Raw genomic sequence first — 58,701 nt, 5'->3', positions numbered from 1 at the left:
TGAGATATTGTAATTGTAACTGATAAGGTAAATGTGACCAGGTGAAATAGCTGTTACAAAGATGGGCTTGATCGTTTTCACATCAGAATTTCCATGTTTGTTATGTTTTTTTTTTTCTAATGACTGCAGGAGGAGAAAATGAGAAGAAAATGTTTTTTAGAAGAGGAAGACTCAGACGAAGAAGAAGTAAGAGGCAGAAAAGTTAGCCGAAGACATCTAAAGAGAATCAGTTATTGTGAAGAAGAAGAAGTTGTTGACGAAGATGACGAAGATGAGGACATGGAGGAGGATGACGAGCAGCCAGGTCCTTCCAACGGCTTTAACCAGAGAGCACAAGGTATCACTGTTAAAAGAGAATGAAAAAACAATGTTATGTGGCCGATATTTAAACTGATTGTTGCTTTGAATTCTCTTTACTGCTGCTCAGTGTTTCAAACCTCCACTTTCTTGCCATGTCCTACCTATGAATGTGCAAATGGTCAAGATTGTGTGCATTTTTTTCTAGAAACATCCGAATCGCTGCAAAATCTATACATCTTACCTGTTACTTGTGAAAATAAAAAGGGCACTCTGCATAAAGAAAAATTTGAAAAGGGTAAGCAGAAACTCATTCTTGTAGGATAAACTTATTTATTCTAGAAGAGCAACACTCCTCTGCTCTAATGTACTTATTCTTTTACCTAATTTAGCTTTTCTTTCCTGACATTCCTCTTCTGTTCCTTCTATCCCCATGTGCAAATACTCTGTAAAGGTGAGTCATGCATCAAGTGCGAGGGCCAATGGTTTTCCCCGAGTGGATTTGAAAACTTCTGTGGCAGAGGCGCAATGAAAAAATGGAAAAGCTCTATCCTCTATAAAAATAACCCCCTGCAGTTTTGGATTGAGGTGAGATTTTTGACCAGACAACACTTTTCCCTCTTTAAGAAATCAGTTCAAATACTCAATAAACTTCCTTTATTGTCTTGGCTTTTACCACAGAAAGGTCTGCTTAGTACGAAAGGATTTAAAAGGAGAGCGTCAGGGACTACAAAGGTAAATAAAAGCCATCAGACAAGCTAATGTGGTTTAAAATACACACATTACATCTTTTTGGGTGTTATTTCTCAACAGAGAAAAATTTCATCATCAGACAGCTCATCTAAAGGTTTGTCTTTCCTTTGTCACTTAAACCAGATTCAAAGCTACAGTGTGTAGAGTGCATGTCAAGTCTTATGTTTAAAATAGCAACTGTAAATTCCTCCTGGAATTTCCCCTTGTGGGACTAATAAAGGAATATCTTATCTTACTGTATGCATGTTCACCTAAGAAAGAATGAGAGGAATATAAAGAAAAATAAAACTTTTATATCATTTTTTTTTGTTTTAATCTTAGAGAAAGAATATAATAGTTAATTTACAAGACTAGTTGTCAAATAAATGGGGATTTTAAAAAACAAAGACAAATAAAATGTTCAGAGAAAAGTCATAAATTAACAAGAAAAAAGTTATAAAATTCTGAAATCAAAGTTGAAACTTTACATTACAGAAGTGATTATATGTAATTAAAATTGTTAATTAACAAGAATAAAATCAAACATTTGCAAGACTAAAATGGTGATTTAAAAAGATCATAGTTTTAATTCAGAATATAATGTGCTTTTACAAAGATGAAAATTAATAAGTTATGAAATTCAAGTTAGAACCAAACAAAATAAGAGTAGATATTTTACATAATCAGAGTTTTTAATCTGTGAAAAAAAGTTTTAAATTTTCAAGAATAAAGTCAACAAGTTATGAGTAAAGTCACAAATTTAAAAGAAGTAAATGAAGTGTGTGTGTGTGTGTGTGGGGGGGGGGTCTCAGGGCTTAGTCATGAAGTTTGAGTGTTAGATGTAATTTTAGCCTGACTTCTCCATGCCACACTGCACTGATGCAGCAATTCATGGAAATGAGCTTCAACGGAGTATTGAGGTTATAAATTCTTTCCTTTATATATATATATATATATATAAATCCTTCATTATCTTAATGAATTGTCAAAAACTCAAATGAAGGGGTTGAAATATTTTACATTGTTACTCTCCAATGTAATATGATATATAATCTGATCTGTATGACTAATTCAGCAAGACAGGAAATTTCACTTTCTGTGTTTATAAATAAAAAACTTCTCCATTAAAAATTCTGATTTTTGGAGCTGCAGCTCTGCCTCAAGTTGTTTTGTTCCTGTTAAAGAGTATGAAGGCCATTCTGCAGAGGAGAATGACAAAGATGACTCCAGAGATGAAGACTGGCTTCCAGATAGTGATGAACTGATGGTGGAGAATAAAAACAAGAAGGCAGGAGCTGAAAACGGGGGAGGAGACTCATCTGAAGTTGAAGCTGCTAACGACGTTTATGACTGTGGAGGTGACTTCTATTTATTTTTACAAATGCTGTAACTGGACTTTATTTCAGCAGGTTAAGAAAATAAATGTCATATTCTTCTTTCAGGAAGGGGAAAACATTTGTCAAAAAAGGAGAAAATGGGACAAGCACTGAAGGGGGAACCCAAAGTTGTGCTTAAGAGGCTTCCAGTGGTAAGATGAACATTTATGTTGTAACTGACTAAGGCTTATAAAGTGCATATACACTGAAATATACTGCAGCAATATCAATGTTTCTGAAACATGCTCATACAAATACCTAGGTTCTCAAGCACACTCATATTAACATGTAGCTAGTGCTACCAAATACAAAGTAGTTTGTAAAACATGCTAATAAAAGTACGTAGTTTGTAAAACATGCCAGTACAATGAGATAAAGTAGGTTCTGTTATATACTGATGCAGTTTAGTAGTGCTGAGTTCATTTTGGTCTTACACACATTAAATTATGCCAATATGTAGCTTCCAATTTGTTTCACCAATCAGAAAGAGACTGGGCAAAAATGGCATCCATGGGTGAGTTCCAAGGCCAAAATCACTGCTGACCAAACTGAAAACAGTGGCTCATCTCCCATTTTCCAAAAAAAAAAAAAAAAAAGACCCCAAGACATTTGAGAAGGTGTACATCCTGTTACATCTGGCATAAACTAACACAACATTTCACAGGAAGAACATCATACCAACACCAGAAAGACCACCTCCTTTTGGCTTAAATAAATGAAGGTTTTGAAGTCCAAGTCAAAGTCTGTCCTTAAATCCAGTTGAAATGCAGTGGCATGACCTTGAACAAGCCATTCATGCTGGAGAGCCCTCCTATTTGGCTTAATTACAGCAATTCTGTAAAGAGAGTGGGACAAAATTCCTCCATATCAGCAGTTAGTGCTAATGCTTACTTGCATTTGTTGCTACCAAAGGTGTCATAATGCGTTATCATGGTAAGAGGGCAATTACTTTCTCACAGGATCAGGTAGGCTTGGATAGGGTTATCTTTGTCCAATATCAAAATGTGTTTGATGATCTGAAACATTGAAGTGTTAGAAATATAAAAAAAACCTTGCTGCTTTTCTTTTACTGTCAGTGAAGACTGGGTTGCTCCACTCTCATGCTATTTGTAAATGTCTTCTGGTTTCAGGCCAAACTAGATCCTCAGTCCATCTCCATGGGGCACTCAGCATCAGGTTTGTAAATGATACTCGAATAGTAATATAATTAAAAGAAAAGCTATTGCTCCTGAGCAAAAAACCAATGTTCTCTTTGCTTTGTCATGCGAAGGCAGTTGGCGAGGTCCGTTGGACGGGGACACACAAAAAGAAGCAGAGAGAGGATTAATCACATCAACACAAGAAGACTCTCTGGACTCAGCAGCAGAAGCATCTCCTTTAAAAAATATGCAGATGCCTGTCAGAGCTTTCATTGCAGATGAAAACAATGCTCCAGAGGAGTTAACTCAAAGTGATACAAGGATGCAAGACGGACAAAGAGACGTAAAAACTGAACCAGCAGATTCTCTACTTCATTCTGCAGAAAATTCTGAAATCCTGCCTGAAACCAAAATGGGAGGATCCATCCCCAGACCTTCGACCAGCTGTGATCAGGACATGATGGACCTTGAACAACTGAAGAGGGAGAAAATCAAAATGCAGTTGAAAGTCTTGAAGTTGCAGGAGGAATACTACACTTTAGAAATAAAGAAACATAAAAAATAACAAAAAAATGTTTAACCAGTGAAAATGTGGTGCATGCATTCCATGACTACTAAGCTTGAAATAACCAAACAATCAATAAGTGACTTTTTTGTCAAATTTTTTGCACAGACATGTACCTATAAATTGTCCTTACGTTCCTAATGCACATTCCTTAGAAATGGTTTATTATTTTTGAAAGAGCGTACGTTTGAGTCAGCACTGTTTCTTGGCCCATGTTTGCCTTAACTTGCTAAATTACACGGATAGAGTGTACCCATCGGTATAGCCGGTATGACCAGTGAGTCCTTCTTAAAGGGGCATCGCTCACTGAAATTCCTGGAGGCTAATGCCACTGCCGTTGCCAAGTACCTCATTCGACCAAACTACAAAAATATCAAACTATCCCTTTAAGCCTCACATTGGGATATGCTCTAGTTTGTAGTTTTATGTTATACTCTGATGTTATACATCAGTCCAAAAATGATTTATAATTCAGAAATGTTGCCCTTCTGGAAAATGATGCTCATTTATGCACTCACTACTTGACTGGAGATCCTTTTGCATGAGTTACTGCATCTATGTGACATGGTGCAGAGCTGATCACTCTGTGGCACTGCTGGGGTGTTATGAAGCCAAGGTTGCTCTGATAGCAGCCTTCAGCCTTTTGTCTGTTGTTGAGCATTGAGTCTAGTCTTGATAAAGCACGGTGGATGACATGGCACCTCAAACCATCACTGACTGTGGAAACTAAAAATACTGGACTTCAAGCACCTTGGATTCTGTGCCTCTCTGATCTTCCTCCAGACTCTGGGACCTTGATTTTCAAATGAAATGCAACATATACTTTCATCTGAAAACAGGACTTTAGACCACTAAGCAACAGACCAGTTCTTTTGCTCCTTAGCCCAGGCAAGACACTTATGACATCTGTGGTTCAGGAATGGCTCCCTACCCATGTTGACCATTTCCTGGACCCATCTGTGTGAGGTGTCTCTTGATCATCTGACTCCATCCTCATCCTCTCCTTGTGAAGCTCCCCTTGAATCTGTTTTGTTTGACAGTCCTCTGAAGGCTGAGCTCCTCCCTTTTCTCACCACCCTTCCAGTCAACTTTCCATGAGCGTGCTTTGATACCACCTCTGAAAACAGACTGCTCTTTAAGCAGTGACCTTCTGTGGCTTACCCTCCTTGTGAGGGGTGACAATGATAGTCCTCTGCACATTTGTCAAAGTCAGCAGTCTTCCCCATGATTGTGGTTGAGTGAACTAAACCATAGAGAGACAATGAAGGCTCAGGATATCTTTGCAAATTGGACTTTTAACATATTCAATATTCTGATGTTTTCAGCTGTACTCATCAAGATTAAAACAAAAAAGACTTCAAACATTTCACTTTGTGTGCCATGAATCTAGAACATGTGTAGGTTTGAATTTTTGGATTAAATTACGGGAAAAAAATTACTTTTACATGATATTCCAATTTTTCAGATGCACCTATATACAGGGCACAACCTTACCACTCGGCCATCAACCCTTCAAATACATGGTTCTTTGATCATGTAGTAACATATTTATTACATTTGACAATATTGTAATGGTTGTTGGAAAAAAAATGTTAAAGTGGAGATTTATTTATGTTTAGTTTCTTATCAGATATGCAAAAAAAACTATTTTTTTTCTATATGCATGAGGATATTTTCATGTATTTATACTAATATGGTTCACTGTCTGGTAACAGTTTTATGAAATGTGGTGGTGTTGAACAGATTTAAGTCACAGTATTGTACGACTCGCAGTGTTTTATCACGTAAATTCCTTTTCTTCAAATTGCTGAACTACTGTTGTTTTTCTTAAAATGTTTAAAATGTCCAGATTTTGGAGACAAAATTTTAATATTCAACATATTAAAAAAGTGTATAAGTGGGTTTTTTGTGTCATCTTTTCACAAGTATGTCAGAAAAATCTCTACCCCCTCTTAAAAGGTGCTCATATTCCTTGGTTTATGTTGGTATTCAAAGAATGAATGACACTGTCTACTTTTGTAGGGCATAGGAAAGAAGTTTAACAGAAAAGTGCAGCCTGCCTGGTAACTAAAGGGCAGATTAAAGTTATCTTTCCAGTTAGTCAAACTGGTTTACTTTGGCAAACCAGTAATTTTAATAGCTTCATTATGTGTAATACAAATCCGGCTGTGCCTGTTTCAGCATGCAAGATACAACGTCATTGTGCGTCTCCAGCTTGAGACAAAACATGGAGGATTTTCTTAAGTGTCAAACTAAAAGGAAGCATAAATGGCATTAAAGGAGGCTGAGGCCTGTGGAAAACATAAAAACAAAACATTTATTTTTAACTGTTTGTGTTAAAGTGTAACAAAACTTAACACAAACACTCTTAATTCACACATTTATATTTACAGTTCCATTACAGCAGCTGGAATCTAGGTTATCCTGTCATGTTTTGCTCCTCCATGTCTTCCACCTCCTCTTCTTCTTCTTCATCATCTTCATCAAAGTATTTATCTTCTGCATCTCTGCTGACAATGTCCAAGTTGTCGTAGTCTGGGTTCTCATCCACCTCACTGTAATGAACACAAATTATTTGTTTTTTTTTTTTTAACAATAAAAGCTCAGAAATATTTCTGAGGAAAACTTGAACACACTTAAACTTAATGAGTGGTAGTGTAATCTGTCTTTTAGATCTGTGCATGTTTCTATACCAGGAAGCTGTGTAGACCTTGCTCTTGGCATGTGCCTTAGAGAAAATATACCAATCAGAAGCTGTTTTTGCAAAAAGGAAAAAACATTGGTTGGAATATACACTATATGGACAATTTTTGGTCACCTGTGTAAAGGCATATTCAGGTGCCAGTGCTTAAATCGGTCCTTTTTTTGCAGCTGTAACAGCCCCCAACCTTCTAGGAAGGCTTTCCAGAAGATTTTGGGTCATTTTTGTGGGAATTTGTGCCCATTCATTCTGTAGAGAATTTATGAGGTCAGGCACTGATGTTGGACGAGAAGGCCTGGCTCACAATCTCGGTTCCAGTTTGTCCCAAAGGTGCTCAATAGGGCTGGGGTCAGGGCTCTGTGTGGACCAGTCAAGTTCTTCCACACCAAGCTCATCAAACCATGTTCTTATAGTCCTTGCTTTGTGGACTGGGGCATAGCCATGTTGGAATAGAAAAGGGCCTTCTTCAAACTGTAGCTACAAAGCTGGAAGCATAGCATTGTCCAAAATGTCTTGGTAGGCTGAAGCATTAAGATTCCCTTCACTGGAGATAAGAAATCTAGCCCAAACCCTGATAAACAGCCTGATACCATTATCCCTCCTCCACTACACTTAACACAGGGTATATGCAGGAATCTTGAAGTTAATTTTAATACCTTTTTAAGGCTTTTTCAAGACCTTCTCAATATTTTTTAATACCTCACCACCACTTCAAGCTGTAACCATTTACATCAGTGATATTTTTAACTTAACAGTTTTAGTTTGTGATAAAGACTATAGACCACTATGATACAACTTCTTCTTGCATAATGTACAATATACCTCCCTGACATTCCCCTCTACTGGCTGCAACCAGTCTTTGAAGTCCAGCATTTCCAGCCAGGACGCTGCAAATTTGCACTTTCCCATTATGTTACAATAGCCTAGGTTTTTTATGTACCTGTTCATCTTTGTTTTTAATAAAAATGAATAAATTCACACACTCTTACAATGTTTTTTGGACTCAAACTCTTGGACAGCTAATTCAGAAAATATACTTTAAAAATTTGAGACTTTATAAAGTTGTGATAGGACTTTTTAAGGGTCTTAATTTTCCCAAAATTGATTTATCACCTTTTAATACTTTCCAATACCCTGTAACAATTTGCACAATGCAGTCAGGCAGGAAGTGTTCTCCCGGCATCCGCCAAACCCAGACTCACCCATCTGACTGCCAAACAGAAAAGCGCGATTCATCATTTCACAGAACACATTTCCACTGCTCCACAGTCTGGTGTTGGTGTGCTTTACACCACGCCATCCAATGCTTGGCATTGGTCTTGATGAAAACCCATTACATGAAGCTCCTGCTGCACAGTTTTAGTGCTTACGTTAACGCCAGTTGAAGTTTGGAACTCTACAGCTATGGAATCAGCAGAGCGTTGGCGACTTTTACACACCATAGCAGTTGTTGACCCCACTCTGTGATTTTAGGCGGTCTCCCACTTTGTGGTTCAGTTGCTGTTGTTCCTAAATGCTTCCACATTCTTTTAATATCACAGTTGACTATGGAATATCAGGTAGGAATGAAACTTCCCAAACCGTCTTATTGCAAAGGTGGCATCCATCACAGTACCACGTTTCAAGTCACTGCGCTCGTCATAACGACCCATTTATTATCACAAATGTTAGTAAATGGAGACTGCTTGGCTAGCTGCTTGATTTTACACACCTGTGCAAACAGGTCTGATTGAAACAATTGGCCAAATACTAGTGTCAATATAATGTACCTTGGTGATCGGCCAGGTTCAGTTTATGTAAGAAACACTTAAGTGTTATATAAAAAATAAAGCAGGCAGTCCTTGAAAATGTGATCAATCACTTAGAGCTCAATCCAGGTTAATGCTTTTTTAATATGTGTATGTCAAACGCAGCCTTTACAGAGTTTGACGGCCTGAATCACAAAGAATGCATGGTTCAGTTTGTTCCTGTTTTATGTTATGTCAATAATAGCTGTCTCAAACTAATAGTTAGACTTGAATTTGTGGCATAACGAAGGGCAGAAAATATTGTAATCAAGACTTGGCACCAGACAGGTAACTAAGCTTGTCATTTTAAATGCCAGAGCAGAAATAATATAGTTAAGGCCTTGGATGAATCCATGCTATAATAGGAATGAAGGCAAAGCTCAGTTATGTAACCTTTTTTTCACCAAAATTCAGGGCAACAAAAAACAGTTATCCTTAAAGAAAATGATTAATAGTACAAAAAAATTCAATCAGTGCCTGCCAATATAAAACCGCTCATTCAATATAAACTATATGCCTCAGCAGTTAAATGTTGAAAGCCTCAAACAGCCTCAAAGTTCCTTCAGTTAGTACCAATCATTTATTTTTGCAGAGGCAGGGTTGTTTTCCCAATCACCAGAAGTTTGTATAAACACTAGAGTGTTTATGTTTTCTGACTGTCAACTGTAGTTTTACAATCTAGTTGTGTTTGGTAGAAGTGTTTGTGTCTTAGCAATTAACCGTTTTACACTGAAAGGGGCCAATTTGTCCACACAAGAATGCACAACGGCTTGTTTGACCCACTGTGAGTGGTTTTGTGAATTAGCCCGTCTTTTGTCTCATTTGCACAGAGAAAAAGCATAACAACCCTTTTACAAATCAGGCCCCGAGACTGCATCAAGTTCTGCTAGAACTGACCTGTAGTTGAAATCCTTGTCTTTGCCGTCCAGGAAGCGTTGGTGCATCTGGCTGATGAACTCCTCCCTTAGCAGAGCCTTCTCCTCTGGGTTTGGCTCCCATCCTTTCTGCTGGGGAGAATCCTCTGAAGCAAACAGACAAAAAATGTGGCTGACATCAGAAGGAGGAGTTCAGAATGAGATGGTGTAGAGAGCGTAGAAATGTGTTCTATCAACACCCACCCTCATCTTCTTCATCCTCCTCCTCCTCCTGGGCCCCCTCCTCTCTCTCCTGCTCTTCCTGAAGACGGTTCTGGATGAGGCGCTCCTGGTAGGAGTTGAGGAGGAGGTGTGCGAGCCCTCCTGTGCCCCCTGCTGGTGCTCCCTGTGCATCATCCTGCATGGCCTCCTGGGAGCGCTCCAGTACCTAAACCAGTCACAAATTATAAGACAATAAACTGAGAAGAGAAGTATGCAAACTTAATAAAGACAGGAGGTAATGGTTATCTTAGGCACTGAGAGGGGAGGGTGTTCTGCTTGTTAGGGTTAGTTTTAGTCATTTTATGTTAATTTAAGGCAACTTTTTCTGAATTTGCAACTTAGTTCAGTGATGGTATCACACACTCACCTCTTCATCAGTCAGGTACTGGCCGATATATTGTTCATACAGCAGGGGCTCCCTCATCCGCATCTGCTCTTCACTGAAATACTGACCCTCTAAATGAGTGGAAGAGGAATGATGAGTTAGGAGAACAGGACAATCACATGGTTCAAGTTTAAAACAGTTAAGATCGGTTTTTAAACAAAATTACAAAAAAATCAGCGCAAGGACCGAAAGCATTCAAGGACTTCCATTGTTTTAAACAGGAAGGGTAAGAACAATTTCACACTGCCTGGCCTGTGATTTTATTGCAACAAAAAAAGGAAGTCAGAACTTGTATGAGTATTTGTATTTTTGGTTGTAATTCATACCCCTTTGCAGGGCTCTGAGAGCAGCATAGCGCTGGTTTCTGACCCTGGTCCTGTTGGTACAACCTGCCGCTCTTCTCTGGATCACTTTGCTGTAGTGCTGGGCCCGGGGATCTGAGCTGACGTGGGTGAACGCTGAGAGGTCTTGGGGCTTTAGGAAGGCCTTTAATGAGGAAAAAAACAGAAGAACAGATGTTAGATTTTTAGCAAGCATTCTTTTCCCCTAACACATAAGACGGAAGAACATAAAATTCAAACTGAGAAAATATTTTCCATGACATGGTAAGATATCTCAGATTCAACATCTGATGTTATTTTGTTCTATTGTGAATGGAATATATTTTGATGAAATCTGGAAATCCCTGCATTCTGTATTTATTCCACACAACGTCCCAACTTTTTTGGACTCAGGGTTGTAGCTCTGATACACTGAGCGTAAAGCACAGCTGATACTATTTTAAGGGTGAATTTAAGTGTGTACACGTACATGGTACCTCTCCATGAACACCAGAGGTTTGCTCCTGTACTGTTTCAGCAGCTCCTCTCTGCGCTCCTTCAGGGTGAGCTCAGCCTCTCCTATCTGCTGGCTCTTCACTGGACTCCCACTCTTGGCTATGGCCTCTATCATGGCATTTATACAGGAAGACTCTTCCTGGCTAAAGCACTGTGCAGCAAAACAAGAACTTAGTTACAATGACCTTAACAAAAAGGTTTATAAAAATAACCTGCCAGTCTCACCTGGGTTTCCTGCGGTGGCTGCGCTGTGTCTGTTGTTTGGGAACATTTCTCTCCTTCTTTTGGGGTTTTACTCTTGTCTTTAATATCCTGTAAACTCGATTCAGTTTTAACTGGAGGGTCTATTTCTCCCCACATTGCCACTTTTAAGCAAGCTAGCTGACTACACGGATTTCCAGTGCCTGTAACAAATAAAAAGCGATATGCTAACAAACAATATTGCTATGTTTCAAAAATTTGCTATGCTCTGTTAAAGTAGAAACTAAAAATACAGGCCTGTCCATCGTGAAACTCCACGCAGTAAAACACTAAATTTAATTATTACCGGTTAATAGACCACTTTCCATTTCGCACGCATTTGTTTTGCGTTTTATTTTGCCGCCATGTTGGTCCGTCAAAAATATGTACCCCCTTTCTGCGACCGATCAAAGGTTCCTGCTATTTTAAACACTCGTCATTCTCTTTAACTGTGCCGCCCTCTAGTGTAACTTCAGGACTTTAAAGAAGAAATTACTGCACGGTAAGCTTTTTTTCTGCCCACAGAATTGCCTGACCGCCCAAAAACACTGAGAAGGTGCCCTCCTTAGTTATTAATGCGAGCATGTTTGTATCAAGAGCATTGGTGCTAGCGTCCTGGCTAACACTTATCTCAGTCTAGGGGATAAAAGCATATCAAGCTGTTTTTGGGTTCTGATGTTAAAATGTATTCATTTATGCCACTTTTAACACCATTTGACTTGTTTCCACTAATTTTGCCACTTTTTAAACCACTTTTGCCACTGTTTGCCGGTTTTTTTTGCCACTGGTAACTTCTTTTCATTACTTTAACCAGTCATTTTTGCTATTATTTTGCCCCTTTAAACCCAATTTTGCTACTTTTAACCCCCTTTTGTCCATTCTTCCACACATTTTTGCCCCTATTATGTATGTTCTTAACCCATGTAAACCATTTGTGCCTCTTACACCCCTTTCACTAGTTTTTCCACCTGTTTGTGCTCTTTTTTTTTTGCATTTTTATAACATTTTGCCTCATTAATCCTATTTTTTTGCCACTGGCAACCCCTTTTCACTATTTCATTTAGCCATTTTTAACTTTATTTTTTGCAATTTTTAACCCAGCTTTGCAACTTGCTACAGATTTTTGCCACTTTCGCACATTTCTGCCACTCCTCTATCCCTTTTCACCATTTTCCCGTTCATGTTGCCCCCTTTATCAAAATTTTAAACCCATTTTTGCCACTTTCTACCAATTTTTGCCACAGCTTGACCAGTTTTTGCAACTGGAAACCCCTTTCTTTACTTTATTCGGTCATTTTTGCTATTTTTGTGCCACTTTTAACCTGATTTTAACACCTCTTACAGATTTATGCCTGTTTTACCAATTATGCCACTGTTTGGCCTTTTTTTGTGCCACTTCTAACCCATTTGTGCCACTTTTTAAACTCCTATTCAACATTTTTTTCACCTATTGTTGAGCTCCTTTTTAATATTTATTTCTTTGTAACTCATTCTTTTATTTTTTTATTATATGCTTTTTCAGCTTTTTTTTCTGTAATTTCTTACTTAATCATTTCAGTCATTTTGACCAATTTTGCCACTTTTTGGTCCTTTCCATGCCATTTTAAACCAACGTGTGCCACTTAAACCCATTTTTATCTGTTTTTTTCACCTGTTTTTGCCCTTTTTTTGCATTTTAGTTGCCCATTATTACCCCCTTTTTACCCTTTCTTCACTCTTTGACCTATTTTCACCACTTCTCCACCATTTCTTTGCCACTTTCAACCCATTTATGCTGCCTTTTGTTGCTTGATGAGAGTTGTTATTATTCAGGTTAGATGTAAAATATGCTGATCACAGCTTAACTTTATAATGGACTATGATCGTCCCCAATTTGTCTGGGCCCCAGAAGGCTCTCCCCTCTATCCCCCCTCTTATGGGCGGCCTTGCTCCTTCTGTCTTTTTTAACTGAACATTAAGTTTCTAACTGCTGAATCGTTGCCAATACAAGGAAGCAAAGTAATCTAATAGAACCATTAAAACAAAACAAAACAAAACAAAACAAAAAAAATGGTGAATCCATAGCTAACACATCTAGCACTAGTAGTTGTATTATTACTCTGCTAGACTACTAGATGTTATATAAACAGTACCGATGGCAGGCTTGGTCATAAAAATAGAATTTATCTTGCTTTTGATACTGGCTCAGCTCTTTTTGGGGATCAAAGCTTATGCTTCCACAAAATATTCAGTTTGTTTTTGTTTGAGGCCTTAGGCAAACATAATGCTGTAACAATGTGAAATAACACCAAGACGTGAGAACAGCTTCATTTGGGTTTACCAAGGAGGCTGTTATGGCATAAATGTCAAGCCTATCTTGAACTCAGCGTCCATTTTTGAAGTTTTGTTTTTGATGTCCGAAGCAAACATCAGCTTTTCATCAGTCTGTTTTGATGTTCAGCCAATGTCATGTTTCATATCATCTCAATGCCAGCTCTTTGGTGTCAATCAAGCATCAAATGTCCTTGTTCCCCTAACTTCTGTTATTGCTAACATCAAAGTGTTGGGTTTTTGTTGTCAAGTCAGCAGAGGGTTTTCATGTCAGAACCTCATGGTGGATTCTGACAGACAGTCAACAACGTCAGATTCTGGAGTCATCCTAACATGGATGTCAGCATCCTTCTGGTGGAGGTTTCTTGATATTCACTTAATGACTGATTTTCTTGTCACCCCAACGAATATTCATGACGTCATCTCAACTTTGGATTTTCTTTACTTTATTCCAGCTTAACTTTTTAAAGTCAACCAAATCCTTAGTATTTAAGTTATCCCACTGTGTTGTTTTTGACGTCTTACCCACATCTGTATGTCCTGTTTTCTTTCTTTCTTGTGTTTTTTTTTTTTTTGCATATTTGGCAACTTGAATATTTCAGATCATCAAAAAAATTGGTATTGGAAAAAGACAACCCGCAAGAATACAAAATGCGGTTTTCGGTACTGGCCCCCCTCTTAAAGGAATTCCTTAAAGGTGCAGTGTGTAAAATTGAATATCAACATCTAGAAGTGGGTTCTAGATTGCATTTCTCTGCTGGAAACTGTGGCAACCAGTTGAATTTAATGTGTATCTGTAATGTGAATACAATACAATACAATACAATACAATAACTTTATTTATCCTTTTTTCCTCTATGTCACCATGGAAACGTGTAAAAATCCAAGATGGCGGCATCCATGGAGGGGGCCCTCCCTATGTATGAATCAAAGGTTTATTCTGAGTTGTTTTTTTCAAAATAGCTATTTTTTAATTTAGATGACTAAACACTTATTTAGATAGACCGTCTTAGAAATGTTTTGCTTTATTTTACCAAGTTTGTTCGGCTAAATGCTATTAGGCTAAATATTACACACTGCACCTTTAAATAGAACCTGTCTGACAAATTGAGGTAGGCTAAAATACTCAATAAGCAACACATCCAAGGATAGCCTAATGAGAAACAAAGTCATTGACATCTATCAGCCTGGAGAGGGTTACAAAGCCATTTCTAAGGCTTTGGGACTCAAGCGAACCATGGTAAGAGCCATTATCCACAAATGGAGAAAAGTTGGAACAGTGGTTAACCTTCCCAGGAGTGGTCAGCACACCCAAACTACTCCAAGAGTGCATTGATGACTCATGTAGTAGGTCTAAAAAGAACCCTTAACAAACTCTAAAGACCTGCACTCCTGTGACCCATGGTGAGAGCCATTATCTACAAATGGAGAAAACTTGGAACAGTGGTGAACTTTCCCAGGAGCGGCTGGCCTACCAGAATTACTCAAAGAGACTAATCCAGGAGGTCACAAAAGAATGTAGAACAACATCTTAAGACCTGTAGGCCTCACTTGACTTGGTTAAGGTCATTATTCATGATTTAACAATAAGGAGACTGGACAATAATGGCATCCAAGGGAGAGTTCAAGGCCAAATCCACTGTTGACTAAAAAGAACCCAAAGCTCACCTCACTTTTGCGAAGAAAATGTCTTGACGATCCCCAAGGCTTAATGGGAAATAATCCATGCATTGACGAAACAAAAATTGAACTTTTTGGAAGGCAGCATCCTGTTACATCTGGTAGCGTAAAACTAGCATAGCATTTCATAATAGAAACACCACACCAGCAGTCAAACAGGGGTGGTAGTGTGAAGGTCTGGGACTGCTTTGCTCCATCAGGACCATGATGGAACCATGAATTCTGTTCCCAACAAGAAAATCCTGAAGAAGGATGTCCGACCATCAGTTGGTGACCTCAAGCTAAAGCATTATTGGGTTTTGCAGCAGGACAATGATTTGAAATGCACCAGCAAGTCCACCTCTGAATGGTCAAAAAAAAAAAAAAAAATTAAGATTTTGGAGTGGCCTCGTCAAAGTCGGGATTAACTCGGATTGGGGTTCTGTTGCATGATCTTAAACAGGCCATTCATGCTCCAAAATTCTCCAGTCTGCAAAAAAGAGTGGGCCAAAATTCCTCTGGCTTTTCTCCCTTCATTTATTAAATCATTAAAAAACTGCATCTTGCGTTTACTCAGGTTATCTTTGGCTAATATCCCTGACAGCACTGTATAAGGAAACATGAAGTTTGTAGAGTGACGGCATTCACAAACAAGCACACATGCACAGCAAAGCAAGCCTGTGGCTGCCGGTGTTGAGCTGGAGTCTTATCAGAAGTCCCATCAGATCAGAGTCCTGATTTGAGGTTTTTGCCATGGGGACAACACCCTTCGCATATAAACACCCTGTGATACAGCATGCGCCCACAGACACATCGTCCTGCATACATTTCACGGGCTGTTACTCGCTTTCATCAGCTCACTTCATCTATTTTTCCCACATTTTTGCATCAGTATTATGTAAACATGACAAGCGCAGTTGGTAACAGTAACTGACGTATTAGAAGAGATTGCTCAGCGTTGCTTTTCAAAGAGCACTCTCTAACCTTTAACGTCATGTTGTATCGTCTGATGTCAGCTGGGACAGGCCTTAATAATGCAGATGAATGAAACCGTCTATGGACAGGGACAGGTGTTTCATTCTGAAACGCAGACAGTGAGAGGAGACGACAGGCAGGCTGAAAAAAGAGAGATAAAAGCAGCTTAAAGGCAGGTAAGCAGACAGGTATGCTTTATATTCATAATGGAAGAGGACAGATAAGCTTTTGACGATGGAAGCAGTTTCACCCTTATTTTTTGCCGCTGTTTGGGCTAATTTTTAAAGACAGGGAGATTTTGGAGAGACCTTGAAGAAAGAAATAAAACTCGGACAGATACGCTGAAAGGAATAGTTTTGATTTTTAACCATAATGTTGTTTCCTTTACCAAATAATATTCAAGCAGCGGTTCATATACACCTCAGACTTATCTGGATGTGTCATACAATTTGCAGTTTCATGTTGAGGTTTTATATAAATACAACCCCAATTCCAAAAAACTTGGGGTGCTGTGTAAAATGTAACAGAATACAATGATTAAAAAAAAAATATCTCACCCATATTTTATTCGCACTACAACATAACACGACAGATGTTGTAACTGAGACATTTTACCATTTCATGAAAAATATAAGCTCATTTTTAACTTGATGGTAGCAACATATCTCAAAAAAGTATGGACAGGGCAACAAAAAGCTGGAAAAGTAAGTGGTACTGATGAACAACAGCTAAAGGAGAATTTTACAATTAATAAAGGAAATTTGCAACAGTTTAGTAACATGACTGGCTTTACAGGACACTTCCAGAAAGGCTTTTCTGTCAACACAGTTTTCTGTTCCATCCACAAAAGCAAGTCAAAGCTGTATCATGCAAAGAAGAAGCCATGTGTGAACACAATCCAGAAACACCCCTATTTTCTCTGATGGACTGGGGCAAAATGGAAAACTGTTCTGTGGTCAGATGGATCAAAATTTGAAATTCGTTATGTAAACCACAGACGCCGTGTCCTATGGGCTAAAGAGAAGAGGAACCATCCAGCTTGTTATCAGTGCACAGCATTCCTGATAGTATGGGGTTGTATTAGTGCCTGAGGAGGGTCTCTTGGTAGAACACAAAAAGAAGAAGCTAATCAGAAAGTGAAAAGGCAGACAATAAAGAGGACATGTCAGCAGGTGTTCTCATGTTTTTGTATGTCACTCTGATGTTTTTAGGACTAAAGCCACGACGACAGAGAGGCTCTCACACAGGTGCACTTCACTGACACCACACTGAGCTCGGATCACAGGTGCTATGCATGTGTGTGAGTGTCTGTCAGCGGCTGACTGACTCAACAGCTGTGACTGACTGCTGGATCACATATTCACCGATATTTGACACACACAAACCCGGCTCGAGCACACACCAGCCTGAGTCAGTTCTGTAGTTGCAGCTTCTTCAGCTCTGCTGCAGCTCTGTTAGCATTCATCCAAATATTAGCTGTAACCTCAGTGGAAGAGGATTGGGCCAGCATTGCTCTTTTTTTTGTGGATGTACAGACACCTGGACAAAACTGTAACAGACTTCAGTTTTTGGTCTGTTTTTATTGAGTTTACCTTGGATATCTTTCCTGATTTCCTCATGTCGGCCATGTTGGAACATCTGCCTTGTGTCCGCACTGACCCTGCACCTATCAGGACTCCGTCAGTAAGCAGGAGCGTTGCTGATAGAGCCGTACGGTTTGAGCTGGAGCGCCGGGCCTGCCAGAGTCTCAGACAAGGTGAGACACCTATTTGTTACTCTGATAATTGACAAGGATTTCTGCAAGCACATGGCAACATATCTGGTGCTTTAAAATGTACTTTAGCCATTTTTAATAAAGCTCTGATGTCAGTAATGGTCATTGAGAAAAGAAACTGTGCACACTCAGCTGTTATTTGCCAACTTTCCAAAATAACAACTTTTTTTTTTTTTTAACTGCATTGACTTTTAAAGTAAGAGGCCTTCCCAGATTTTTCCATGTTTATTTTCAATGCTAAGCGTTTAGGTGGATCAAATAATCCACAAGTGGTAGGGTTACAGTTGGAGCTTAGCCAGTCTGAGAGTGGCACGCTTCGCCCTGAGCTCACGAACCCTGCAACCTGTTGACTGTGGTGAAATGTAGCTGCACTGAAATCAGCGTGGAGCTTCTGAGCAAAGGACAAAAGCTGCAAACTCCTCAAGACATCCAGAAAATTGTGAAATATAAAACATGATAGAATTCTGATTATTATAACACACTTTCAGCTAATATAGTTGTAAGTTAGAATATTTTTAAACATGCTTAGTTTTTTGTTTCTTAATTTTTCCATGAGGAAACAGTAACCTCATAATTATTATTATGAGTATCATGCAAGGATGTAACTCTGTCTAACAAGATAAATCATTTTCACTGCGAATCCACAATTGGTAGATTTTTAAATTTCCAATAAAATGCATGCTTTTAGCATACTTACCGCTGCAATGTCTCCCTTCATCCACAGTGATGTAAAATAAGTCCCTCACTGCTCCTTAATGTCTAATTTTATTTAGACCTCTGAGCCCTCAACTTTTTTTTGACTAATGTGTCTCACCTGGACTTTTTGTCTTAAAAAGCTTGTAAAACATCAACCCTGTGGTGCAAAGTCAAGCTCTAAACATCCTTTTTTTTCCAGGATGACCTTGGCTTGAAGAGCATTTGTGTTGCCACAATGCCAATTGAATTTTTAAAAAGTTATGGGACTATAAAGACAAAAGAACAAAAATCAAAACTCAATTACTGTTATGCATTACACACAGTAAACAATGGTTATTGAGGTGTTTTTTTTTGCTCAAACTAAGGATCAAAAAGTGAAAAAATTATAATTCTGTGTCAAAAAGGCTTTCAAATGTTCTCATTTTTACAAAAAGCCCTTGCACTTTGGGGAATTTGAGTCCTTATTCAAAGCAGTTCCTGTCTGGAGTGACTCCGAGGAACACATCACAGCCTCTCTGTCTTTTTCTCTCTATTATGAGTCATTCAGGATCTCTCATCCAGTTTGCACAGGCACTGATTGGCAAAGCATGATGTGACTATAGAACAACCTGCCATTGGTTGTCACAGACCAGTCGCAATGCATTGTGGGATATAAAACAGACAATATGGTGGACGGCATTAGCCTCTAGCTGCAGAAACATTGAAAAACGGATTATAAAATGGACAAAAAGATGTTAAAAATCTGAGTTGCTGGTGTGGATTTAATCTTTAAAGACGCCAGAAAGTCACACGAGTTCCAGGCTTGCTAGAAAACGTTCTGTAAGAGCTACAAAGGCTGGATAGCGTCAGTAGAACGGCACAACAGAGGGCTTTCAGAGTAAAAAGCAATGGCCCTTTTCTTCCAGCCCGTCTTAGCCATACTCTACTCGGCTTGACTTGACTCTACTCGGTTTGTGTTGCGTTTCAACGGGCGTGGTACCTCATACCAGATACTATTTTTTTAGTAACTGCTCTGCTCTGGTTCCAAGTGAGCTGAGTTGATACTAAAAGGTGACGTTGACCGACTGCCGGCCACTGATTGGTCAGAATGTCGTCACTGAAGAGTCATGAGTGCGACGCCTGACACAGGAATCAAACCCACCATTTTTAGAAAACGACAACAGGACTATACAGCAAATGGAGGTGGTTGACCACCGCCCACCGTGAGTAGGTACTAGGGCTGGTGGAAAAGGTACCCAAACCGAGTAGAGTAGAGCCGAGTCGAGTCGAGTAGGGCTGGAACTTTGTAGTGGAAAAGTGCCATAATAGGCTACGATTTAAGGTTCAAAAGTTTTTTAACTTTGACTATCCTGTGTCTCTTCTTGTCATATACAACACTGTCGGCCTTGGTGTTAAAAACAGATTCAGAGACAGCTCAGTGGATAAGTCAAAAGTCATTTGCTCCTTTTGTTCAAACATTTATCTCTTTACTATCCCCTTTTTCCTATTCAATCCATCACAAGTTCCTTTTTCAATGGTTAAGTTCATGTTATAATCTTGACTCTACCTGTAAAAGCAGGTCTCTAAACAACAGGAAATCTGTTACCTTTATCGTAAGATAGTAGAAAAATCAAAAGTGAAACAAAAACACTTTTGAATGCAAAATAGTGGAATTTTAAAAAGTGATATAAAGGAAGCAATTACTTACGATTAACTACAAAATTTCTGCTAATTCTGGTTAAAAATGCTAACCTTTTGACAGCCTTAAAGAAAGTCCTAAAAAGAATGGTGGCATCTAAAAATAAAACCTAACCATAATTAGTTCAAATGACTGTGGTTCTGACTATCTTTCCTACTACTTCCTACTTTCACCAATAAGGAAATAAATGATAAGACGGATTTCATCAATCAACCTGTCCTTCTACTACATTTCTTTTTCTCCAGTTGCACTTCTGAACTGTTTGACCCCTCAGGAGTGTGTGTGTGTTTTTGCGCGTTCAGGCAATTTACAGTAGAGTCATTTTAATACCACGGCCTGTCCAGGGGGATCGGGTTCCTTGCGGTTACAACGTGGACACAAATAGAAAACTGTTAGAGAGCCTGAGAGGGAGGAAGAGGAGAAGCAAAGGTTAGAAAACAAAGGACAGGAAGTGTTGTATTACTGTGCACTTAAACCAAAATGTGGTTTCGCATGTGTGTTTTAAGAGGCCGACACACGTTTTTCAGAATACAGTTTGAAGTGTTAGCTTATATTCACTGTATGCACCCTGGCTGGATTCCCCATACATGCAAACATTACTCTACTGTTGGTGGAACATAAATTAGCCAGTGTCACTACATGTTACACCTTCTCAACAGTGATAGCAGAGCCTGGAAGTTCTGTCTGTCCATGCGGGCTGGTCTATTATATTGTTGAGGTCAGTTGTCAAGGTCATTGGACCTCATGTTCATTCCTTTCTTGTACACAAGATATTTTCAGAACACTTGAAGAGATTTTGTTCAAACTTCACACAATTGTCTGCTCTGGCTCAAAGCTTCTAGAAGACTTTATGACTCTGGCCAAAATAGCTAGCAGTCCTTAAGAAATCCGGCCATTTAGAACAACTACCAGACATTTGCTTAGATAGCCATATGTGACCAATAACCTGCATTTAACAGCAATAAAGCACAAAATACACTGATACAGTTTCATGTTTGCGCTAAAGTTGGACTAGGGATGCATTTTTCTCTCAAAGATATTAAAAAACAAGCCCTACTATAAACCTGAGTAATTGTTACCCTGGTATCACAGCCTATTAGACACATATTACACATGACCAGACCTTAGAAATTACTGAGGAAAGACATTCTTTATTTATCTGTATGTAAGTTAGTTTTACATAATAAAAGTGTTAAACTGTTCCTTACAGCTCAACATAAATAACTAACCATTGCTCTTTTAACAAGACTTTTATCGTTACAAACTTGACAGGAATAGAATGTGTCTACCGTCAAATACTTAAGTAAACTTAAGCATCACAACGCTTAGAGAGGGGGTTGAATTGTTGCTGCTTTGAGAGAGACAAAGCTACGGTCTGCTTCTTTTAATCATCCAGGACTAAAGACAAATAAATGTGGATTAAAAAACATCTTCAGTAGGTTAGATGTTTGCTCCTGCTGCATCCGGTTCAAGTGAAAAATAGCCAAGCACTCCGGCAATTAGCCTTCTCCTTGACCCTGCACTGAACTATGGCCAGAGCGTGGCTACCTGAGAGGCATAAGTCCTGGATTCAATTTACTGTTTTCTGGTACAAATTTCTCTGATTTGATGCTTTAAATGATCTGTAGGCCATTGTGGCAGATAAATCTGTGCAAATTCACCCCACAATGAACAAAAAAACAGCATCTAGCTAGCTAATATTTTTCAATGAAGGCTGTGGCATCGGCTAACAAAAGACTGTATTTAGATAAACAGCTTGATTTTTATAGACAGGTCTTGATGTGCATGAATGTCAAGGTGACAGAAAATAAAACAGAAGAAACTGGATAATTGTGAAAAGAGTCCAAAAATGGATCAAATTTTGCATAGAAGGGCTTAAATGGTTAAAGAAAAAAAAAAAAAAAAAAAAAAAGGGTTAAACGTGGCAAAAGGACCAAAATTAGCCAAACTGGGCAAAAGGTGCCAAAAAACAATGTAGTTGCAACAATTGCTAAATGAATTGAAGTTTCAATTCCAGTGGCAGGAAATGGGCAAAAAGTGGAAAAAAACTGTGTTACATAAGGCAAAAACTGGCAAAAGTTAACAAAAACTGGCAAAAAGCAGCTAAAATAGGCAAAAGTAACAAAAAGATGTTGCTGAAATGGTTGAAATGTGCAAAAAGAGATGAGCTAAAAAAATGGGCAAAAAAAAGTGATTAAGTGGTTAAAAAAGTGACAAAAATGGGTGAAACAGGGCAAACACGGGATAAAAGTGGCAAAAAAGTTTCTAAAACAGGAAAAAAGTGGCAAGACAGATAAAAAAAAAAAGTGGAAAAATAGCAAAATTAAGTACACAAAAAGTTGCCAAAAATTTCTGCTGAAATGGTTGAAAGGGCAAAAATGGTCAAAAAGTGGCATAAATGTCAAAAATGGGCTGAAATAGGCGAAAGTTAAAAAAAGAGACAAAAAGTGGGAGGAAATGGAAAGCAATTGGTAAAAAGCAAAAATGGTTAAATAAGTTTAAAAAATGGGCATAAAGTGGAACAACTACATTAAAAAAGATGGCTAAAATGGGGGGAAATGCCAAAAGGCAGTCAAAGTAGGCAAAAAGTTGCACAAAGATCTTGCTAAAAGAGGGTGAAAAGGGCAAAAATTGTCAAAAAGTAGCATAAATGTGCAAAATGGGCTCAAAGTGACAAAAATGGGCAAAAAGTGTAAAAGAAATTGATAAAAAGTGTTAGGAAATGAGCAGAAAGTGGCAAAAGGCACCAAGTGCCTAAAAGTTTAAATGCAGTTTTTTAGAAATGTTTTAAATTTGTGGCAAAAATTGGCAAAAGCAGCAAAAATAGGTAAATGTGGCAAAAAGATGTGGCCATAATGGATGGGAAAAGTGGTTAAAAAGTATCATAAACAAATCATTCCCACATCAGAACTGATGTGGGAATAATTTGTTTGCCAGGACGCTAGCACCAATGCTACTGATGCAAACGACATAAACACTGATATCATCAATAAATCAGAAGTGGGGAGGCCCATTCACTGGGGTTTTCACTCTGCTTATATGATTTCTATCACTCCTTCTTCTACCACTAGCTCTTCTCTCGGGCCTACTGCTGTACGTTCACGGTTTGGTTGTACCTCACAGAGGCATGTAATCACCAGGCAGTAGTTCTAGTAGATCTAAAGTCATGTTTAACCAATGATAGGAGTAAAACTATTTCAGCTACCATTATGTCAGTCAATTAGGGGTTGCCTGATTTTTTTAATATGTGTTAGGAGTTCAGTAATCTTTGATTAGGTCTATTCTTAGAGTGTTTACAAAGTTAACTTTTGGAACAAGGATTCCAAGTTTCCATATCTGTGCAGCTTATATTCGGTGTGTTTATCAGTAATGCATTAAACTGTTGCTGAGTGAAGTTGCACTTGCTGTCATGTAGTGACATTTGAGTAATGAGCCGACTTTCCCAGAATAGATTGTGTATCAGCACATTGCATCACTCTCCTGTCCCCTCTTGGCACAAATCATCCTCAGTGAAAAACAGGTTTTGTTTATGCCCACTCTGTATTAACGTGTGTGTTTAATAGAGTAGCCCTGTGTGTATTTGCAGAAAAACAGGCCTGTATTAAGAACCAGTGCTAGAGTTTGTTAGTCTGCTCGGTTTTGCTGCAGGGGCTGCTTAAATCTTTCCTCCTGCCAAGGGGAGAAACTGCACCATCGTGCGTCAGCAGTGTCCACATCACCAGAATCAAAGGCAGATGAGCGTTTTATCTCGGGCTACTGCAGGACACACAGAGGGACCGTCTGCTGAGTCTGACATCAATCAGCAGCAGCAACAGAGCCCGCTTTCATTATTACAGATGTAAAAATGTGTGCATTAATGCTGAAACTCTGGAACACATCTCCTTTCTACTGAGCAGAAAAAGCATACATTTTAAAACAATACGTAGATGAAAAGAGAAACCAGAAAATGTCACCTCGGCTGTACTAAAAAATAAAGTGTAAGGAGACTGTGAGGCAAGTGCATTTTTTATGAAGACTTCATTTCTGTTAGCAGGATGTGTTTGCATGTTGAAATTCTTATTTGGAACTCCCAACATAAAAGCAGCACGCTGTGTTTCGATATGAGTGGGTTAATTTCTCTTGGCTGGTACATGAAAAGAAGGACATCTATGGGAGATTGAGGAGAGGGAAATTTCCATGCCAGTTTTGAGGAAAATGGGGACAGTGCCAAATGTAGACTGCTTGTCTTCCCACATAATGAACGCTGCACTCTCAAAGCTTTCATCTGTGTTTCTCCACACAGCAGGCAGCTGTTTTATGAAAGGAAAACAGATGTTGCACCTTCACGGCACCATACAGCAGCTAACAAAACAGTTGAACATTTATCTGCTTAAGCACCTCATAAATTCATCAGATGATTGTGATCACACAAAGCATAAAGAAGAATATTAAAAGAAGGAAGCCTGGAAACTAAACATAGCTAAAGCTGTTGTATAAGGTTTACAATTAATGATTCAGTGTTGGGAAATTGTGTACTTGATGGAAGCATTTAACTACCAGGCAGTCTATGCAAGGCTGGTCTGACCAGCAGGGCCATCATGCCTGTACAATGTGTTCCCCATTTTATAAGGTTTAACTTACAAAGTCTGGCCAATTCTGTCATGAAATAACCGCACTGCAAGCATTACAGATAAGCAACATGACATAAATAAAACAGAGAAAAATATCAGCTCTCTAATGTATAATTAAAGTATGTGTAGACTGGTTTTAGAATTAGCTACATGAAGAGTTTCTCACTTTTTCTTTCTGAGCTTTAGCTTAGCAAGTGTAGCTATGCTAGCTATGCAGTTAATGTTATTATGCAAGTCAAGTAGCTATGTTACCTTTAGCAACATGAACTAATACTTGCTAATGCTAGTGTAGGTTTGTTAGCGACATAGAAGCATAGATAAAGCTAAAGCCAACTTAGCTACGTTCGCTTAAGCTTACTTAACCACATTGCAAACATCACAGGCCAAGCAGCATGTCATAAATAAAACAGAGAATGAGGTCAGAGGTCTAATGAAGGATAAACGTATTCATAGACTGGTTTTAAAATTAGCTACATGAAGAGTTTCTTGCTTTTTCTTTTTTAGCTTTTGCCTAGCTAGGGTAGCTAAGCTAACTATATAGTTAACGTTACTATGTAAGTCAATGTAGCTATTTTACCTTTAGCAACATGAAATACTACTTGCTAATGCTAGTGTAGCTATGTAAGCTAAGATAGCGACAAAGAAAAAGTAGCTATGTAGGTAACATAGATAAAGCTAAAGCAAACATAGCTATGTTTGCTTAAGCTTACTTAACAAATGCGAATTTAGCTTTGTTAGCTTTATCTTTAGCTAAATAGCTTTGTTAGCTATGTAACTGACATAGCTAGCATAGCTTTGTTAGCTTCAGACTTAGTGTAAGAGTGTTTCCATGGAGGTAAATCCTTCTTCCTGTAAGCAGACTGTTTACCTCATTAATGTTTTGAAATAAGGTTTTGCAGATATGGGTTTAAACTTTTAACCTAAGGAGACAAAGAAGAAGAAGGTGATGAAGGACACAAAAACAAGACAGTCAGATAGCAGCCCGCAGGACTCAGACGTCCCCTTTTGTAGACCACTATAGAGAGATGCCCCCTCTGTCAGGATGCAATTAACTTGCCAGTATGTGTTTCCAATTATACAAGTTAAAACAAATCAACTTAATTCAGAAACAATGAATGGACATTTCATTCATGAATAACCACATTGCAAACATTACAGGCCAAGCAACACTTAATAAATAAAAGAGAGAAAAGGTCAGAGGTCTAATCTGGGATTATATCATGTGTAGAACCCTTTAAGAAGTAGTTACGTGAACAATGGCTCACTTTTTCTTTGCTGCCTATAGCTTAGCTAACAAAGCTACGCTGGTTCAACAGTTTACATTACTACTTAACATAATGTTTCCATGTTAGCTTAAGCAAAAAAGCTCGTCCTCCATCAAAACATTCTTATGCAGCAATTGTAATTTACGTAGCTCCATTAGCTGCATAAGCTAAGTACCTATGTAGCTAGTGTAGCTAAAGCTAAACTCACAAAGCAGCTACATAAATTACATAGCTACCTTAGCTTTAGCTACATTTGATAAAACCCACATTGCCAAAGCTAACTTAGCTACATTGGCCTATGTAGTTATGTTAATTACATAGCTTGTGTGGCTGGGTTAGCATTAGCAAAGGCTAACACAGATTAACCCATGGTTTATCACTCCAAATAGGGGTCTATAGCTTTATCTACAATGGCTATGTAGCCACATTACCCATGTAGCTAACATGTTTAAGCTGTAAGCGACTGTAACTGTTAACTCTGCTTTCTGAAAAGTTTTATTTAAGGTTTTGCAGGTCGGGTTTTTTAACTTTTAATTTTTGGTATCCTAACCCTCCCTTATTCTGAAAGTTTTAGCGCGTTTCTCCGCGAGAGGAACCGTCAGAGATGTACGGCCAGACTGTTTTGCCTTTATCTCCTTTTCTTTTTTCTTTTTCTTCTCCTGTTTTCACGTTCTTCTTCGTCTCCTGCGTGTCCTTCTTTGTCTCCATTTTCTTCCCCTCTTTTCATCAGTCATCTTCTTAAATACATTTACATTCTGTTTAATCTGATCTTACTGACAAAGAAGCGTCTGTGTTTTCCAGTAGTAAATGAAAAATGTGATTTGTTATGACACATCACCCTGATGTTCCTTAGATTAGTCTAAATCAACAATTTTAAGCTTACTTTGCATATTTGTGTATAAAAATGTCACGCTCTAGAATTTTTCTGATAAAAATGCTCTATACTTGGAGGCATGTAATATAAAGTTGAACTATCTTTTCCTTAATGTGTGAGTCACTGTAATACCTCAGTCTCGATCTGTTAACACCGCAGTGTGAGCTGATGATGTACCGCTGATGGTGTTAAAAAAAGAGCTAAATGTGTCCAGTTACCACATGCTGTGACACCGCGGAAATGCTGATTTCCTGACCCAGATATAGAGCAGTTGCTGATCTGCAGAAGATCATTTCCTGGCGAAGTCATATTTTTCTTTTGAAAGTTTAGTGGTGAAACTTTTTTGCGGATATGTCCTCTGAGAAAATGTGGGGTTGGCTCAGGACACGGTGAGTCAGAACAAGTTTTATACTTTCTTTCTTTCTGTTTTTTTAACAGGTGGGGGCGAGATCTTAAAATAGAAAAATTGGTACTCTTGAGAGATTTAAATACAGTGTGCTGGTCTTTACGTTAAACTTTGATTTAATTTCCTTGAAGAAAAGACACTATTATGTTATGGAGTTGATAACTCTAAAGAATAGATATAAGGCACAGTAACCTTGACCTTTGACCTCCAGATATAATTGGTCATCAAAGATTGAGAGTGAAGCTTTGTGCAAAGTTTGAGGAAAATGCTTTAAATGCTCTTGAGATATCATTCCAAGGCATTCCAAATGACCTTGACTTTTGACCTTTGACTTGTTTATCCAGTCAGTTCATTCTTAAATCAGAGTGAAGCTTTGAGCAAAAACGGAAGAAAATCCCTGAGGTCCTCTTGATATATCCTGATTGCAAGCAAGGGATGAACATGAGGCCTACTGAGCTTTCTTTTGACCCTTTACCTCCAAAATCTACTCAGTGGCTTCTTGTAAGATTTGACTTTCTTTTTTTTTTTTTTTTTTGCAATGTTTGAAGAAAATCCCAGAAGTTCTCTTTAGACATTGTATTCACAAGAATGTCTGTCTGTACATAAGTACGAAAGCCACATATAGGCTTGTCCATAATATACACTATATGGACAAAAGTATTTGGCCACACCCATTAAGCATTGAATTCCGATGTTTCAATCAGACCTGTTGCCACATGTGTATCAAATCCATCATCTAGACATGCAGTCTCCATTTGAAAACATTTTTGATATTAAATGTGTCATTCTGGAGAGCTCAGTGACTTCAAGAGTGGTGCTGTGAAGGATGCCACCTTTGCAGTAAGACAATTTGTGAAATTTTATCCCTGCTGGATATTCCACTGTCAACTGTGGGATTATTAGAAAATAGAAGCGTTTAGGAACAACAGCAACCATGTAAAATCTTAGGCTGTCAGAAGTTTAAAAACTTAGTTAATCGGGATTAATCGCGCGCCATTAATCACATGTAAAAATTATTCTTTTTTTTGCATTTAAAATTATTATTGTGTCATTTTAGATTTTTCAACCATCTTAAACTGAGGGTCTGACTTCCTGTTTGGATACAGACCTACTTTTATGGATAAATTGAAGATATGACCTAAATCTAACCACAGAAGAAAGAACTTGTTATGTATTGAAATGGAGGTGACAATAAAAGGGTATAAAGTTGAAAATTATTAGGTGCAGATGACTTTAAATTGTCCATTGAGCTGTCTGTGATTTTTCAAAGTGAAATAAGATATAAAGGAGCAGTGGTGGACTTATTTGCATCACTGTGGCTGCAGGGAGAAGCTGCAGTGGCTTAACAAAAGAGTGCTAAAAGAGACAATAAATCAAGCAATTAAAACAAATTTAGTGCACTAATTGTGAATTGTAGTTAATCCTGATAAGTGCAATCAATCTTGACTGCCCTAGTAAAATCACAGAGAACTTCCACTGACATTAATGTAAGCACAGATCTGTGCAGTGGGAGTTTCATGGAAGGGGTTTCCATGGTCGAGCATAGGGCTGGGAAAGTAATCGACATTTAGATTAAATCGCGGTATGGCATGCTGCAATTTTCAAATCGCAGAAGGTTTAATATTTCAATATCCTGCAAGCATTAAAACAACTGTAATCCTTTTTTTTTTGCAGCAGAAATGCTTTATTATATAGAAAATGCAAACATTGGAGTGTCTTCTTAGGTAAAATTTAACCAAAGAAAAAAATCCATTTTCCTTATTTTTGCGTGTTTTTCTTAAAGGGGACATATTATACAAATCTCACTTTTTTCAGGCTTTTCTAACAAAAATATGTGCCCCCCAAGAGTCAGAAAAATCCATTCTCTGCCCAAGCCAATCTCAGATTTTCCCCTGATGATGTCATTTGGGGAGTTAGCCACGCCCCCAGGTTTCGTTGGCCCTCCCTGCTTGGAAGAAAGTTCCGCCCTCCTCTCCTGATCCTCAGCTGAGAGGATGGTCAGGTGAGCAACATCCGTTAAACCACATCCATTTCCTGAGATGGGCGGAGTCAGACAGCTCAGTAACATTTAAAACCACAGAAACAGCTCCTTCTGAGCAGAGGTGAAACAGAGGGTTTTTTAGACATGCAAAAATCCAATACTGGAGTGTTTTTTTTTTTCAGCAACAAACTTCACAGGCATTCTCAGAAGTGTTCGTTGGTCTGAATGCTGTATGTCATCCCACAGAGAACCAATTTAGGCAAACAAGGAGCATGAAACCTCTGCAGAGAAGCTCAGATGTTACAGCACAGTTTTACTCCTAATATTCACAGACAGAGCTTTTTATTCAAAGCTATTTAAAGTTATGAGTAATGTCACTGCTCCAGTGGTTTCCTTTGTCTGGAGGTAGAGTTGATGTATTGCTGTTTAATGAGGCTCCCTGTGTCTGTCTCTTCCTTTTGTCTGTGTTCAGTTCTCCAGCTCAAACTTCAACAGAGACGGTCCAGAGGAGGCATGGTCATGCCGCGTAAGTAGACAGCCATTTCTATTTTGTGGAGATAAATGTTGATCTCTGAATATGCCATTGCAGTCTTCTTTGTGCCATTCTTATGAAAATGTGTCCACCATGTTGGACTCAAACGGGGTTATTTAACTCTGCTTAAGAGGTGCTGAATATCTCAGGAGCAGTGTTGTGTTCAGGGGTGGACTGGGAGGCCCGGACTTTGACTCCATGCGAAGGCACAGTTTAAAGAGCCGTAGGCGATGCTGCTCCATGGTGTACAGACGCAGGATGCTGGTTAGCTTCAGCAGGGTGGCAAGAAGCCATGATGCAGCCACTCATGCACATAATAGGGTCTTTTCTCTCTGACCTCATCCCACTACTCTCTGTTTCCTCCTCTTCATTCGCCCTTTGGTCTGTTTTTCCATTTTTCTTCCAGCTGCCTCCCTCCATTTATCTCCTTTCCCCGTCTCCCCTCCATCTGTTTTTCGATTCTCCGTCATCTTCTTCGTCTCTTTCACTCCGTACCCGCTCATTCATCCTTTCCTTCCGTCTCGGCACTCGTTTCAGACGTAGCTGACTGACAAGCGGGTCACATAGCACCCTTGTGGTGGGGTGAAAGGTCTGAGAGGGGTTAATGTCCCTGGGGTGTGCAGGAGTGAGAGTGTACCAGCACTGTGACAGTGTTCAGCGACGTGAACTCAGGCTTGTGCAGGTACCAGCAGTCTTCCCCGAGGGTTGCTAATCTAGTCACAAACACGTGTGTGCAGCACAGTCACAAGGCATTAAAACAGCAATATATTTTCTCTCAGTTCTGTAATATTGGACTTCACACTGTTAAGATTGTATTAAAATGAGTTATGTGGCCTATTATGAGCTTTTTCTTGTTGCCTTCTATGGAAGCCCAAAGTGAGCTTTCCTCTAAAATCAAATGCATTTTAATTTTTATAAGATCTTAACATATTTATCACATTATCCTGGGAATATAACAACCAAAATTTGCTTGTTATCACAGAACATCTATGGAAATCTATAATACATTTTTAGCTGACTGCATTACGACAATAGCATGGAAATCCATTTCCACCACTTAAAAAAGAAAACTTTGAAAGTTAGGCAGTTCTAAAAATTAATAAAAAGAATCCAAAATCATAATTATGAGATGAAAAGTCTTAATTATGAAATAAAAAGCAATAGTTATATGATAAAAAGTCAGAATTATGGGCTAAAAGGCATAGTTACTAGATAAAAAGCCATAATTATGAGATTAAAAAGTCAAAATTATGGAATAAAAGTCAAAATTGGGACACTAACAAGTTGACATTATGAGATTAAAAGTCAAAATTGTGAGATAAAAAGGCATAATTATGAGATTAAAAAATTGAAATTATGAAATGAAAAGTCATAATGGGGAATTAAAAAGTCAAAATTCTTAGATAAAGTCAAAATTAATAGATAAAAAGTCAAAATTACGAGATTAAAAAGTGAAAACTAAGGATTAAAAGTCATAATTAGGAGATTTAAAGTCTGAATTATTAGGTTAAAAAGTCAAAATTATGAGATAAAGTCAAATTTTAATAGATAAGAAGTCAAATTGAGATTAAAAAGTGAAAAATAGAGATTAAAAGTCATAGTTATGAGATCAGAAGTCTGAATTATTAGGTTAAAAAGTCAAAATTATGAGATAAAAGTCATAACTATGAGATTAAAAACTCAAAATTATGAGGTAAAGGTCATAATTATGAGATTAAAAAGTCAAAACTAGAGATTAAAAGTCAAAATTATGAGATAAAAGGTTGAATTATCAGATTAAAAAGTCATAATTATGAGATTAAAAATCCAAATTATATGCTAAAAAGGCATAGTTATGAGAAAAAAAGTCTAAATTGTGAGATTAAAAGTCAATATTATGAGATAAAAGGTCAAAATAATGATTTAAAAACTCATAATTATAAGATGAAAAGTCTAACCGATTAGATAAAATGTCAAAATTATGACTTTTTATTTCATAACTATGACCTTTTATCATTATTATTTTTAGAATTGTTTAACTTTCAAATTTTTCAGTTTTAAGAGGCGGACATAGGCTTCAATACAATTTGCAATGAACACATTAAAAAAAAAATTTCCACATGATAAACATCATCATCAGAAATCCCTGCACAGACACCATGCTTTAACACCTGGAATTTCAGCAATTTATCAGCCTCTGGAAGAATTATGAAGTCAACAATTTGGCCAAAATGTGGATGGAGACCTCGCTATCCTCACATTAGTCGGTGTTAATTTGTTGGCAGCTGTGAGATTGTTATTAATTTAGTTACACTGAAATGTTTCAGATCACCAAACAAATTTCAAAGGGACATTTTAGTTTTTTTGAAGTTGGGCTTTCTGGGTATGAAATAAATGCTTAAAATTCTCTGTTAGTGTTTACATTTGAGCCAACATTGATTTGTGACCCTTTTTAACCAAAAACGTGCTAAATTCTGGCGAGACACTGTACCCATCTGTTACACTGTATAGCCTAGCTCCCTGGCTGGTACAACCAGTGAATCCTTCTTAAAGGAGCAATGCTCAGAGCAAGGTTTTAGGAGTAATTACTTTTTCACACAGCGCCATGTAGGTTTGGATGGCTTTTCCTTCCCCAGATACATTAGAGCCCAAGCCTCGTTTGTGTAGTTTCCCACCCAATTTCCCATCTATATTACATCATCTTGCATGCAATAAAACATCATTAGATAGTCTGAGGTTGTGAGTCTTGTTTTAGAAGCAGATTAATATTGAGTGTTCTGTGATGCTGCATTTAACATAGCATTTTTGGTGTCAGCACAACCCTTAAGGGTTTAAGAATTCTATCAGCCCTAATCCCTTGGTTTTTGCATAATCACAGGCCTTCAGAAAGCCTTGCTTGAGCCATTTATGAACAGACACCATTAAATCCACTGATACAGAGAGGCTCATTGGTCTGGAACCCTCTATATGTTTCTTCCTTTACCCTCAGATATGTGGTCTTTCACAGAGCCTGGATCCACTGCCTAGGCTCTTGTCCATTTACTTCAGTCATGGATTATAAATACATAAGTGTCTTCATTAATAGCAGGCATCACTGCTCTGACAAAAGCTTTAGTAATAAGGCAGATCTTCAGTATCAGTAAACTATCTGATCTGCCCTGGTTCTGAACAATTCAAAACCTCTATGGTCTTTCAGTGACTTCACATGCACTCACTACCACATTATTGTCTCCTCTATCTCTCTTATGCTCTGCTTTCATCAATCAAACTTCAAGCTTTGAAAAGTTCAGCTGCCATCCATGAGAACAGACGGAGCTTGGAGCCAGCTCAGGTGAGCAGTTATCACACAGTAAAAGCTGCCCTGTTTCAAGATGACCTTCTGTCATTAATAAGAATGTGAGACAGAGCGACCAGAAATAACAAAAGCATTCAAGCAGTAATCAGCATGAAACATTACTCATATTGAACATTACCCCTGTCCTGTCAATACTGACATGTTTAAAACTGTGGCATTGCCAAAGCTTGAACTAATAAATTGAGTGTTGAAAAGTTTTGAAAACCAAAAGCAAATCTCAAAAAAGTATGGACGGGGCAGGAAAAGGCTGGAAAAGTAAGTGGTACTAATGAAAAACAGCCGGAGGAGCATTTTCGAGAGGCAGAGCATCTTAGAAGTAAAGATGGGAAAAGCTTCATAAATCTGGGAGAAACTGGGTCCAAAAATTGTGGAAAATGTTCACAAAAATGCTCCTTAGGGTAAAACTGCAAAAACTTTGAATAACCCACCATCTTCAGTACATAAAATCATCAAAAGATTCAGAGAATCTGAAGAAATCTCCTAAATTTCCTGTTGGATGTTCATGATCTTAAGGCCCTCAGATGACACTGCTTTGAAAACAGGCATGATTCTGTTCTGGAAATCACTGCATGGGCTCAAGAACAGTTGGCCATGCCTTTTACAAATGCAAGTTAAAGCTGTATCATGCAAAGACGAAGCCGTGTGTGGACACGATCCAGGAATGCCGCTGTCTTGCCTGGGATACAGCTCATTAAAAATGGAGCGAGGCAAAATGGAAAATGGCAAACTGTTCCCATCCAGACAACATTTCTTTCAGGGAAGGCCTTGAATATTTCAGTAAGCCAATGCTAAACCTTGTACCGCATCCATCACAACAGCATGGCTTCACAATAGAAGAGTCCAGGTGCTGGACTAACCTACCTGCAGTCCAGACCTTTCACAAATAGAAAACATTTGTTGCATCAAAAAAAGAAAATACAGCAAAGACGACCCAGAACTATTGAGCAGCTAGAATCCATCAGACAAGAATGGAACAAAATTCCTCTCCAAATCTCCATCAACTGGTCTCCTTACTTCCCAGATGTTTACAGAGTGAACATCACACTGTCCCTACTTTTTTGAAATGTGTTGTTGCAATCAAATTCAAAATGAGTTAATATTTTCATGAAATGGTAAAATGTCTCAGTTTCAACATCTGAAATATCATTTATGTTCTATTGTGAATGAAATATGCAAATAATTCCATTCTGATTTTGTTTACATTTTAAACAGTGCCCTAACTTTTTTGGAATTGGGGTTGTAGCTTAGTAGTTTAAATAGCTAATGAAATGACATGTATTTAAGATGATAAATAGAACAAAGTGAGCCATTTAGCATGGATGATAGTGCAGAGGGATTGGACTCCAAAGGTCAGGGCAGATTTATGTTAGATAAAGAGTGAGTTATGGTGAATTGATAATCATGTGGTGTGAATTAAGAAGTAAGAGATTGCCGTGAACAGTTGTTTTTCTGCAGACTGAGGACTACCTAAAGAGACAGATTGGAAGCTCTGTACCAATCCAAATGCACGTCCTGGAGGGTGAGAGCCTCATACAGTACATCCTCCTGCCTGCCCAACTCTTAAGTATTCCAGCACACCGGTAGAAGTATTTCCTTTGTTTCTGTTTGCATCCAGAGACGTCCGCAGAGCCATCGCTCCAGGCCAGGCAGCTGCAGCTGAAGAGAGCTCGCCTCGCTGATGATCTGAGCGATAAGATCTCACACCAGCCTGCGGAGCTGATCCACAACAACATCCTACCTGTTCCCCCCAGCCTTGAGCAGGCTATCTTAGGTAAGCTGAACCATGGTGCAGTGCGGGCTTGTTCAGTTTGTCACTTACACTCTGGCGTGGAGCTTAAACGACACACAGAAACCGCCCAAACAATTCAGTGTTTCTGAAATTATTTTCCACCAAATTAATTTTATCTTGGACTGTTTTCCATTTTAAGCTGGACTGTAGATAACTCCTCTTTCACTATTATTTCTGACAAGTGGAACCAATTATAAGCTTGACTTTTTTGTTCAGTTATTTTTGTTTGATAAGACTTACTGTGAGCCTTTTATCTCACTCACCAGAAGCACAAAATTGGCAGAAATGAGCTACAAAAGAAACCCTGGAAGGGAGCAGTGTGGCCCCAGCTTTGTGTGGAGTAGAGGTGCCGGAAAAAATCGAGTCCCTTCAGAACTGCCAAAAATTAATTACTATGGTTATGAATCAATTAAATGTACTGCTGGTAATGGACTACTGTGTCTGACATACAAACACTCTGCCTGTACTGTTTATGGACCAGCAGTGTTAGAACACGAGGATTCTACAGTCCCCGGGTAATGTAGAATAAATGCTAAATCTGATAAACAAAGAGAATCACTTCCAGAGTGAGTCAGAAGCTCACATAACAAGGCAAAACCCAGAGTTAAATAAGTGCCGAGCATCACTTTAGAGATCTGCCAGCAAACTCAGAAAAGCTCTCCCAAAGTTTTGTCAATAATGAAGGCTTTACATTCAGGATTAAATCTTTTTCTGAGATTTTTCTTAGAGAGTGGGGAAAAAAAGCCACAGGCTGGACTTGAAGCAGCCGTCTGCATCCATGGGGCAAAACCAAACTACTAGACCATCTTTGCCCCAATCCAGGGATGCGGGCAATTATCCAGCTAAATGGCTAAGGCCAGCACTAGAATTACTTGTCAGTTAAAGAAATTCTGAACATTTTGAATCAGTTCAGCCCCAAAATCCCAATCAAACACTGTCTGAGCTGTGATGTTGCAACCCACTAGTAGCAGCCACTGTAACTCCAGTTAATGGCCATATGAAGTGAAATTTTTACCACTGTAATCTTTCTTACAGTATTAAAGATACAGGCAAGCAGTAAGAGACTGGTCATCAGAGTGACTCTGTGACTGTTGAGCGGTCATCAAAGCAGTGTTAATGTCATCGACTAAAACTATGACTAAAAATGTTCGTCAACAGCCTTTTTTTTCCCTGACGAAAACTAGGCTAAGACTAACAAGAACAGATCTGTGATGACTAAAACTGACAAAAACTAAGTTTAGTTTTCCTCAAGATGACTAAAACTGGACTAAAATGTAATGTAGTTTTTGTTGGCAGTCAAAATCTGTGATATTTCTCCACTGTGGGTCTGTCAAAAAACAATGCAGCTGTAGCTATTCTGCCTCTCAGCTGTAGAAAGCAGGGACCCCAGGTTTAGCAGAGCACATAGAACACACTACCATTGATTTGGTACCAGATTTAGGCAAGAAAATAAATGCTCAGACTAAAAGTAAAGACTAAAATGAGAGGACTCTATATGGACTAAAACTAGACTCAAATGTTTTGAGTTTTTGTTGAGTCAAACTAAAATGGGTAGAAATAAATAAAATGAAACTAAAACTAAAATGCATTTCATTTAAAGACTAAAACTAAGACTAAAATTTAAAATAACTGCCAAAATTAACATTGCATCATAGTGACTCTGTGACTGTTGAGTGTTGTTCAGAGTCACTCTGTGACAGTTAAGCGTTCATCAGAGTAACAGCCTTGTGGAAGAACTATTTCTGTGTTGGATTGTTTTGGAGCAGAGTACCTGCTAACGCCTACCAGAAGGGAGGAGTTTAAACAGTTTGTGTCCAGGATTTGTGGTGCCTGCAGAGTTGTTACCTCATTTGTCACTTCCGGACTCTGGACCAGTACAAGTCATGGATGGAGAGATGTCGGTCCCAATAATTTTCTCTGCAGACCTGATCATCTGTTACAAGCTGTTCCTGTCGTTTTTGGTGGCAGACCAATATCAGACGGTGATGGACGTGCAGAGAACAGACTCTACGATGAGGCAGATTATTCTTCCTAAGCTTTCTAAGGAAGTACAGACTTTGTTTGGCCTTTTTCTGAACAGAATCTTTGATGGAGGTCCACGTCAGGCCACGGGAGATTGTGGATCCCAGAAACTTAAAGGTGTTAACCTGAAGAGCTAGCATTGCCTACTTTAATTACGCTGATTTCTGCAAACCAACTACACATGATTATCCGACTGCTATGATGATCATGTCTTAAATAAATCAGCTCAGTTTTGACTGTTTCCTGGGCGTTTTGACTAAATCAGAATCTGAACATCACAATCTAAATTGAATGACTTTTATTAAGAATTTTCAAGGATCCTCGAAGACCCTGAGGGTAGGAATAGGACAGCACAGCTACATACAAGAAAAGAGGAAAGACAAATGTGGTACTGTCTCATGTAATTGTGCATCTTTGGCTCCAGTGTTTTGTGTGAGACCATCAGAGACAGAGGCTCATGCCTGCCTGATTGATGTGCACAGGGAAGAACGCTGAGATTCAATAACGTCCAGTATCAGGGGATTATCTATCTCTGTCACCGCTGAACAACAAACACAATTGCATTAAATTTGAGTTACACAGAGCTGACACGTAAAGATACAAACATTCAAACCGCAGACCCACACAGCCACATGGCTGCAGCAGGAATGTCATCGCATTATTGGATTTAAGGCTGTTAAATCAGCCCCATGTTGTCTTTTCATCATCGCCTGCTGATGCTGAATTAATGACCAGCGGGTCATTTTATAAAGCCGTCTGCAGCAGCCCACAGCAGCTCTTGTAATGAAATAACTCACACCCACCTGCAAAGGAATAGTCTCTATCATCAGTGTGTGGCATCTTAGCACATGCTTTTACTCCTTAAAGCCCTATAAAAATCCCCAAATCTGCATAGTAATGAAATGATTATATGATCCCTGAGGGGAAAATTAACCCAGGACCAGAGCTTGGAACTACTAAAGCTGACAGATATGGGTACATTCATCTTTTAGTTACATATTTCAATACGTAGTACTGAGTTATTAAAACTATGACTGTTTACTGGTCAAACACCAAAGCCTCCCAAAAAATGGATATAAGATTGACCTGTTTTTGAAATGTTGTCATGGTAAAGTTTGTTCCAGCCAGTGGACAGTATCTCATGTTGTAAACAAGCAGCAACCTCTGTTGTAAAAAACAAACAAAAAAAACCAAGCCAACATGCAAGTGTTTTAAAACTGCAATTCCTCAAGTGTCCACTTGAGGCTGTTTCCAAAAACTCTGAAGCTCCCATTAACACCCATATAAAATGTCCATATTTACAGCTGGAATAAACATGTTTACAGACTTGTTCATCAATTTTTTTTCGCATAATTTGTTTATTTTTTTTACTGGTGCACACTGAATTGGGGACTATGTTTTTATAACTCACCTGTTTTGATTATATTTAAGATAGGATTTATGCATCTACTGTATTTGACTCAAAGACTCAGTTTTTTCCCCATATCCCTAAACCTAGCCCTTGTTTTAGGGTTTTCCAAGACCCCTTAAAACAGAGTGACAAGAGGGTAGTGGTGAAACCTTCCAGGCAAGGTTTCACACATCCATCTGGTAAACCTTCCATAGACGGCATTTGGGAAAGGGCAGAGCCTTTGAAAAAAAACTTGGAGAGTAATTGGATGAACGTTCTGTCACATCTTCACGGGCCGATCAGAGCAACAAAACACGTGATGTCGCAGCCCCAAACCGACAAGTAAACTCCATAGAGAAGTGCATAACGCAAACCATGGCAACTGTAGACATGTCCGTGCACGACTTTTGTCGTTTTTGAATAGAAAACAACTCAATGCTGCTCTTTGTTTTTCTTTTAACGAAAAAAACGTCGTCAAGTTCTGATAAAACTGGCGCTTTAGCAGCATCCACGCTAATGTCTTCCACAATATTTGCACTGGCCTCTTGTTGCTGCTTGCATACGTCACAACTCTGCCGCTCCCGAAAGTACTGCCCCTCAACACTGATTGATCCCGTCACTCTCTAACCGTGCCCAAAAGGTTCAGATGGGAGCTTCGCAGGATGGATTCGCCAGTGAGAAACACAGAAATTGGCGAATCCATCTGCTTTGCAAGGTCAGACCCTGATGCCATAGTCACCATAGTCATAGTTGTAGACACGATATTTTCTCCTCTCCTGGACAGGTGCTATCTCTTCTCCACACGCTCACACATTGTTACTTAAGACGTGAATATTAACAGAATTTTCAATAAATTAGACATAAAGGTAGTCCATGGGTGCATTACTACACAAAAGTGTTCAGAGTACTCTTACAGATAACTTACCCCCACTGATCATAACATGGGTGCATCTCTAGTGCTTTCTCTATGCAGGCTATGAAACTGCTGCTTCTGGTTGCTGTTCACCACCATTTCTCTCTGCTCCTTTGATGATATGGCAAATTTACCACAGATAAAGACTGACATAAAAATGTCCTAGTAGCCCGAGACCCTGCTGCTTTATCTGCCATTTCTTGGTTGTCCTTTTTATGCTTTCTGAGACCCCATCCCATCCCAGCCGAGAGAGAAAGTCTCCTGCTGTGAGGTTAATCTGTGAATGGCTAACTCAGGAAGATTTCAGGCTGCCAGAAATTACATATTTGAAAATGGCTTTAGGAGCATTTGTCCATGGAAGCTTTATGGAAGATTTGCTTATTACCAAAACAATTCTTATTCATGTTTTCATGACCTACATGGTCTTAAAAGATATTAACAATGCTGTTTTGAGTGGCTCCGTCTTTCAGTGTGAGGCTTTGAATCAGAAGATAAGAGAAAATCAAGAGACTTTATTAAAAGATACATCAAAACAATAAAGAACTGCATGAGTAACACAGACAAAATTTAGTAACATAAAAATAAAGTTTCTGTTTGTTGTCTACTCTTCATAAAGATAGCCTGAGCTTACATGGTGGTAATTCCCTGGTGAACATCCCTTCTTTCCATCTTAGAGACGGAGATTCCAAAGGCTGCTCTTGATAACTGGTCTTGTGACGAGGACAGTGGCTACAGTCTGTCTCCAGAACAGCCGGTGAACCAGGAATCTTCGCTGATCCTCCTTCCTCAGGCTTCACCCCCACCTTGTACGCAGGTAGGGTCACACTAGCATTGTGGGAGGTAGTGCTTCTTGGCTTAAAAATAGGGTTAAGATAAAATAAGATAAGCTTCCCAGTGAACAGCAACTTCCCAGTGAACAACTGTTTTAGGTTCATTGCTAAAGTTAACACTGGTCTAATGGTAGCGAATGAGTTCTCACTATCTTTATTGCTGAGGTGTTCTTAAAACAATGCTAAAATTTAGTCCTCTCCTAGCTAACAGTAGCTTTAGCATACAGTTAGCAGACTTTTATAGCACTGTAGCCTATATACCATAAAATGCACAAACTATAGCTACAGGTAATGTTAGCAAGAAAGTTGTTTGCTAACATTAGAAGTTCTCTAATAGTTGTAAGTTATTAGTTTTGTCCATTTTCTTGAAGTTTTTCAATGCTTCCCACTTCTTACATCTTCAGGTTTACATTATTAGCCTCTTCCTAGCTAACAGTCAAGTTACAGCTTGCTAACATTACCTTTTGACAATGTACATTAAACTCTCAAGTGATGGTAATGCCATTAGGACTGAGGTTGATCGCCAACATTAGCTGTTGTCTAATGTCAAACTAAAGCTAAAGGTGACGTTAGCAAGAAAGCCATTGTTTGTGATTATTAGGAATTGTCCAAAGAGTTATTAGTTTTGTGTATTATCTCTAAGTTAAGTCTTTCAGTACTTCCAAGTTCTTAGATTTTTAGGTTTACACCGTCAGCCCTCATCTAGCTAACACAGATTGCTAACATTTCCTTTTGACATGTAATGTAAAAACTCTCGGCTAAAGGCAATGCTAGTAAGACAGCGGTTGATTGCTAGCATTAGCTGTTGTCATTAATTCATGTCTGCCTTTTTTTATTTGTTTCATAAAGCCACCTCTGTATGCCTTGGTTCTTTTATAGTCATTTTATTCTGTTATTTATATTTTACACAATGCCCCAACTTTTTTTTTTTTTTTTTAAATTAGGGTTGTATTTGTTTAAAAAAAGTCTTTCTGATCTACATATATTTCCAACTTTATAAAATGTTGGTTTTCAAATCACTTTGCACCAATCTTTGCATTTCTATCCTGTAATTACTTGTTGCATATAAGCTGACATGTAAATATTAATATTGTGTGTGCATTTTTTTATGTTATCCATTAGGTCACACTTCCTTCTCAAACTACCCAAATCTCTGGATCCTCCCCATTATTGAAGCTGGCTGATCAATTAGTCACACCATCAACACAGAGTACATGTGTGACATCACAGAAGAAGGTAAGTGACATGGGTGAAAGCCAACCAAACAGTGACCTGTAAAACATTTGAATTTGTGACATAAGATGGCAATTTTTTTTTTTGATCCGCTATCTTCTTGCTTACATTTCGTTGCTGCCCCTACCTAGAAATAAAGGATTTACATTTTTTTGATACAATGAAAGTATTCACCCCCTTGAATTTTTTACCCTTTCATTAATTTTAAATATAATATATATAATAGAATTAGGCCAGGTTGCACAGGGATCAGGTGTGAACAGCCCTTTTTAAGTCCGTCCACCAATTTTCTATCGGATTGGGGTCTGGGCTTTGACTTAGCCCCTCCAGAACATTCATAAAGGTGAAAAATCACCTTTAAACCATTTCTGTGTAGCTTTCGCTGTATGCTTTGGGTCATTGTCTGACTGGAGAATAAATGTTCTCCCACGATATAGTTCTCTTGCAGACTGAATAAGATTGTTCTCCAGGACTTTCCTGTATTTTATCCAATTCATTTTACCCTCAACCTGTACAAGCCCTCCAGGGCTGGCTGCTGAGTAGCATCCCCACAGCATGATGCTGACATCACTAGTCTTCACAGTGGGGATGGTGCAGTATTTGGCGTCTGCCAAACGTAGCGTCTTGTCTGATGGCCAAAAAGCACCATTTCAGTGTCATCAGACAAGACGCTACGTTTCATCGCTTAGTCTCCAACATGCCTTTTGGCAAGTTTTTGTTCAACTGACTAGTGAAGAACCGGGGCAACAGTCGCTGTATGCAGCCTCTGCCATCTTAGTCATCGGTATAAGTTTGTACACTTACCAGTACTCCACTCTTTTTCAGTCCCAGCTTAAACCAAATGCTGACTACTCCGCACAGAAACAGAAGAAAGTAAAGGATGACAAACCAAAGGTAAGCTTTGGTTTCAGGTTGTAGAAAATTCCTTCCCAGTGCTCATGCTACTGTTTAAAACATTTCTCATCATGTTGTTTGTGTGCTGCTTTCTAGATTAAAAAGTTAAAGTACCATCAGTATGTTCCCCCTGACCAAAGGGGAGATAAGGAGCCTTCTATCTGTCTGGACTCACCCTATGCCAAGATCGTCCAGCAGCAGCAGCTCGTCTTGCAGCTCCAGATCATTAATCAGCAGCAACAGCAGAACTACCACGCCATCCTGCCTGCAACACTGAAGTAATTATTCATCTTTATTTATTGTTGTGCATGAGCAAGCTCACTGTGTGTGGTTAAACCTTTGGAAACTGAATGCTTTGACGCCTGGGGTGTTTGTCTGAGAGCATGCTTTAAGAAAAGCGTGGTTTCTTTTATATTGGTTTAATTGCCGTGTTGTTTTCTCTCACTCTTTACAACAGACCTCAGATGGATCAGCAGTCATCCTCCTCCACTCCACCTGTCTCCACCCCTTCAACAGTCCTGTCAAACCAGGGCTGTCATAAGAATCTGAGTTCTGCTTCTACAGCTTGGACAAAACCAGCGACTTTACCTCCGAACCTGGATGAAATGAAGGTCAAACATCCACATTTAAAAATGGCATTGTTAGTTTAGTGTTGCCAGGACCAACAAGAGTAAAATAAAAGCTAAAGCTGACAAAGCAAAGGGCAGTGATGCATCACTGTGTCTTTTTGTTGTCATCTTACCCTTTTCCTTCCTTATTCCCTCTTAAATTTATCCTCATCTCCTCCCTCTTCCCTTCAATCATAATTTGTCTTTGACTTTATCGCCTGTCAGGTTGCAGAGCTGAAATCTGAGTTGAAGCTGCGCAGCCTGCCCGTCTCCGGCACCAAAATCGACCTCATTGAGAGGCTGAGGACCTACCAGGGACTGAATGAAGGGAGCAGCACTACCTCCTTTCTGACAGCAGGGGGTACCACAGGGCTGACGACTGGAGAAGAAGGAAAATCCTCCAAAACTGCTGCAGCCGCTACCATCAACAACAACACATCACAGCATCACACATCTCTGAGCGGTCAGTCGGGAGATTGAATCAATCACAGCTCTTCACTGAATTAAGTATTGAAGTGTTTAAAGATAAGGGAGCTGTGGAAAAGAGGGTGGATAATGTATTACATTTTGGCTAAGATTTTTCTTTATCTCTGTTGCAGCCTCATTCTCCTCCACATCCGTCACACTCGCCCCCTCCCACTGCTCGCCGGGCTGTATGAGCCCTGAGGACACAGGCTTTAACTGTGACCAACAACAGGAAAGGGTCAGAATTTTTCTCCTATAGTTGTTTCTGTACATAAATCTGATCATAAAAAGCCTGAAAATCAATCTTAAACATTTGGCACTGACTTAAAGCTTCTTACACATCCTGCATGAAATTCAGCCTGGGACTTTGAGATAGAGGGGGCCTACTCTTAGGTCAGGAGCTTTGGCAAATATTTGATTATTCCATAGAAAATAGCATTTTATGAAATATACAGTGTGTGAACTCATGCATTTTCAGCACCACTCTACACATAACCATTGCTGTTCTCTGTGGGATTAAACTTGGAAAATAGAGAGCTGTGAAAAAGTTCTGGGTTCTTTTTTGGCATCCTAGATAAGTAATCGATGTGCTTCGGAGTAATTTTAGTGGGCCAGCTGCCCCTGGGAAGGTTAACCACTGTTCCAAGTTTTCTCCATTTGTGGATAATGGCTCTCAGACTGGTTTGTGGTTTGAGTCCCAAAGCCTGTGTGTTCACACAAGACACAAGTAAAATCACTTGTGTGAGTTGATTACATGAAAAGTCAATGTGGACAAATGCTCGCCTCAGGCAGCGCGAATGCTGCAAATGTGCAGCGCATATTGCTCGTTTAATTTGCATAAATGAGGCAAATTCATGTTGAGTTCAACGTGCTGTTCGCTTCATTTGCTTATTCGGGAAAGTTGAAAAATATGAACTCAAGCAGTCACTTGCATTGCGATGGCCAATCAGCATGGTCTTTCAGAGATCCGCCGGTGTCCCATGTGAAATACGTCACTGGCGGATCCCTGAAGGACCAGCCTGGGGGGAGGCGGTTAATTAGACTGGAAAAAGGAGGGGAAACTTGTGGTGTCTGTCTGTGGCTACCCCAAGCTATACGACACGATGTGCCTGTTCTACTGGCACAGAATTATAAAGGAGCTCGCATGGAGGAAAGTTAGAGAGGAAGTCAGATCGCCTGTTAAGTTGTGAAAATGTTTGTCTGTCACTTGATTTCAGCCATCTACTACCAAGTTAGCACCTTGGTTTGTTGACAACGGACTGACATGCTGAATGTGAGAGAAGCAAGGCCTTTCCCAATTATGTCTTTTTGGCACACGCATACAAGCAATTTGACATGAGTGGAGCAAGTTATTTGTGCAAAAGGAGCAGTATTTACTATTTCACATTGCGCCACATAGGTTTATATGGCTTTTTACCCCTTGTAAATGAAATCATCGTTTGAAAACTATTTTTTTTTCATTTACTCTGCTTGTCTTTGTCTGATATTTTTTCTGATGAGCAAAAAGATTTAAGTGTGATAGATATGCAAAAAAAAAGAAAAAAACAGGAAGGGGGCAAATATTTTTTCACGGCACTGTAAATATATAACTCAATCTAAGTACATCTAATTCTATTTATAATATGATTTCCTTGCCAGCCTATTGCACCTGTACTTGTCTGTGTTTGTTTTGCTGGTTTCTGCTCCATTTTTTTGCTCATCATCTGCAGGACTGACGCCAGTCTGTCCCTCATCACCTCCAAAAGTGACACTGCTGACAGCTAAGAATTAATAATAGTGGAGAATAAAAAATAAATGCCAAGCTATGAACAAATATGCTCTCCTGTGCTGTCCTTGCTGCTTGGCCTAGCCTCATTATCATGGCAACAACAGCCTTGAACTAGGCCACAGTGGTCTGTTTTCAGTTGCCATGAAAGTTTGCCTTTTGTTGTTATTCTTTTAGTCAGAAGCCAAAAGATGTTGAGTTATAAAAACAACCAAGGTGTAAAACTTCCAAGGGAGTGAAGACTTTATACTGTATGCTGACAATACTTTCATTTTGAACATGTTAGCCAGCATAGACCTAAATTAGCTAAGCATTACTTTGTTGAAATTGGAATTTTCTTACATGTCAATTCAGAGCCCAAAAAGACAAACATGGGAAACAGATACTAGTTAAACATTAGCATGTTGAAATTGCTATCTTGAATATAGGCAAAGCCTTGAGCGCTGGCATGACTACGAGGACGTTTACTGTTATAACATGCCAACAATGATGAGGTTAGCCATCTGAACCGCTTGCTGTTTGAAGGTTTCTTGCTATGTTTACCTTTTTTCCTCCCTCTCTTTCTGTCCAGATGAGTTCACCTCACACCCAGCTGAGCCTTCAGGCGTGTTCAGCTGCTCCACTCCCAAATATTAAAGAAGAGCAGATGTGCTCCACCTCAGCACCTTGTCAATTCACTTCAAAGCCAGCCTGTCTGCAGAAACATCGTCCAGTCTCATTAACTGGCCCCAGCACCACAGCCTCAGCTCCAGTAGTGACTATGGACAAAGACAAAATGCTAAGGGAAAAAGACAAGCAGATAGAGGAATTAACCCGGATGCTGAGGCAGATACAGAGGGTAGTGGAGGCGCTGAGGATGCAGCTGGAGTGTGGTAAAAGAGGAGGACATGTGCCAGAGACCCATGTTCTTGTAAGAGTTAAACAAGAGCCTCCAGATAAGCCCAGTGTCCCTCTTTCATTCCACAACCCACCATTAATTCCTGCACCAGCGCCCTTTAGACGTGAGATGGATGTTACAAAAGTTTCTGTCAAACAGGAAACCATCGAGGCGGAGGAATTTGTTTCTGAGACAACTGTGCAAATACCAGATGCTTACAGATTACCAAAACCTTCAACCCAAACTCCGGAGGCACGGGAGCAAATTAAACTCCAAATGAAGCCAGAGCAGACAAGCACTCTGAGAAAACAACACTTACATCTCCAGCAAACCACTCCAAAGTTGGCTCATCATCAAGCCATAGAGAAACACTTGCTACAGCGACGGCACAACAGTCAGAGCCCACAACAAACGCCTCAGAGGTTGGAGAGTGAGCCCAAACTTTCTCATCAGCAAAAGACGAAATCACACAAACCAAAGCTCAAACAGCAGAAGCAACTTTTGAGGCAACACCCACAAGAGATGCAGCTGAAGCAACAAACTTCATTAAAGCAGCAAAAGTTGTGTATGCAGCCGCAGAAGTCTGAACAGCTGCAAAGAACCCAAGTACAGACCAAGATGCTTCTAAAGCAGCAACAGGAGCAACAGCAGGTCAGGATGTATCAATATTTTTGACAATACAGTTTCCTTTTTGCCATTATACTAGTTCTTAGGGATGTAATGATGAATGGTTAATATATTTAAGCTTGTTTAGCGCTTATCTAGTTGTCTGATGATACATTGATATATATATATATATATATATATATATATATATTGGAACTGGCAGCACAGGGGCCACGTATGGCCATCAAGTTGGTTTCAAATATCAAGAAATTGTATACATGAGGAAAACATGATCACATGTGTTATTAACACATGAAAAATAGAAACATTTCTATTATTTATATATATTAGATTCTTTATTAGAAATTAGACACACAACTGGCTGTAACTATTACAGTAGAGATCTTTAATATGCATCATAAATGCAGAAAAAAAGGCAGATATGCAAGTAAGACATATTAAAATAAACAGTATTAATGCATTTAAAAGAAATTAACATGGACTTAAGTTCAGTGTTTAGCTGATTAAATTACGTACTACTATTTGCATTTTAGAAAAAAAATACAAAATTTTGTTTAATAATGATAAAAATTATACATTTGTCCCTTATGTATAATTATAGGTAATATTAATTGTTAAACTAAGAGTGTCCTGCAATTCCTAGAAATTTGGACCTCCAGCAGTAAGGAAAGAAAACTGATGTGGCCCTTTTAGTAGCTAAGGTTGCCTATCCCAGATATTGCCTTGTAGCTATATGATATAGCTAAGGATGCTATCTGCTTTGGGTTTCTTTTCTTCAGTGTCAGAGTGAAACCTGTAGTTATAAAGAAGAAAAACTAGGGCTGCAAGCTAAACTGAAGCCCCTTGCATCCCAATGCATGCTGGGGGTGTATGGCAACCGCAGGGTTACACTTTGAATATGCGGTAGTAATAGTTGTTAACACTAGGTGGCCGTATGTCAAAGCAAAATGCTAATATGTAGATGTGATCAGAGCAGACGTGATATTTATCATGTAAAATTCAAAATAACCTTCTATGTTAGAAGTGTTACTGGCTTCTCCCATTAAGTGGCGCTACAACAAAACCATAAAATTAAATTTTGAAAGAGGGGCAGACCAGTATCATATGTGTGAAATTTGAATGAAATAAGATGTTTCATGTAAGAGTTATGCCAACTTCCTGTGACACTGGCGACATTTAGAGTGCCTGCCATCGCCAGTGGGGTTATGATATATGTCAGTGTTGTTTGTTGCTGTTCTCTTTTGAAAAAATGTCGAAGCACAGAATAATTTATACAAAATTATAACAACTTACAAGGCAAAAATGCCTTATTTTAAAATTGAGATGAAGCAGGTGGACTTCCTGTTGGGATATTTTCATGGGCCCAAGAGTTTTTTTTTTTGTAGGTTTTTTCAAAGTCCATAAGCAGACTCAAAATCACAAGCCTACAGTGCCTATAAAAGTATTCACCCCCTTGGATATTTCACCCTTTTATTGATTTTATAACTCAATCATGATCAACATCCATTTTGTTTTTGTTTTTTGACAAAATAATCCAAAAAATCAGATTAATGTCAAAGTGAAAACAGATTTCTACAAAGTAAAATCAACCAAATAAAAATATGTAATGTCATATAAGTAATGAGTTATGTCAAGGCTCCCAAAACATGTCATGAATGGCAGAAATAATAATAATCAAGGAGTGACTAAGGTTTCAGTAGCGTCCTTGCTCCAAGGCTGATGCTCAGGCCCTGGTAAGGGTGGTGATATTTGATATGTTTCCAGTGCATGGAATTGGAATTGTAGCATATGTAGACAAAAGTTGGTGTAAAATCATATCGTAATCAATCATGGCACATATCTTCGTGAGTTGAGTGTCTTTACATTCGTGCTTGCTATGCAGATTTTACAGAGCATAGAGGATCAGCCACTTTGTTATTTTTCATCAGAAATTTAAAGTTATATCTCATCAAGCCATGTGTTTTTTTTTTTTTCCTTTTTTTTTGTTTTCCACAGGTGCCTCAAGTAAACATCAACCAGGTAACAGGCTGGTTAGAGTTGAATCTCCTCAAGAGGGACTTAACTCCAACCTTGGTCAGCGATGGCAACAGTAACAGCTCTCTAATTACACTGACCAATTACATCACAGGGAACCAAAGATCTGACGCACCTGGGAGCAAAGCAGCCAATCATATTCCACAGGTATGTGATCGTAGAAAGAAGCTAATTTCTTATTTGTTTATTATACCAGTCCTTTTTCAATGGCGAATCCACCATGCTGTTAGCATTGTACTTCAGCTAAACCCTCTGAACATTTTTATTCTGCCTTTAGAGCTCATAAACCAAACATGGTTAGCACATGGGATATCCGTAATAACAAAAGTTAAAGGCATATTTAGTCAGGATACTATTGGGCTTATGCTACTTTAATGCTGTCCTGATGCATTATGGTCCTTTATTTCAACTAAGTGTTTAAAACTTGGTCATAGCATGTTATCTAATAACACTGTTGTGTCTGTTTAGATAAATGCTGTTAAAAACTACTGATGATAATGGCAGGGTCTTGATGGGTCAGCCCATTTTTTAGGGAAAGATATCACCACTACCCCAAAGTACAGTAGCGGTTCAGTCCTGCTGATGCCTGTAAGTTGACATTAGTAATGAGTCTGTGAACTTCCATGTTCAACAGTAATCAAGCACTGGTTCCCAACCTGGGGTCCGGGCACCCTTGGAAGGGGTGCCAAAGATCTCAGGTGTGACCCTGTGTTTTCTGAGGTTGTTAAAATTAGATGTACAATTATTTTTAAAAAATCATGATCAGAAACATAATGCAGAGAGGCTAACTTAAAGATTAAAATAATTGTGAGAAACTTAATTTTTAGCAAAAATGTTAACATTTTTAGGGGGTAAAAATCAAAGTTGTTTATGTACAAGAAAACAAACTCAGAATTTCAGAGTTTAATAAGTTGGAAATTTACAAGAAAAACAAGCAAATCCCAAGTTTTAAAAAACTTAAATTTCGACAATAGAAACTCAAAAGTAATATGTTTTAAAGATCCTACCTTTTCAGCAGTGTTAAGCAAAAATTGACAAGAAACTGAGCTGAAAATAGTGGTTGGATGTTTGCCTTTTTGACTCTATAATCTCAAAAATACTATGTTTGTTTCACTCACATTTACAACTTTTAAAGTAAAAAATACAGATTCTTTTCTTGTAAATTAAGGACTTTTTAAACTTAAAGTCCCCCTAATACACTGTCATAATAAGGAATAGTTTATACATAGATTTTAAGTTTATGTAGGCCTATTATGTTGGGAGTTTGTCAATGAAAACACTTAAAATTGATGTTTAACTTTACCAAGTGGGCCCTCGGAGGATTAGCTTTTTTTTTTTTTTTTTTTTTTTTTTTTTAATAAATAAGGTTGTGAACTACTGCCTTGAAGCATTGAGTGCAATAAACAAAGGTCATTTGCCCTCACTGGACAAGGATGGCAGCATAAAAGTCAATATCCAAACAAAACCAATCAACTTTGCTGCAACGCCAGAGAAATTTTCCCACTAAAAAGTCACAAATCAACAGATCTTTCAAGTTTAATTAAGTCATTCTCAAATGCGACAGTTAATTGTATACATTTCACCTCACTATTGTAAACAAACACTTCCCTCTCAACAACCGAGCAGACTGCTAATGCTCCATAAAAAGAGCCCAACATGAGAATGACAGAGAAGTGCTCCAGCGAGTCCAATAGCAGAGGAAATTAATGATGTATGCTGCTTGAGACAGTGACAGCATCACTTGATAATGGTGTCTGACATTGTCATGACGCTGATAATTATTGCTTGACTAATTAGTCTGACGACATCCTCCATTAATGTGATTAATGCTGTTAACCGAAGATGAACAAAGACGACATTGTGGCTCTGCTGACAGAAATATACAGAAGCTCTCATGGAGTGCAGGTGTGCCTGAGGAAAATCTTCCTCTGAAAGTGTGGTGATTTATTGGAACAATGTGGGATGGCCGCCGCAACTGCTGTTATGAACAATCCTTGTCATTTTTTACCCATCCAATTATAAAGACTGGGGGGCACAGAATTTACTCTAAAGAATGGAGTTGATGTGTAAATCTGATAAACTAAATTATCTCCACATAATTGAGGCTGAAGTAAGTCATGTAATGGTGAGTATGCCCACCTGAGGGTACCATCAGGTGAGGGAGGATTGACACAACCCAGGTTGTTCTCTGGATGTCCTTGCATATTATCAGGGGCATGGGAAAATGATCAGTTGAAAAAAATCACAAAGTTCACACCTTCAGGGCACGGTAAGAGTTGGGCATAGTGACTAAGCATGGCCTAGGTTCCCATCTGGGTGGGTAGTAGGGTTACCACAACCCCTGGTTGTACTGTGGATGTTCAAAGGCCCACAGGTGTATGCCCAGGGCAGAAAAGGCCCAGACAAAAGAGAGGCCATTGAGCTAGACCTTGGCTGCCGAACAACACACGTGTGTCAACATGTGTCAAGCTCAATGCTGGCTGCCCCACATGCCTACAACTTATGCACATGACTATAATTTGGGAATGATGCCGTTAAATATGAAAAAGCTTTTAAAACGAAGTATGCTGTGGATGTAGTCCTCATTTTTCTGCTATGTTAAATATTTAAGGTGAAGAATGGTGGACCACAGGTGTCTGTTGAACAGCCTGAACAGGAAGTTGTGCCTCACCCTTCTACCCTGGAGTCTTTTCTCAAGGACCAGGAGACATCGCTCTCAGGCAGAAACACATTATCGCCTTCCTCCCAAAATATTGTGAGTAATCTTCAGATAAAGTGCATAATCATTCAGAGTGACTCCCCATTTTTTGTCAATAGAATTCTGGAAGTAAATGTCTTCATTCAAATCTTCCACTGACATTTATGAAATCCTTATATTAATTTTTATAAGAACCAAGCCAACCAACAATGACCATACTCATGGCCATACTGCATTTGATTCAGCACAAAAACAACCCTCAAAAAAGGCCCAGGTTCCTCTTATTTTTCTTGATATTCGCTGAGATGTTTCTGCGCCTTGATTGGAGTCCACCTGTGGGAAGTTAAACAGTTGGATATGATTCTCTATTGAAGGCCTCGCAGCTGATAATGCACTCCAGAGCAAAAACCAAGCCATGAGGAGCTGCCTGCAGAGCTCAGAGACAGGATTATTGCAAGGCACAGATCTGGGGGAGGCTCCAAAAATGGTTCTGCTGCACTGACGGTTAACAAGAGCACAGTGGCCTCCAAAATTCTCAAATGTAAGAAGTTTGACACAACCCTTCCAAACTGAGCAATCTGTTGAGAAGGGCCTTAGTAAGACTAGTGACCAACAACCTGAGCTTCAGAGATTCTGTGTGGCAATGGGACAAAGCTCCAGTAGCCTGTCGCACCAGCTATGTGTAAGTTCTGTCTTAAGTTATGATGCTAAGTCCACATTAAACCCTACATCGAAACGAGTTAAGTTGCAACTTAAGTTGTGTAATTGTTTGGTTGCACCACAGAGGTTGAAGGTTGAATTAACTTGTAGAGATTTACAGCCGAACTAACCAAAATTTTTAAGCAGATATGACCTTTTTAACAAATATCTATGCATTTTAATGTATTTTTAAAGCATAATTTCCACATTTATGAGCAATATTTTCACTATGATTAAACTGAATTTACTTGCATTATTTCACAGCGCTGGACTATACCATTTGGACATTTTTAAGGGAGGAGTATTTATTTTACTCTCTTTGATACAAATTTCAGTCTGTCGACTGATTCATTTTCTCACCTTTGATTAAATAATGACACTTATAACTAAGAAAAAATAAATAAAAACACACTTTTAATTGCAGGTTCCTCAAGGGCCCCCCCTTACTGTGGGCCCGGGTAATCAGTACCCTTTTCCCCCCCGTGCTACGCCCCTAGGTGAATAACACAGGAAAATTTAACAGTGGCCAGAGGAAATTAAGCTTACGTTGAAACTATCACAGCTGGTGCAACACCTTAAAGTTAGTAGCGTTTAAACTCAGTTTTAAGTAGGAACTGTTCAAACTAGGCTATGTTAGAACTTTCGCATAGCTGGCGCAACCCATAGCTGATGGACAAACATCACTGCAGCCCTCCACCGATCTGGGCTTTATGGCAGAGTGGTTGGATGGATGCCTCTCCTGTGCAGCCAGCATGTAATTTGCGAAAAAGCACGAACAAGATTCTCTGGTCCGATGAAACCAAGATTGAACTGTCTGGCCTCAGTTCTAAACGTTATGTCAAGAAGAAACCAGGCAGTGCTCATCACCTGCCCAATACCATCCCAACAGTGAAGCATGGTGGTGGCAGCATCATGCTGTGGGGTGTTTGAGGTCAGGGTTGAGGGAAAGCTGAATGGAGCAAAGTAAAGAGATATCCTCAATGAAAACCTGCTCTGCAGCGCTCAGGAACTCAGACTGTGCCTAGGGACGACTCTGTGAATGTCCTGCATTGGCTCAGCCAGAGCCATAATACACAACCATGTCCTCTTAAGGAGCATATACCATGGTTTCACACTTAAGTAGCCCATGCTAATGAGTATCTTGAATGAATGAACTACTCAGCCTCATTGCAAAGGGATTTTTGTAACCATCTGGTTGCTGAAAGTGAAAGTTTATTCACTTCCCTCTCTTCTTCTTTAGGTTTGTCCCTGTAGAGATGATTTGTTGAGTCCGCTGTCTTCGGCTTCGATTAAATTGTCTGCTCCATCACCGGATAAAAAAGTATGAACACAACATTTATGATAGTATCGCAGTGCAAAATTAATCAATTTCGTTTCATTATTTGGAGAACTAATGTTTTGATTGATTTGTGATTCTTTCTTCAGGATAGAGAGCATGAAGATGATTTTATTGACAGCACTTTGCAGAGAGGAGGTAAGATGCAATGATATACAACAGAAGGCCAGAACATCTGGTACACCAAAGCAACAATCAACACACTTCTATTTCACTGGTTGCCTGATAAACACACATTGAAGTGAACAGAATGTGCTGTTGTACTGAATATCAGAACAAAAGCCTTGTTCTTACAACCTTTTAATCATACATAATATGATAATAGTATGTTACCAGTATAACAGTGCTTTGGGGGCAATGTTTAATTTCAGCTTTCTGTATTTCTTTACCTCAGAATCTCTGTCTGCTTTCAAACCATCCTCTACCCGTCCACTAGATGAACTGAATCCAAACCCCTCCTCCTCACCCTGTCTTAACATCCCACAGTTTCCCCTCTCAGAGCCCCAGACTCTGTTAGTTCCCACAGAAGAGGAGCAGCACCTCAGTAATGCTGGGAGTGGATGTCTCGAGGACTTTCTAGAAAGCACCATGGGAAAGCCTCTCCTCGGGGTGGAGCCCGGCGGTCCTTTGACGTTAATTGATGACCTCCACAGTGAAATGCTGTGCACTCCTAGTATCTTGGACCCTCCCCCATCCCCGATGGATACCCTCGATATAGCAGCTGAGAGGGAGCGAGGTGCGGACAGTATGGATTGGTTGGATTTCGATGTGGGAGGAAAAAAGGAGGAGGAAGCCATGACTCTGGACCCTCTGGGACCTCAAACGCCCCCTAGTGTCTTTTCTACAGATTTCTTGGATAGTTGTGACCTTCAGATCCACTGGGACTCCTGCCTTTAACAGCGGAAAAACATCCATTACAGGCAATGCACTTATAGACACATGAGGATCAGTTTGTCATTAGAAACTGTGTGGTTTACCAGATTTTAACTCACTTTGACCTTCATTCATTTGCTTCATTTAAACACAGCAATACTGTTTTTTTTTTTTCAAATACTGTTTATTAGGCAGGACCTACATCTACTACAGTTCTACTGAAACCCTTCCCATTCAGATTAGGATTCAGACAACTTTATTTCATTTTTTATTTTTATTTCATTTAATTATTCACCACAGAAAATAAAAACTGAAACCCTCATTTCATAGTTAGTATATCATCATACAAGATCTCTTTCAGATAATTTCTCATAATTACAGAATGAGCATCCCACAATAACAAGCTCTTTCCCTTAATAATAACATCCTTTCCTGAAATTCCACTTTTAGACAAGATTATGAGCTCTTTTTCCAGCTTTCTAAGATCTTTTCTCATAATTATGCTATTAGGATATCATAATAACATGATTTTTTTCATAATAATCCATTATTTTGGGCACCCACTCTACCAACTGAACCAAACCAGCACATTTAAAGTGGTATCTTTTATCAAAATCAAAGGGATATTTCCTTACACAAGCTCTTTCCTCATGATTGTTTAGCAGAACTTTTGGCTTAGGGTCTTATAATAACAATACATTTTTTATTATTACACAGCCTTTTTCTATGATTATGTTATCTTTAATTGTAAGATATTTTCTAAAAAAAAAAGTTACATTTTTTCACAAGAACTTGAATGGGACCTCATTATTGCAAGATCTTTCTTCCACATTTTCTTTCATAGGCACTAATGCAACCCCATACCATCAGAGATGCAGGCTGTTGAACTGTGCGCTGATAACAAGCTGGATGGTCCCTCTTCTCTTAGTTCACCAGACACGGCATCCATGGTTTCCAGAAATAATTTCAAATTTTGATTCATGTGACCACAGAACAGTTTTCCATTTTGCTTCAGTTCTTTTTAAATGAACTTTGGCCCAGAGAGGGTGTTGGCTTTTCTCGATCATGTTCACACATGGCTTCTTCTTTGCATGAAACAGCTTCAACTTGCATTTGTGAATGGCAAATCGAATTTTGTGGACAGACAACGATTTCTGGATGTGTTCCTGAGCCCATGCAGTGATTTCCTAGTAGAGAATCATGCCTGTTTTTAATGCAGTGCCGCCTCAGGGCCTGGAGATCACAAGCCTTTGCACACAGAGATCTCTACATTGTTTGCTGTAGATCAGTAGTCCCGAACTTATTTTGTGTTGAGGACTGGTTTCATGAAAGACAATTTTCTTGGACCAGCCATCAGTGTGTGGGGGATAAATACGCTGAAACAAAATGATACAAAAGGCTTAGAAAATAATAATAATAATAAAACAAGAGGAATAATGCTGAATCACTGGGAGCCCTGAGCTTGTTTCTCTGCAACAACACGGTCCCATCTAGGGATGATGGGAGCCAATTACACCTGAAGTATGATTGTTTTTTACTTTTTAGTTAGTTTGTGGGCTTAATTTTTGGTTATCACATGAGCAAGATAAGCACCTTGATGTCTTGACATGTCAAAAGGCCGAAAGGCACAGACAGATGAGAGTTATTTTATCAAATAAAACATCTTTCAGATTCTGATTCAGACTATCAAAGGAAATAGAATAAGCACTTTACTTTTTCTGTGCGACCCAGTGCCAAAAGACCCACGGCCTGGTACTAATCCATGGCCACTGCTGTAGAAGTTTGGATATCAAAAGAATTTTTATGAAATTATTCCACAATTTTTAAACACAGTTTTTTTTTGGTCAATCTCTTCCCATATTTTCTTCTGAGAGACTGTGCCTCTCTAAAATGCTCCTTTTATACCCAGTCATGTTTAAGCCCTGTTGGCAATTAACCTTATTAATTGCAAAATGCCCCTCCAGCTGTTTTTAATTAGTACCACCCACTTTTCCAGCCTTTTGTTGCCCCGTCCCTACTTTTATGAGACTTGTTAATGCTATCATATTCAAAATGAGCTCATATTTTCCTGAAATGCAAAAAAGTCTCAGTTTCAACATCTGATATGTTGCTTCTGTTCTATTGTGAATCAAATATGTGTTTATGAGCTTTGCAAATCATTGCATTCTGTTTTTATTTATATTATACATAGCATCCTAACTTTTACGGGACTGGCATTGTAGATCCTAGTTTCATCAAGGATCCTTCAGGGCTGCAGGTTTTCAATGTAATCAAAGTGATCATCCCGTCATACAGAGCAGCATAAGTACAGGCTAACTGAGAAACAGGAGTTCATTTCTTTGTTTTTGTAGAAACTTTTCAAAACCTCAGAAGGGGAAAGGGAGCTTTCAAGATGCTTTTAACTGAGCCATGAATATGTAACTTAAAATTTATTTATTTTGATCTTTACTTCCAATGAACATGCTTTGATGAAATGAATGTAAAAGAGACAGAATTTTAAGTGTCAAATAAAAAGCTGAAGTAAAACAGACCAAAAGATATATTTCCTTTTTTCGTAAAAGACATTTTACATCCTCCTTTGTGTTTATTCATGAGTCAACTTTCACGTGTGTTAGAGTGATCAACTGTTCAGTGTGTTACTGTGTTTAAAGTTGCTGTTCCTATAGTATGTCCTGAATCTTTTATATTGGTTGTGTTTTCTTGTTTGTGTGTGACTCCGTGGTACAGAGGAAAAAGTCGATCTGTTTGTTTGACCTTTGTCTAATTGGAGTGTAACTCCTTCGCTGCCTTTTGTAGTAACAATAATCAATATTCACCACTACAGGAAAAGATGCAGATAATCAATAACTTAAGGTACAGTGAAAGGAAATCTATTTACATGCATGTAATAGCTCATTTATTGGAGTAAAATGTTTCTGATTATCTGAGAAGTGTTATTGGAGCCTTCTCTGAGTCTTGTTAATGGGGCATAGTTACAGATCCAGCTAAGTGAGCTTCTTCTTTTTCATTCATCCATATTGTCTCATTTGATAGTGAAGAAAAACACCTCACATTTTAAATTATTAAAATTCCAGGACAATGAGCTGTAATCAACTTTCTTTGTTGTATATGTTGTTTATCTTCTCACCTGAAACCTTGCTGTTCATCTTTGAAAGATATATAAATCCCAGGCAAGTCCTCTGACTGCATCCATAAACCTGCATAAGCGTCAGCAAAGCTACACTTTTAGGCACAAACACAGCGGTTCAAATGTGCTGTGAACAAAGTGAGTCACAAGAGGGCGGAAAACAGGACATGGGTGGGCTTATGGAGGAGGCGTGTGATTGGCTGATAAAAACTCTTTGGCTGATAATGGGGGTAGAGTAGAAACATCTATGTAACAGTGGGCATCCCATGCTTCCCACTGGAGCCCATAACAAAAGAGAGAGGGTAGGTGTGGGTGAATAAACAACTCCTAAATGTACATTTGAGCTCATCCACTCATGTCAGATGTTGTTTAAATCTGAAATAGTTATGTGAACTATGAGGGCAGACTTGCAGCTGACTCACTGATCCTTCTTATCCACATGTTCTGCTCATCCATCTTTGAGTTCCTTCATAACAAACAAGCACTGAAAAGAAGGAGAACTTTGGCTTTCCATGGATTATTAAGTAGATTATATCACATGCAAATGATGTGGTAATGAGTGCTCTTATGGTGGAATTCATGTTTATCAGCCTGGTTCTAGATCTGGTGTTTTCAATCAATACAATCCCTTTTAGTGCTAACTGATAACTTGGAAATATGCCCAGACTAACAGAAAAATACTGATCTACACCTTTTCCCTAAAGCTGTCACAAACAAATGTCTATATTGCACAAATACACGTTTGCACAAATCTGACTGTTTGTGAGTTTTTCTGCATACTAGAACCATACTGAACTAGATTAAAAACCTGGCAGTGACGGCCCTATGTCTTATAACTTTCTGCTCTGCTGTGTCCTACCTGTTATCCAGCTTTTACACACATACACCTTTAAAAGCACACACACATATACACACAATCTGGACTGGATTTAGAGGGACTTTTGCCATGAGGCTGCCTGAAGTCTTTCTACAGATCCTTTGATGAATCTCGGAACAACAGTGGGGGGTCTCCTTGTGATCTCTAAGTTTTTTCGAACACACAGGAGAACACTTGCTTGCACATGTAGCAGCCTCAACTTATGGCTGAATCAGACAACTCATTTTTTTTAACATGTGAGATGGCACCATGTTAGCCTTGGAAACAGACTGATTGTCCAGATTCCACGTCTGTCATCAGGCAGACCCATCTTGTAAGGCTCCAATCTGAAATGATTGTGTCAGATCAGAGATCAG

General features: G+C 38.8%; 3 protein-coding genes across 6 annotated transcripts in view; 2 read left to right on the top strand and 1 right to left on the bottom strand.

The window, feature by feature from the left end:
- LOC121503868 overlaps positions 1 to 6,278 on the top strand; it is a 7,128-nt gene extending 850 nt beyond the window's left edge. The window contains exons 2-10 of one of the 2 annotated variants that reach the window (XM_041778440.1): positions 130 to 337; positions 506 to 595; positions 752 to 885; positions 979 to 1,032; positions 1,111 to 1,144; positions 2,214 to 2,387; positions 2,472 to 2,557; positions 3,536 to 3,581; positions 3,676 to 6,278. In XM_041778440.1, the coding sequence (XP_041634374.1) occupies positions 130 to 337; positions 506 to 595; positions 752 to 885; positions 979 to 1,032; positions 1,111 to 1,144; positions 2,214 to 2,387; positions 2,472 to 2,557; positions 3,536 to 3,581; positions 3,676 to 4,109 (1,260 nt within the window). In that variant the 3' untranslated portion in view covers positions 4,110 to 6,278. The remainder of the gene's footprint in view (positions 1 to 129; positions 338 to 505; positions 596 to 751; positions 886 to 978; positions 1,033 to 1,110; positions 1,145 to 2,213; positions 2,388 to 2,471; positions 2,558 to 3,535; positions 3,582 to 3,675) is intronic. The other variant, XM_041778441.1, reaches the window with a different exon arrangement.
- Positions 6,279 to 6,407: 129 nt separating this feature from the next.
- On the bottom strand, positions 6,408 to 11,576 carry ccdc97 (coiled-coil domain containing 97). Of its 2 annotated transcripts, none has more exons than XM_041778443.1 (8): positions 11,453 to 11,576; positions 11,180 to 11,358; positions 10,929 to 11,105; positions 10,445 to 10,604; positions 10,101 to 10,189; positions 9,716 to 9,899; positions 9,495 to 9,618; positions 6,408 to 6,664 (listed from the first exon to the last, which is right to left on the bottom strand). In XM_041778443.1, exons 2-8 carry the CDS (start codon positions 11,312 to 11,314, stop codon positions 6,529 to 6,531), a joined length of 1,005 nt encoding a protein of 334 aa, XP_041634377.1. In that variant the 5' UTR covers positions 11,315 to 11,358; positions 11,453 to 11,576; the 3' UTR covers positions 6,408 to 6,528. The 2 variants fall into 2 exon arrangements, with proteins under 2 accessions (XP_041634377.1, XP_041634376.1); XM_041778442.1 differs by having other exon boundaries at positions 11,502 to 11,567.
- Positions 11,577 to 17,642: 6,066 nt separating this feature from the next.
- On the top strand, positions 17,643 to 56,848 carry LOC121529288 (myocardin-related transcription factor A-like). 2 transcript variants are annotated; one of them, XM_041817085.1, is made up of 18 exons: positions 17,643 to 17,894; positions 29,895 to 29,948; positions 33,209 to 33,264; positions 34,744 to 34,807; positions 34,904 to 35,059; positions 40,077 to 40,216; positions 41,355 to 41,468; positions 42,291 to 42,359; positions 42,456 to 42,637; positions 42,817 to 42,970; positions 43,193 to 43,430; positions 43,567 to 43,670; positions 45,769 to 46,725; positions 48,697 to 48,882; positions 51,347 to 51,490; positions 53,373 to 53,453; positions 53,558 to 53,606; positions 53,863 to 56,848. In XM_041817085.1, the coding sequence occupies exons 1-18, from the start codon at positions 17,666 to 17,668 to the stop codon at positions 54,363 to 54,365; spliced, it is 3,480 nt and encodes a 1,159-aa protein (XP_041673019.1). In that variant the 5' UTR covers positions 17,643 to 17,665; the 3' UTR covers positions 54,366 to 56,848. The 2 variants fall into 2 exon arrangements, with proteins under 2 accessions (XP_041673019.1, XP_041673020.1); XM_041817086.1 differs by lacking the exon at positions 17,643 to 17,894 and having other exon boundaries at positions 29,893 to 29,948; positions 34,730 to 34,807.
- The last annotated feature ends 1,853 nt before the right edge of the window (positions 56,849 to 58,701 follow it).

Source organism: Cheilinus undulatus, linkage group 21, assembly GCF_018320785.1.
Source record: "Cheilinus undulatus linkage group 21, ASM1832078v1, whole genome shotgun sequence".
NCBI lineage: Eukaryota > Metazoa > Chordata > Actinopteri > Labriformes > Labridae > Cheilinus > Cheilinus undulatus.
This window is presented reverse-complemented; position numbering and strand designations above follow the sequence as displayed.

Bases quoted from the DNA above. Each gene is read 5' to 3' on its own strand.
- ccdc97 (XM_041778442.1), bottom strand. From the start codon at position 11,523: ATGGAAAGTGGTCTATTAACCG. The intron at 11,106-11,179 runs GTGAGACTGGCA...TTTGCTGCACAG, and splicing joins AGCCACCGCAGGAAACCCAG to TGCTTTAGCCAGGAAGAGTC. The intron at 9,619-9,715 runs GTGGGTGTTGAT...TGTTTGCTTCAG, and splicing joins GGAGGATGAAGAAGATGAGG to AGGATTCTCCCCAGCAGAAA.
- LOC121529288 (XM_041817085.1), top strand. From the start codon at position 17,666: ATGTACAGACACCTGGACAAAACTGTAACAGACTTCAGTTTTTGGTCT. The intron at 42,971-43,192 runs GTCAAACATCCA...ATCGCCTGTCAG, and splicing joins CGAACCTGGATGAAATGAAG to GTTGCAGAGCTGAAATCTGA. The intron at 48,883-51,346 runs GTATGTGATCGT...TAAATATTTAAG, and splicing joins CAGCCAATCATATTCCACAG to GTGAAGAATGGTGGACCACA.